Raw genomic sequence first — 72,089 nt, forward strand, 5'->3', positions numbered from 1 at the left:
ATCTCAACAGAAGACTGCCCCATATATCTGTCATCAAAAGTAACAATTTTTGTGATCAGTGTCATTCTCAAGAGCTCTCACTGCAGTAGCTTTTTACTGTACAAGCTGGATGCAAATCGGGGATTTATCGTTCAATAGGACCAACGTTTTGATTCCAACAAGCCTTGTCAGTTACTAGTGGATTAACAATATCCATTTCTCCAGTTAGGTCATTGCCTAGTTGTAAAAGAATACCCTCTATAGGTAAAGAATTTATTGCTCCAACAGTCACGGGTCTTGATTTTAGGTCTAATGCTAAATAAGCATAATGGAGAGGAATATTAACAAGGCTGCACTCTACTCACTGAACAAGAACATTCTGACTAGAATTTGACTTTTCAGACAAAGGCAAAGTAATTGCTAACAAAAGACTCAGAGAAGCTCATGTGTTCTTCAATATTTTAATAGGGATAGGCTTGGCAAAATCACTAATACACGATAAAGAATGAATGTTTCATGCATCTCCAAAAAAGAAGCAAACAGTGTTTGACCCAACAAATGTATTGCTTTCAATACAAGAACATGACACTGACCTCTTAAATATATGAGCATTTGGAATAGCTGTCATTATTATGCTGCTTATTTTTCAATCTGAAACAATAAGAGATATGATCTTTCTTTTTATAATAAGTGCATATAGGAAGAGATAATGATTTCTGATCAGTCGTATTGGATGTTTGATTTCTAATAGCTGTGCCAGCTTAAAATTTGGAAGTACTTTTATGAGACTACAATGATTTTTGTTTTACCATAAAAATGCCGAGAGGAAGTCTTACTGACAAATAAAATCTTCAGAGTCCAGGAATAATCATCAGCTATACGAGCATCTTTTTACAAAGTTTTCACTTTTTTTGCTCATCAAGATAGGTCTGACATCACTATGGATACACTTCTTGAACTCCTCAATTAATATGAGCTGTCTGAAGTTATTGTAATCTTTATCAACTGCTTTGGTTGAGCACCACCCATCAGATAGTTATTTTTCCCCAGCAATATCAACATGGGTTTTTTCGGTTTCTTTTGAAAAATTCCTAAGCCATTGCTCATATGCCTCAGGTACCAACTCTTAGCCCTTTAAGATATACATTCCTTAACCATATCATAATCAGCACTTTGTTGTCCTGACAGTGAAGTGAAGACTTCAAGAGTTCTGCCAATAAGTACACTTTGCAATAATGAAGTCCAAATGCTCTCTCGACTATTTTAATGTTTTTAGCAATTTGTTTTTCAAAATGAAGAAAGCACTTATCTACTTCTTTTTCTCCTGAAAATGAAATACTAATCTTTCTGGTGAAATCAAAACCTGAAATTGTGTGTAAAGGGGAGAGTGATCTGCTAGCCAGTTCTAATATTTTAATCTATATTGTATTTTCCTTTCTTTTCTCTACATCTGCAGTTGTATTCCCCCCCGCATTTGAATTTCATTCACCTTTCATCTTGCTGACTCGGCATTTCCTTTATTTCCGTCACAAGCTTAAGTCTTCTTAATTCCATCTGGTTATTAGCTGTAATTCTTTTAATGTCTTATCAAAACCTGAGACAGATTTACTAATCAAACCCAAAGCACTAATATAAAAATTTCCTGTCTTGCCAATTACTAAATTAAAATATTCTTTTTTTTTTTGCATTGCTGAAGACCAGTTTGCTTCAAAAAGCTCAAGCAACTCATCCTTTGTCATAGACTCTAATCCATAATGGGTAGGATCTGAAACAAAGTTCTCAACATTAGTTGACATTGTGAATGCTTGCTGGTTTCATGAAAGATTTCTCAAATATGTGAATCTTTATCAAGGACAATGAAAATTCTAATACCAAACTCAATTTACATTTTAAAGACAATTTTTAATATCTCTGAAATGTTTTAAAGAAATTTAGATCCTCAACAAGCCCCCAATTTCTGTTATAACTCTAGGGTTTAAATTAAGTATCAGAAAGAAGTGAAACCAACAATTTAAGTAAAACTGTATTTCTCTACAATACAGAGAGAAAATTCAAATGAAACAGTATTGTGAATTAAATCCCAAATAATCCTAAATGTCTTAACACAAGTCCATAAGTATAGCGTGTTTGGAATGAATTGCAAGAGTCTTGAATGTTCTGATGCAATCAAAAACATCTTTGAATGATTTCACAATAATTCCAAAGTAACGTGTTAATGCAAAGTCAGTGAGCACTTTGTAATTCCAATGAAATTTTAAACAAATAATTCCTCTCGAATCTGAACACACTGCAAAGGATTCCCGCATCCTGGTCTTAAAACAGGAATGAATTATTTGTTTACCAAGTCCTTATATATACATATTCTCACTTGACCTACACGAGTCATTCTAATGGAAAATTCTAATCAAATTGTAAACAAGTCTGTTTCTAGAATATTATAAAATCATAGACAACCAATTTTTATAGCATACAATCAAGGACAATAATTAGCCATGTATGTGTGTGTGATTTGAATTTTAACATAGCTTTTAGAAAAATTTCAGTCATATCGCTATGATGTCTGCAGTGTGGCAGATTATAGTGATGTCTTGCACTGGAGTATAATGCTGCAGACATGTAGCATCATGTCCCACCTAGTCACATTATCCTGACACTAGGCTGACTAGTCCCAACAGAAACCTCTTATTGATAAGCACCATTTTTATAAGTCTTTGGTATGACCCAGCCTTGGACTGAACCCGTGACATTCCACATCCAAGGCGGATGCTCTAACCATTTAGGCCACCGGAGTGGTCAATTAGCCAAGCAAACATCCTGTTTACATTATCTAACTTACAATCATGGACAACAATTAAGCACATAATTTAAATGAAATATACAGAACAGTATATAATGTGTAGGATTATGCTTGTATGAAATGTATACCAGCATGCTTTATGCAATGTATACCATTATGTTTATATGGAATTTATAGCATTATGACTGAATATAATGTATACCTTAAGTTCATATGGAATGCATGGCATTCTGCTTGCATGCATTCTATATACCATTATGCTTACTGTAATAACTAAGTCTTGGGACACTACAAGTCTTAAGACACCCTTATTATTTAAAAAGTAATTTTTTATGACCTATAAATGTTGGGACAAAATTATAGCAATTTTTTCACGTCCTATAAGTCTTATGACACGTTCAGCATTTTATTCCTACAATTGATCATTCAATATATTTTCTGGATCATAACCAAATTTTTAAAAAATGACCATAGTTGTTCAGGGGCTATTGTCATGAAATATTACATGAAAATGTTATAAATTGATAGAATTTGTTTGAAAATTCAGTAAATATATATAATTTTCCTCTCTGTCCCTATTATTTCCACCCAATTCAAATATGTATATGACTCATGACAAGAGCATTAGTGGGTTGCTGTAAGCATTTACAACTGTAACCTACATATATTTCTTCAGTTTATTATTGTTTGTTTAAGCATTATTGCATTAGAATATTGTACCAATGTACCATAATTACATTTTTATTTTGCCTTGAAAATGTAAATACCTAACTCATAAAAAATGTACTCCTAGATGACAAGAACCAACAACAATAGCATTTGGTTCAATGATCGCATTTAGTTAACATGTTTACACCATGGTGTCACTGCATGTACATTGAAGATTTTAACTTGCGCTGAATGAAGTACATGCCTTAGATTCAAATTAAAGGTACAGCAGCGCTAAATTTGAATAATACCACCAAAATACAATAAAGATGTTTCTGAAGTAATGCTTTGAAAATAATCATAATACCTTAAAAACTGAAGTTTGCTTTGACGTAAGCAACGATCAATAAGGACATGTTTACTTGGCTACAGTAAATGTTCAAATAAAATGGAGAGAGTGAGAATGCATTGTGGTAAAATAATAAAAGCACAAAAGAATACCAACCTAGAGCATTTTTCATACTGGCACTGTATGCACAATAGATAATTCAGAGAACACTATCACAGTTCAGAGGGATTACTATCAGATGTAGCTTGCTTTGTTAAGCGACCATCAATTAGTACATGTTTACTTGGCTACGGTAATCATGTTAATAATAAGGAGAGTGAGAGAATATGCATTACTAGTATATAAAAAAAGCACTAATACCAACTAGAATAGTTTTAATATTGGTAATGCATGCACAATCGATAATTCAGAGAACACTATCACAGTTCAATTAAAATTATTTTTACTTTCAAAACAGTTCACATTAACTATTTTCTATGTTCTCAAAAGTTACATAGAGCTCTTAATTTGGCAAGCACCTGGCCCAAATCCTCATAATCAAATCCATCAAACTCTACATACTCCTCATCGCCACTATCAAATGTTGGCTCAAGATAACTGGAACACACAAGGTGATCCTCGCAGCCATTCCTATGGTTGCTAATGCCACAAAATTTAAATGAATTTTTAATGAGGTCTGCTTTCCCTTCAATGATTTTAATGCATCATTAATCCAGTTTGTTTATCAGCTGCTTTGCATCGTCGATGTGCAGTCCTCCTCCTTTGCTAGCTTTTCAGCTGCGTTCCTAATAAAGTAGGTCCAGTGTTTTGCATGTTCCAGCCCTCACAAGTCTATTAATGGAAACATCCAAAATGGCTGGAGTTTTGAAGTACATCCCATTAGAATGACAGCAGGGACATTTCCCTTTCTTAGCACCTTCTTTGCTGGATCAACTTTCTCCATGCACTATTACATGAATCTGTACTCATTTGTATAACATGGAATGCAAAACTCCCAATAGTGGTATCTCAAGTCCCAGATCCAAAAGCCTGGGCAGCCAATGCTCTTTTCATAGACTGAAATGATATTGAAGCATACACTTTACCCTCAAAACCTCCAATCCCAAAGAACCTGAAAAAAATTAGGGAATCAACGTGCTGCCTTATCCTGATTTCTCCCCATCAGGTGGGAAAATCATGGTTAAATGACTTGGCAAACCTGGCAACAAAAAAAACCCCAACCCTACCTGCTCCAACAACCCTGATGGCATGTATTCATCTATATGCAGATGTATGAAACCTGCAAAAAAGATCTCAGGGGCAAAGATTTCTCAGAACTGGTGGTGGAAAGAATCACTTTGGCTAGAATGATAGCCACTTTGAAAGCACAAGGGTGAAGCAATAAGTTTTCTCATAGTTGTTTGTGCAGAAACATTTAATTCCAATTTATGTTAGTTATTCCATTTTAAACCCTTTTTCCTGTGCCATTTTGAGTTAAAGAAGTTGGCATCCATCACTATCAATAGTTACTGTTCAACGATTTCACACATTTTGGCATCACAGAGGGGTGGGTATATAACACAACAAAGACTTCTCTGATTTCTGGCAAGTTCTAACCTATCACAACCAAAAGGTCACTGGCTTTTGTGTCCCAGATGGAGTTTACCATGGGTTCTGATATGGTTGAATAATAAAGTCCTGTTGTAACTGCTATGTGGAACATTGTTGGTCTATCTTATAAAACCTGCTTCCCATTTCCTACAACTGGCAAGATCAGTGAAATACATAACTTGTCTGTCGATCTAAACAACTGTTCTATTGTGATTCTTTTTTTTCATTGGTGATCGCCCCTGCTTTCACTGCAATCAGTCATTTGTGCATAACCCAGGGATCGTCCTGGGCTTCGCCAATGTCGCAAATTGCGATTTTTTTTCCTTATTGGCGACAAAAATATCCCATCTGGCGATTTTTTTGGCGACAGACTTTTTGGTTATTTAATTTGTACATACAATCATGGATTTGGACTGGATAAATTAAAAGGGAGAATGAAAGGAAGCCACAAACTTGACTAAGCAATGCATTGGAATCAATCTGTTACACAAACAATCCTTTGTTCATATTGACAACCCCATCTTTACCATGCATTGTTACATCATAATCTGCTTATGCTGACATCTGGGCTGAGTACTGTATGCTGTGATACAGTCAATCATGCTACCAAACTATACCTACAACTGACCAACTTCTGAAGATGCGAATAGAACAGATACAATTAATTGAATGGCTAATCTTTCTGTTGTTTTTTTGTTGTTGTTGACATATACCAATACAATAGTTTTGCTGAACCTTCATAGAAAACTGATAACCTTTGAGGTACCGACTACTGCGTATAAATACAAAGCAAATGGAAAAAATCTCAATCACAATTATATCTGTCGCCAGCGCAGCATTTTACTCATTGATCTTTTCCTTTTGCCATCAATCCGTGTTACAGCTGCAGAGACTTAAACTCCGCAACAAGAAATAGCAAAAAAAAAAACAGTTTTGCATAATTAATAATAATTATTTATTTCTCAAAATACAGGAGTGAAAGAATCCCTAAAATTGGGTGTGAATTTATGCTTATATACGGTCCAATATTGCCAGGTGTTGACTCGTGTAAGTTTCATTCGTGGGAATGGAGATCCTATTTTGCTTGTTGAGAAAATTTATACAGCATTCAGTGATCATTCTTGGGATTTAGGAAGCAATTCGCTACAAGCTTTGTGAAGCTAGCCATAAAAGGGGGGTGAAAAATTAGACTTTGAAACTGCATTCAACAAGTGGGCAGCCCTAAAATCGCGACGGATCTTCATGTAACACTTTGTAACATTTTGTTAATGCTTGTTGTAATTAAAGTATTAACTAATCCATCTTTTGTAATTTTCATTGCCTGTTACATTAATAGACTAAATTAACACTTGGAAAAATGTACACTACTTTTTTTGGCGACACGTTTTGAAAATTGGCGACAAAATATTGAGGTTGGCAATTTTTTTTGCGACAGCTTTTTAAAAGCCAGGACCATCCCTGCATAACCTATGTTGTAGTTAAGCCTTTCACTTTAGCAATCTGATTAAATTCAGATCTCCACTGTCCTGGGTGAAGATCTGACAGTGACCACTTAGGAGTCATTTTCTGGTGACCTCTGAGTTAGCCAATGGAAATGCAGCTTTCAGAAATCTGAAAGTGAATCAAACTGATACACACTGATGCTCTTCAGCTATACTGCTCAGTTACCCAAATGCAAGGATACGACTTCATCTGATTGGCTGATAAAATTAGTGATTCTGGTAATAACATAGGTCACCAGAACATGACCTCTAAGCGGTCACTGTCTGATTGTAGGACAGTGGAGATCTGATTTTAATCAGACTTTTCACCTTAAAGTCATCTAAAGAACCCACTAAGGACCCTGAAGTGGTACATGACATGAGTCACTGCAAAGAAGGAGATATTATCTACATTTTTGAAAGATGGAAAGGTTGATATCTTCTTTCAGGCTTAATTATTCTGGATCCTATTTGGTTATTTGTTTTGATTTTAGAGAACTTACCCAAGATCAAATCCATGTTAATGTGGCATTTTACCCAATGAGGTAAGGGCAATCACCATGAGCATATGATCTGAGCATTACTGTTCCACCAAATTCACCAGGATGAGGGCCCTCAGTTAGCTGCATCTGGTTATGGACCCTGTTTATGTAAGGGGTTAACTCCCTTCACCTCTTACCTATTCTCCTAAGGTATAGTGAATGGATAACAGATTTGAAGAGAAAAAAACACATTTATGTAGTAAAACATTTTTCTCATAATACTTACCCAATTATATTATATGGACTCAAATCTTCCCCCATTTTATCCTACTGGCAGAGCATGCTTTCGGCTCCAGAAGTAGCTTAAGTAAAGGTGGGATTTGGCACCATCCCTATAGCCATGCTGAGATACTCTCATATGTCTGCCACCTATGTGGGGAAACAACTTGACATGGGGAGAGCTGGTTTTGCATTGTAGTGTGCTCATACTCCTAAAGTACCATGACAGGGTAAGTATCATGGGGAAAAAAAACATATTTTATTCCAAAAATTGGCATCTACATAAAAGGTGAGACAAAATGTTCCACAGAACAATTATTGTAGATTAGAGTCATTTCAGAACAAAGGTATGGGTGTTGCACTGAGAACTTTCTTTTTAAAAACCAACAATGAAATTCTAATTGATCTTGTCAACATAAAATAGTGCTGGGAATCAAATGAAATTTAAAAAGTGATGACTGGTTCTAATGAACCAAATATCTATTTTTTTAATTGGTTAGAGATATTTTCCATACTTTTTATGGAAAATGTCATCTTTGCAGAAAATATTGATTTGTGTCCTGGAATTCACAGGACAATCACAATCACCTGCTTATCTTTTAAAAACTCCAACTGGCTGAAATTGGTGATCAATAACCAATAAGAATGTGTGTCTGAAAGGGTGCATTATTGATCTAAAACATGTTGGGTGGTGATGCACATAAAACATTAAAATCAATTTAAGGTGAAAGTAGACAATTTTCTGGCAAAGAAACCTTGAATCATCTAAAATCATTTATTTAAAGTCATAACATAATGCTTGGTCTTTTGGCTATTTCGACCATTCTTTGATTTTTTGAATCAACCAACACCAATAACGTAAAACACTTAAAACAGACTGATTACACACCACCTCAGTGCTTCCAACTCTCTGCTGTTTCATCCTTAAATGGCCCTTATATTCAAACCAATGTACTGGTAACATAACAAGAAAAACAAGTGCACACCATTAGAATGCGTCATTCTTCCAGTAATCAGTGTGATGTTTTTTGGTACAGTTTGCAAATGATTTGTCTTATTTCCATAAATTCTACCTAACGCTGTTATCATGGAAAAAGGTCATACAGATTTTCTGAAGATAAGAAAATATATTGTGAAGCTTGGGCTTCCAAAATCTTTTAAGCTGCCACTCATCTTGATGTGCTCAAGAGCATGACGTGGCTGTAATTTTATTTTAGTTAATGAAATGCTTGTCCTTCATCATCCACCACTTGGTAGGCATATGGATTTCTTAGGTAAACATACAAGTTTTGCATATGAAAATGAATTTCATAGATCCACACCAGATAGAATGAACTCTTTGCACACCCAAATGTATCCCTTAAACTTTCACACATAACCTCAAACCTTGATAATGACTTCTGAGAAGCACACCATAAGAGTAATAAGGAATATAAATATACAACATAGTTGCAAGTCTTGAAAACTTTTGTCCCACAGAGCTTCAAACATTTTCAGTTCTCTACTTGTCCTGCATGGCAGGTGACTTGTCTACATCAATTTTGATCATCCTTCACTGTAAGTAACACTGAATTGGCTTAGTCTGCCATATGTCTAATTAGACAAGCATCTACAAAATTTTACTTGCCCGCCCTCAGCTAGCACTCATAAATACCAGTGTACAAGCAGAATGTTTTACCCTGAGTTACCCTTATTCAAAACATGAAGATTATATTACCCAGGCGGTAGGAGGGCCAAGATATTATGAGACTACTACTCATAGCTCCTATCCAAGATCTGTAACTGTCACTTACTTAAATGAATCTTCATGTGTTTGTCTAAATTACCTTTCTGAGTACATCTGTACTCACATGTTGGGCATTTATAGGGTTTAACCCCTGAATGAATCATTTGATGCTCACGCAGCGATTTTGTACAGTAAAACCCTTTACCACAAGTCTCACATTGATATCTTCTGTCATTTTGATGACGTCTAACATGATAGTTTAATCTAGTTTTTGTTTTGAACCCTTTGCTACATATGTCACATATGAAGGCAAGAGCTTCATCATGCACAACTTTATGATTCTTCAGATTCTGTTTTGACTTAAAACTTTTTCCACAAGTGGGACAAGTAAAGGGTCGCTCAGTGGAATGAACAAATTTTCTGTGCCAATCTAGGTAGCCTTTGTTACAGAGTTTGACACCACATATATCACATATATGTATTTCATCAGAGTGTATTGCAAGCTTGTGTTGTTTCAAATTAAAGGGCGCCATGAACCGAGCACCACAAACTTCACATACCCAAGGCCGTTCTCCAGTATGATTTCGGATATGAACTTTTAATTTGTATTCAAACTTGTATGCTTTGTTACATACCTCACACTTGTAAGGCCGATTATCCATGTGATACCTTCTATGTACCATAAACGATGCATAATCCTTAGAAATGTATCTTTTCCCACAGAATTCACAATGAAACACACACTTGCCATCTCTCTTATGCCTTCTGAATTTTCCTGCCAACTTGAAACTTTCCTTGCAGTCCTCACAAAAAATGCGCCCTTTTTCCATTTTAGATTTTCCATTATTTTCAACATTGGAATTGGATTCTGTAGGAAATGGGAAATCGTTCAAGCTGTCTGTAACTGTATGCCCAGTATGAATCTGTTCTAAACCCATCACTGTTCTTTCTTCAGAAATTTCTGAAATACTAACCTCATGCCCTGAAGAGTTTTCCAAAGTCATGCTTTCAACATGTTTGTTGCTCTCTGATTTAGTTTTTCCTGAATTCCCTGTATTTGTATGACTCACTACATTCTGCTTTAACTCCATCTCTATTCTATCCTGAGAAATTTCTTTTAAATGTTTTCTATGGTCAGATTTTTCTAAGATCATTTTTTCACACCTATTGCTGTGATCTGATAAACAATGTTTCAAAACCTTGTCCTTCATTTTCCTTGTGAAGCCTTTCCCCATTTTTCTTCCTACCTCTGTCTCTTTACTTACTGGAGGAATTGTTCTCTGTCGTTTGAAAGTTTCTCCCTTGCCTTGGTTTTCTAATGTCCCTCTGTCCTCCTTTTTTTGTTCTAAAACTCTACTCTTCTTCTGATAAACCCTCCGCAACTTTTTTTCCCGACTGAAAGCAGAGTCTCTCTGAAATTTGTCAGAATACTGGGCTACTGTTACTGAAGTTGGGGTTAGGAACGCATCAGGGGCAACATTCACCTGTGGTTGTTCAGAGGAAATATCCTGAAAACTACCATAAAGATGCGTTTCAGGTTGGGTTGAATCCAGGTCATCACCATCTTGTTTTACCTGGATTTCAAAAGATAACTTCTCATGATCATCTCCCACATTTTTGTCCTTAATTCTGTCACAGTTAGAGGAAACTTGTGCATGTGACCTTGTTGCATTAACCTGCTGACATTTTAAATCTGACACTCCCTCATGAAAAGTGGAATTATCAACTCTAACTTCATCAAATGCTTTTGACTGGTTACCACATATAACATTATGTAAAGATGATGAATCATGAAACATCTTAGCTACTTCATCATCACCCTTATTTTGTGAGAGCATTTTCTTTGCAATATTTTTAAAATCTGATTCATTTCTGTCACAGGTACTTTGGTCCTCTGATTCTAGACTGCCTCTTTGGTATATGCAGCATGTGTCATTTGCAGTTTTTTTGCAATTACGTCCTAAAGTTTGGCTAAATGAAGACAATTCCATACTGCTTTCCATGGACCCATTGTGGGAAGAGTCTAATCTGTTTCTGGGACATACTAAATCACTCCCAGCTTCTGAAGAAAAAAATATACTTCATATAAATTATGGACAGAAAGATTTTATTACATAATAAAACCATTAAAAACTAGGAGTAAAATACATACATCCACAAATTACCATGTTTTGTCCTAACCCTTAAATTGGTGGCCCTGGATCCAACTTTCTAGTGGGCATCGATACACCCTGTGGTCAATATTGATTCCTTATCTAAATTCATCTTGTCATGCCCATTTAGAATGTTATGTGCACACTCTTTTGGAGTGGGGATAATCCCTGCTGTCTCTGTTCCAGTGCACACATCAGTGGAGTCATTCAAGACACCATCTACAATGTTTTGATGCTTCAGTCAATGAGTATACACAGTATGCATGACTTACAAGCACGTTTATGTAAATCCAATCCTTCTCCCTTAGCCCCCCACCCATTCTAAAACTGTTGTGTACCTTCACAGTCCATATCTAGTAATATCCCAAGATTAGATGGCTCAATTTTGAAAGAGCAGCAACTGTAAACATTAATTATCATGAAAATAAATTCAAATTAAAGAGATCTTGACAACTAAATGTTGGCTCCATATCAAACAAATCGTTTTGTAATTTCATAATCACATTTGTAGAATTTAACTTATAACTTGAACAATATAGCCAATATTGTACTTATGTGTTGTTACACCACATACATCCATCCATACATACATATATACTGTGACTAGAATAAATGACAGAACATTTTTAAAAAAACACATTCTTTTCTATGATATAATATTTAAAGTACCATAATAAAAGCCAGAAATTAATTTTGTTTTTATTTTTTATTTATTCAATTTTCTCAAAATCAGCTTCAGAAGCTACTAACACTGTTCACTCTGAAAAAAGAGTGAAAAAAGTTTTCACAGTAAAAGTCAAAGGCTCTGAGAAAACTGTGGAGTGATAGCCAGTATTAAAACCATAATTCACATATCGCCGAGTGCCTTGAGTAATAAATACAGCTGATGTAAAAACCTACAGTCCACTCATATACTCATTGCTACTATTTATATTCACAAAGTTGGTGCTGCAGCCGAGGATCTAGGAAGAAAGAATGACCGAGATGCAATAAGCTGTACACATAAATATATTTTTATATGCAGTTGCCAGGGTAACATAACAGCCAACTACTACTTCATAGTAGCAAGCTAGAGAGACAGCCAATAATAATTCTTGATCTGTTTTAGACCTGGTTAGCAGAATGTAAAACCTAGCTGATGCCTACCAGAATATGGTGGTTTTGTTTTTCTGCCACCTCTACACATGCCAACCCCATGAAAGGCATAAGCTTAATTATTGCTATTATAAGTGGCAAAAGGGTATAATTTGGGTGTAAAAACTGTAATCAATATATGGCAGAATTACAATTTACAGCAAGTATGAATAAGATATATTGTTACAACTAACGCAGTTCTGCAACTGGTCAAAATTCTTGTCACACAAGACGCAATCCATAGGCATTAGAATCAGAATACAAACACAATATATACTGAAAAAATATTTATATTCAGCACTCACTTTAAGTACCGTATTTAACATTATGTTGGGACACGAGAAATTAATTATTTTGTTTCCTGTCCCAGAACTTATGATTAAACATTTTTTCACTTTGGTCATACATCCCAAGACTTAAGAAATGAAACAAATTTGTATTGCATTTGTGCTCACCCACCCCACTACACACTGCAATAAAATAGAAAAATAAAATGCTCAATTGATAATAAAAAGAAAGAAACTAACCTTGTGTTGTTATCATTTGTTCCTTTTTTTAAACATGAGCATTAAAGAATAAAATATATCCATGAAATCCGTATAAGTAGCATAGGCTTCCATACTGTAGCGTGCATCAATTATGTCCGATAACACATGCCACATTGTTCATTGACGTGAACATTGAGAAACAAATTGTGCGTGGCTGTGTTCAAAGGTTTGATCATGTTATCCGACTGAAAACTGGATCCAACAAAATTGCAAACAAGAGGGAAATAATCAACCGATATCCTGAAGACGCCATTCACGCATAACACAGTGTTAGGTGCAAAATAATCAAGATTAAATTATATCCAGGTCTACTGTATGATAGTACCTCGCAAATAAAAATCATGATTTGAAAACACATTCACTTGAGTGTAGGTGACAATCTTTTCACCAGCTCGGGTTACAAACGTATCCTTACTATTTACCCGCAGACATCAATGCTCCTTTGTATTAATTGTAACTACAGATGCCAAGTACATAGAAGCCCTGGTGGTGAATAAACATGACTGGCAGCGAGCAGTTAACTCCTTCTTTGAACCTACCGACAGGACATCAAAGACAAAAGGTTATTTGTACTACAAAGCAAGCTGATCTCAGAAGCCAACTTTGGTCACTTTTTGTTCTAAATGATATCAATACAAAGGTTATTTTATTGCAAAGCAAGCCGACATCAGAAGCCGACTATGGATTCTTTGAAGTGAGACGATTTTTGTTTGTTTTTGGAATATACGAAGACGGCCGAGACAATAAAACAAACTTTGGTTCCTTTTCACCGGTATTCATGGGAATTTTGAAAATAAATTGAAACAATGGAACAAATTTTAAATTGACACAATATAATGCTTCATGCATGGAAGTCAATGACCCAGCATTGCCCAGAATATTTGGAGAATATAAAATCATGTGATGAATTCGTGAAAGCCAGAAAAGAAGCAAATGATTTCACAAACGAGAGTGAAATAATCAACCAATATATTGAAGACAACTGCCATTCATGCTTGACACGGTGTTAGGTGAAAAATTGCCAAGACTGAATTATATCCAGGTCTATTGTATGAAAGTATCTCGCATATAAAAATCATTATTTGAAACACATTCACTTGAGTACAAGTGACAATCTTTTTGCCAGCACGGGTTACAAAAGTATCATTACTATTTACCCACAGACATCAGTCCTCCTTTGCATTAATTATTACTACAGATGCCAAGCACATAGAAGCCCTGGTGGTGAATAAACACAACTGGTAACCAGCAGTAAACTTCTCTGAACTTAGTGACAAGATATCAAAGACAAAGAGTATTTTTATTACAAAGCAAGCCGACCACTGAAGTCGGAATTTTTCTTATAGGATATTAATACAAAGCAAGCTGACCTCGGAAGTCGACTATGGATTCTTTTAAGTGTACTGATATTTTTATTTTTTACTTTTGAATATACAAAGACAGCCAAGATATGGATGCTAACTTTAGTTCCTTTTCACAAGTATACACGGAAATTTTTAAAATAAATTGAATGGAACAGTTTATAAAGTGACACAATACTGTGCTTTGTGCAGGAACATCGATGACCCAGCATCACCCAGAAGATCTGGAGAAAAAAAATCATGTGATGAATCTGTGAAGGCCCGAAGAGAAACTGATCATTTCTCTGACAATATTATCATTAACATGGATGAAACTATGATTGCATTCCTGGAAGGACTGACGACAAGATGGGGGTCAAAAGTGAGAGAATTAGCAAGACTAGTGCAGATTTTAAAAAAATCTGACTTTTGTCCTTGCAGTTTCTGCTTCAGGTGATGTGTTGCCACTGACAATTTTTCATGGTATGAAAAAGCGAAAAAAATATTCATGTACCAAAAGAATGGATCGTACGTGTGCAGAAGGGTTGTGTTGATGAGATGCTGCTGCAGTGGATTAAAGAGTTTTATCTCAAGTACAGAGTTTTATATTTTTAAAATAAAATTTCAGTTGGAGAGCATTTTCCAACATGTAATTTTCGAAATGATTTAAAAGGAGTCCCATAACTTACAACTCGAAAAAAACGATTGTCCCAGAACATACAGTGCACAAAAAATTACTTTTAAAATTAATTTATGGTGTCCCAACAAACACGGCGTCACAAATTATACGGTAAATATGGTAGTCTACATGTATAACTTTCACTGAATGATTGTGATCTGGAATACTGTTGTTGTAGTTGTAGGGTTTAACGCCATTTTTCAGCACAAGATAGGCTATACATGGCAGCCAGTACAACTGGTGAAGGAAGAACCCTAGAAAACCTCTGGAAGAACCACTGACCCACGAGAAGCTACCGGCAAGCTTTCTAACGTAACCACGCGAGCCGAGCCTGAGACTAGTAACAACGCAGGCAGGTGAGATGGCAGTGAACTGAAACAGTGAGTGCTTTAGACCGCTCAGCCACTCGGGACCCCCTAGAATAATGTAATGATCAGTCATGGTGCTCAGAGTGCTGTAATAAATTATTCTCGTATTCTTTTAAAATTTGTAAAGCAGTGTTGATCTGTCATTTTTCTTAAGTGACATATTTTGAAGTTTGAAAAGATCCATCTGCTCTAACATTTTCCTCTTAAAAACTAGCACCATTTTCTTTGAAAGTATAGAATGGGTCACTAACTTGCTAGCTTATCAATAAAATTAATCCGTGAGGCAAAGTTCACACAAGAAACCCATCTGTTTTCTTAGAAATGGGTCAAATATCGTTGCCATAAACATCAAATAAGTAAAGTACACTTATGCAGCAGTCACCTTTTTAAGAATACTCTCAAATTTATACAACTGGAATTAAAGAGATGATAATAAAAATCACAAAAACAACACTTTATTGCTTTATTTTTATTTTATTTTTTATTGGATGAAAGAAGCCTAATACATATACAGTCTAGTGTAAGATGTAATTGATGAAGAAAAACGTAATGATCACACCAAAAGGGTAATGGCTGGCATGTATTCAACACCTTATTTGCTGAGATTAAGTTACCAAAATTGTTGGAAATGTTGATCTATACCAACAGTTTAATCTGGCAGGTTACACAGTACAGTAAATTTGAAACGCAACTGCTACACGAGACCACTTGTCTTGGGATACAGGGCTGATCAAATACCATAGCCCAACATCTGGGATTACACATCCTGTTATATTACAGCAAGTGGCCACTGGTACCGCATGTACTCATTTATAAGTCAAGTCCAACTGCAAACTGTACAAACCCATATCTGCCATCACATAACGGGCCAGCAGTTCTGGATCAGTGCAGTTTGTAAGGTGCAATCAGCAGAACAAGCAACACAGATCCTGATCTGCCAGCACATAATGTGACAGCAGATCAGGGTCACTGTTATTTGCAGTTGGAATTGACTAATAAGTGAGTATAGATGGTAACTGTTGAATGTGTGCAAGTTCTATTACTGCTTGATTGCATATTGGGCTAAGTGGCCAAATTTATCAGCCAATCAAAACTCTTCAAACAAATTCAACAGGATTAATTAGCAGTGCTTTAAACAACCTATTAGTAAGTTGTTATATTGCATTTACCTAACAGATACCCATCACCCTTGAATATCAATCAACGAGTCAGTGCAATGAAATTAATGAAAGGCTCTTTATCAATAAGTGTACAGTTCCTTTATGAACTGCTTAGATGACCACATGATTCTTTAGTTCTTAAACTGATTATACAGAGGACTGACTTCAATATGTGGCACTGCATGTGAAGATAACAAATTATGCTAAAGAAGCAGTCACTGTTTGCATCTGAACAATAAAATGTACATTATGATCACTTTAGTACAAGTAGTTGTCAAATGAGGTGCTTGGATAAAAAGAGTTGACTAGATTAGTTTTGCAATGAAGGTCATCAAGAGGACTCAAAGAAGGAAAATTCACATGAAAAGTGAAAGGATAAAATGTAAGACTGCCAATGAGTCCAAGGTAACTAGTTCTCCAAAGTGATAGAAGCCAGACTATGTGGCAGCAAAAAAATGACACAGGCATTTTCAGTCACATTATGTTGATAATTATCCATAGCTTGAATTCACTGAGCCTGATGGAAAGATGTTTTGCAGTTATTGCAAACAATATCCCTAAATGGCAAAGGTTGAAAATTCTGCCTGTGCATTTGTTGGTGGAACTGACAAATTTAGGATCTAATCAAGCAAGCCTCATGACAATTTTTGGACCTCATAAAGCCTAAGCCACACATTACATGCTCGACATTATCCAGAAAATCTCTGAATTTAGAATTGCTAACACTCTAAGAGGAAGGTCATTTTAAAACTATTAGAGAATTAAATGCAAAACAAATAAAATGGCAGCCTACACACTAGCCCAGTATGGAAAACCGTTTTCTAAAATGAAAACGATACATGCACTTAAACATGTTGCTAATTACAAGAACACACTCAAGGTAAGGGACTTTGTTCTGTCAATTTATCAAGTCTTGAAAAAATCTAGGGAAAGTCTTCTAGTAAATTCTGTTCCATTCTTGCTGATGGAAGTACTGATACTATGAGATATGCTAGCAAGAAATAGTGTATATAAGATACCATGACATCAACAAAAACAAAAATGTAAGCCCTTTCAAGAAATAAATATGCTGTACATTATTTCTTTCGTGTTTTTTTCAAGTTGATTAAAATAAATACATCCTGTTGAACCAAGGCAAGAGATTAAAATTTTGGGACAAGTGAAAATGCAGGTGGGACAAGCAAATTTTCTGAAACCACTTGTCTTGAACAATAGGTTGAGAAAGAAAATTTGATCAGCCATCATAAACCATATTCTTAATGCATGGATTGACTGATTAAATAGCAGTATGACTTGTCATTAGATACTACTTGTCTTGAGTGACAAAGCTTTTGGCAGAGTGGATTATCTTTCCAGACAAGTTCTACTGTATAATTTAAGAGTGGGTTGTCTTTCCAAACAGAGTCGTCTTTCCAGACAGGTTCTACTGTATAATTAAAGCAACATAAAATTCAAAATACAGCAAATCTGTCTGAATGTCACCTATGTTTAGTAAATAATCTTTCAGACAGTCCATTATAAGTCCCTTTTTTCTGAAAAATTAACAGAAAAAGTATTTAAAAATATTCACTTTTACAAGGTGCCTCATTCCAATTACCTTTATTAGCATTCTTTGTAAACTTCATCCTGCTGTATATCCAGTCCTGCTGCTTGAACAAAGCTTGGATTGCATTCTCTTGCTCCAGTGTAACGTACAGTAAGATCAAGTAGGATTCCATCTTGTATTCCACATGCACTGAAATTAATATATTTATAAATCAACACCAGGCAAATGGATATCCACAGTACATATACAGAACTTGCTATAATATTTTGAAGATGGAAGCCCAGAGCTACATTTCTCTAAAATAATGACAGTGCAATATATTCAAACTGAAGACCAAATTTGAAAAGTTAAAGTCTAGGACCAGAGAATGGAGATCCTGTAAGCAAACTCTTGTTACAGAAACTTTTTCCTATCATAAAATAATCTAAAAGATATTTTGTTTTGACCATGAAATGATTTTGCTACAGATGCTTAAAGGGAAATCACTGTACTAGCTCTGTTCTATTGAATTGATTTATTTCAACATCACTTCCTTTCATTGGAATGACCAACTGACTATGATTTTGAAATTTATTTTGGTCAAAATTCATTTCTGCAACATTTTCATTATTTCAGACTTCAGAATATTGGTTTAAAAATAGCCCTGGTTTTTGCAAGACATCTGGTGGCCAAATCAATCAATTATTAATCAATCACTGATAGGTTATCAGAAACTGATCGTTGATCATGAAATTTCTTCCAATATCCAACAAAAACGTATACTATCCTCTCATGGCAAGTTTTCTTCATCATTAAAGCTGTGAATGCAAGACAAAAACCATAGTATCCAATCTGTCCAAATCATTAGCCAAATCTAAGGTGTGTCTGAAGTAATTTAAATCGAACCACCTATATCTCAATAAATGGGACCAGTGACTCTTCAAAAGTCAATTGTGCTCCTTAACCCTGAAGTATCAGCATGAGATTTTTTATAAAGCAAGTTTATGTGCTATTGTAAATCTGTCTTCTGTTTCTGTCCTGCTTACTCTGAACAATCAAGTTTGATTATTAATGGAAAACCCAAGCCTGGCAATGGTAAAAAGACATTGTTCATTTCTATGCAAAATCAAACTATGAAAACAAGAACAAATTTAAAATCAAAAGATTTTTTAAAATACTAATTATAGAAACTGTTTGATCATACAGGTGATAATTTACTGATTTCCTGCAAAATTCACAGGTTTTAATTAGGATTCCCAGTTTTTGCATAATTCTCTTTTTTTCCCCATAAGAATATTTTTTCATATTTTTAAAATAGAGAAGCACACTAGATTGTGCATGTAGAAAGTTGAAGTGTTCAATTACTGAGCAAGTCTCAGGTATGATTCAAACTAAAAAATCATTAATGATCTCTTACTACCATAAATCCCATCCTTGCAAACCTTCCTCATACTATTTCCCTTCGTGGTCTATTTCTGTGCATTTCTAATATGCAACTGAACCAACTGAAATGTTATGTTATTATACCCTGAAAACACGTCCACATCCTTGTGTCTGGCTTTTATTCCTACAATATAAAGATATCATAAAAAAGTCTAGTTGGACCAAAGCAATTAAATTTTAATATAATTGCAGTTGCATCAGTTGATAAATGAAGGGTAGATTTCCATCGGTCAGAACAAAGTCATGTGATCAGACCCAATTGCATTTATTTTGTATAAACTGTAAGGAGAACTACTTTATACTAAGTTCTATAAAAAGAGACATGTGCAAAGTAACGTAAACATTGAATTGGAAGGCATGAAATGAATGCCTTTAAAATGAACTAAAAATAGTGGGTTTATATTCTATTTAGAAAACTAAATAAATTGATTTGACAGAATCAGATAACACATCTTTGCTGTTTTTCTCAAAATAAATATTTCTTTCTTGGACAAGATTTTTAAAAAAAAAGCTGGCAAACTTTAAGTCTGCCAAGAACATTATTTTGGGCTACAGCACTTTTACTGCAGCTCGTTATAAATGAATTTAAAACTATAGGAACATGCTACATAACCCAGTTTGTGCTTGAAGCAGTACGTCACACTCAAACAACACAATTACGCCAAAAAGGAGGTTTGTTATTGCAGTGCTCTAGGTCGGGTTACTAGAAACAACGAAATACACTGAAAAACCGAAATACACCGAAATACACGTGTTTACATGTTCTCTCTGTATATATCGGTTTCCACACACAAATTATTGTTTTTGTTTGAATAATAATATAAAGCAAAATAAAATATGATTTATGTGATTTTGATACGAATTATTTACTTTTTTCCTATTTATAGCTCAATTCATGTAATGATAACACTCGGTCGTACTTGATTCGACAGACCTGATTCATGGCGAATCATAGTTATACATACACAGAGTGAAAGGGAAAAGTATTGATGTATCAAAAGTATTTGCCGACGTTATTTTATATATTTACTATAACTTTTAATGATATAGTTTTTGACAAATAAATAACATTTAATTTTTGTTTAAAAGGTTTCCAAATATTTGGCATATATTTACTGGTTATGATGATATGACAGTTGATTGTAAGGTCGTTAAGAAAGTATTCTTCTTGGAAATATGTGAACAGGGAATAGTAATACATGTTTGAATATAAGAAAAAGCAAAATAATTTAATTTTATATGAATTATTTATTCTTTACTTGATATGACATATATATGATAAACGGCAAATTGAAATACATACACAAAGTGAAAGTGAAATGTAACAAAGTACAAAAAGTGTATACGATATTATATATGCAAGAGTGAGATTAACAGTGATCGTAACAAGCCACGACATATGATGATAGACAAAGACAACTCTGGTAAGCATTTTTGTAAAACACATGTATTATTCATTATTTGGCAGAATTTAATATTTACGTTTAATTACACACATAATGTATCAGGTTTCAGTGAATGCATAATTTGAGCACGCAGATGAATTAATCAATCCAGTAGTATTCAGGATTATGTTCCTCTTGAAAATCAAACAACAAGTCATGCTGCACAAGACAAGGTAAAATAAACCAAACCGAAAACCATAAAATATAGCACATTATGACGAAATCTCTGGTTCATGTTTAGATTTTTCAGCTGCAATCGTCACAGTTCGTACATTAATTTTTCGTTTCCTTTGTCCAGGTTTTCGTCCATTAGTCCTTTGTGCAACAACAGTTGTCTGACCGTCCGTCGAAATCATGTATTTTGTGTCTATGTCGATGTGGCATCTGAAGCATTTTAACAAAGTTAATGCATTGTTGCTCTGTCATTTTTATCCAGTCTGTTTTTCTCAACTCAAATTGTTTATGACTGTCGGCAAGCCAGAATTCTCCAGTGCATACTAGAGCACTCCTCAGATTTCTGAATTGTCTGGTTACTAATTCATGTGTTAGTTGTACAAGTTCTGTCAGTCTTTTCTTCTTCCAGTCAACTATCTGTTTTAGAACGTGGTTCATGGACTCACAATTATTATTTTCCACATGCAGTCTATCTAATAGATTCTTAATGGATTATTGACTTTTAGTTTGATATTTGTCTTTAGTTTTTTCCGAAAGTAATTAAGAAATTTTCCTGAAATTCCAGCACAATGATTTTCTAACACTTCACATATATCGTCAAAGCAAATACTGTCATTGGCGTCAACTAGTCCGTCTTTCCCAAAAATTTGTTTCAAGATATTGTTGCGGTCAGTCACGGTAACCGCATCATCTGTCAATATATGTCTAACGTTCTCTTGTAAATGGCGTGTGCACAGAATGTGTGTTGCTTCGGGCAGAACTGCCATAATGCCTTTGACTAGAGCCTTCTCATCATCACTTCCAATTACAAGGCTCTTAAGATTCGAATCAATATGTTTTACTTTCAGATGATGGAAAAAATGACTTTAAGTTTCAAAATTGCTACTGTCGAGAATGAAGAGCGGTCCAAGAAAGATTGGTGGTTCGCCTGTTCCGACTCGTTTTACCATAAGTTGCTTGTAACATGTTACCGTCACATGCATTTTACACAGCATGAAAGTTTTGTCAATGCCAAGGACAGTCTGCCCAGAGCAACAAAGATTCTTAATGTCTGTTATCTGTTCGTCTGTGTACAAAATGACACAAGGGGGTTTAGCGCTGGTCCAGATAACTGATCTTACAAAAGGGTTATTTTCTGTTACCAAATTTTCGAAATGTCAGATTTGGTTAGCATTATTGTTGGAGTGACTGGGAGCTTTTCTGTCCTTTGATTTTTGATATTTTTTTTGTTATAAATTTGTTGAAGTCCTGACAGTTGGGACAGTTCACCATATTTGGAAGTAAGTTTATTTAATATTTGATGCGTTTTCATTTTTCCAGTCATTTCTATAATCTCATCTAAAACAAGGTCAGGAGTCTGCAAATACTCTGTCATCTGTCGCAAGTTTCCATGCAGCGTTAACCCAGGAAATTTCCCTACATATTCAACCAGTGACAAATTACTTGCCAGACCCCCCTCCCCATGCCATGTGACCCTCTTTTTGTACATATTGTCCTTTTTTAACTGAGTATAGTACCTGTGGATCATAACAACTTGATCTTTGCCAGGTTGCGGATCAAAAGGTCAATACTTAAGTTTTCCGCTGGACTTGTCTTTTTAAACAATACTTCCATTTTTTTTAAAAATCATGGTCAGATTACCGTTGTTAGACAGCAAATAGTAGGATTTTGGGGATGCACCAGCAGATGTATCCCATATACCACAGTCGGCTGAAAAAGAACTTTTGCCATTATTTGACCTCTTTTCGAGGTTTTTCGCATTATTCACAATCAAATATATACATTTTCTTTCAAACCACATGGAATGCATTCTACACTAGATTCTGATTTTAACAAAAATTCCACTGTTTTTCCCCCGTGTCAAGAAAATGACACTGGTCTAATTTGCCTTTTTCTGGATGTTTGTATGTGTCATTTCATCTTTTATCTCTTTGTGTATGTCAGTTATGTCGTCGATTATATCAGAATGTGACTCATTATTAACGTATTTTGCCGTCATGTCAGAATTAACAGAAATAACATTCACTGAGTCATCTAATGAGTCATCTACTAAGTCATCGACATTTAGAACGACCATATGCTCCTTGTTTTCATGCACAAAGTGATTGGGTTTAAACCCGTTTGTTCTTTCTGGGACAGACACTCGAGTCCACATTATGCATGCTGCGGGAGATGCAGACTGGTTCACTGCCCTTCCAACAACCTTACGATTAAAAGGTTCTGATGCAAACTCGGCTTGTAACTGTGGCGGATAATAAGAACGAATGGATTTGGAGATGCTGGCACTTAGTGCATAAATGTGCGTCATTTCAGAGTAGGAACCAGCCTCAATAGCGTCTTTCACAAGCTTTGAATAGTCGCTAACAACAATGCGATTATTACAGATCAAATCTACAAAACTGTTGGACTTTTCATCATATAAATAGGATTCAATATCAGTTCTATTGCAGTTCGTAGTCGCAGAAGTTCGTGAAAGTTTTCTGAACCAGTCGGTGCTCTAGAAACTGCTCTGTATAAACAGCTACCATCACCACAAACTGACATTGGTACAAGTTCCCATAAAATTGCTGGATTATACATTTTTAAAATTTCCATAGAAACTGCATCTTTCTCTCCAATGGCAGCCATGTACTCTGATTCTGGAATCAAAATCCCGTAGGTGATGAGAAGCTTACTTTCTGACTTTGCAGCATAGGTCAGGGCATTCATTTTCTTCAATGGAAAGCTGTCTGCAGCCTGGAAATATATTTTTACAGTGTCATTTAAATATAAGTGAAATTCTTGTTTGCTTTATCTTATAACTTAGGTATGCATAGCCACATCCACTATCAAAATCGGGGCTGTTTCTTTAATGTGCTCGACATTGTTATCTTAGTTTGAATAAAAAATGGGATCACAGGGAAGACAATAAAGGGTGTGCAGTCAATTAAAAATGAATAATAGAATGTGTGCAGGACACATCGAGAAAAGTAGATTAAAGCATTAAGTATGACCAGAGGGCAAAATGGCCAGATATAGGTTAGGTACGTATAGTTTAAATCATTTATTTTAAGAAACTTTGTCAATTGCAATTACAAACGGGGATTTAGTAGAAAACATGAGCATATTAGAGTACTCTCTCCCCAAATAGTAAGAGCAAATATAAACAAAGAATAGGAACTATATAAATATGTGACTTAAATCAATACATTCAATATTTTAGTCTTCTCGCAAAGTTTTGCGTAGACAATAATAACATTAAGTAATTTCTTTTTTTGACTGAAGTACGCTTTGAAATAAGTAAGTCAATCAATTCAAAAGAATATAACATTAATAATGTATTGAATGGACAGAATATATAGATGGATACATAGAGAAATACAGGAAAAGTATGTAATTGTCACAAATATGTACATTCAACGAGAAAAGCGGCACAAATAGAATCTTATTTAATTCTCTGAATATCAAGATCAAAATATTTATTTGAAGAATAATAACGATAAACAAAAGTCATTCATCAAGGTATCTATTTATCTATCTATAGTGAGAATATAGATTTGTATTACCTTTGTAAGGCTTGTCCAGCATCATATACATCTCCACTGAAAGAACACGTAGTGCAAAGAAACTCCAAGTAATCGCAAGACCATGATCTCAAGTCTTTTGCACTCATTGGAATACAATCACTGTGGACCCATTGTCGGCAATTTGTGCATTGCAAAGCGTCAGTTTTACATTCACTGGAACAAATAACACATGGATATTGATCCATCCTTGTTGCGTATGTTTGTGTATGTGATAATATCAATACTGAATAACGCTTTTATATCAAAACATTTACTTCTCAGTTATGAAATGTGTGCATAATCAAAGTCGGGCATGATTTCTTTAGTTGCACAATTAACGAATAATGACAACGTTGAACAAAAGGGTGCCTTTTCTTTAATGTGCGTGACATCTGGCTTTGAGTAAAAAATGGGTTCAAAGGGATGACAATAAAGTGTGTGCAGTCAATTTGAAAATGAATTAAGCAATTTAAAAGATGAATTAAGCCGACTTTCACTGCCCGTTCCGAATTAAGCGACTTACAAAAAAAGATTGTTTTCTTAACTTGAATAAGAAATTAGATCAAAGGGAGAACAATAAATGTGTGTGCAGTGCAGTCAATTAGAACATTAATTAAGCGACTTGAAACAATATGAATTAAGCCGAATTACACCGTCCGTTCCGGAGATTAGATTCGTTCCGGAACGATCAGTCGTCATCATACCACCTCCATTCCGGAACGATCAACCTGTCCAATAAAGTACGACCAACTGACGCGTGCTACGACTAGGAAAAAGTAAATAATTCGTATTAAAATCATATAAATCATATTTTATTTTGCTTTATATTATTAAATAATAATTTGTGTGTGGAAACCGATATATACAGAGAGAACAGGTAAATACATGTGTATTTCGGTTTTTCAGTGTATTTCGGTGTTTTTAGTAACCGCTCTAGGTCCGTTTCAGAATGGGTCAAAGGAATAATTCGAGTAACTTCTGTCACTCATTATGATGTTTTCTCCCTTCAGGCTAGTGCTCTTGCAACGTTAAGCTTGTGTCAGCTACCTGTAATAAGGATGACTTACAGCTGGCTCTTTCCTTTTTGGCTAAAGACTTGCTAACATGATTAAAGTGTCCGTCGACATTACATCCATTGCATAAATAAATTGACTTATTCACAGTTAGCTAATTCCAAGCTCTACTAGTCTTCTTACCCATGTGCACAAAATAAAAATAAAAATCAGACGACAATTTGTAAATTCTTCGTCTTTTTCGTTCTATATTGCAAGTTTCAAGCCTTTATCGTTAAAGAGTATCCGGAAATGTTGGTGATAAAAATGCGGACGTTAACGAATGCGGACTTTGACTGGCGCGCAGATTGTTCAATAAAATATATCGTCGCCAGTCACTGGTAAAAAAAAAATTCGCTAAACGAATTTCAAGTTAAAACAAAGGTCGCAACGACACAGGTGTATTCCATCTTTTTTTTAACCATTAAATGATCTTTGAAATGATTATTATATATACTATAAATGATCAAGTATACTGTCATATTTATATATGATTTATCTACTTTAAATCTGTAGATAATTATTGTTAAAAACTGACTTTTATTGAAAAAGGTTTTTAAGTGAAACAATCACCCTTTTCATAAAACTTTTCCTTGTACAAATAAGTCACAGCATTAACGTTATGAATGGGCACTGATGTACCACTCACTGAATGACATTCAATTGTCATGGTTGGGCATGATAAGACACATTTTTGCTCTCTGAAATAATTCCTTTCTAGCTTTTCTTCTCAAATGTAAGATATTGTTTCATAAGAAAATATATTTCACTAATATGCATCACTGCAAATGTATCATGAAAATTTGAGCAAATAATGACGAAATCTTCATGAAAGTGATTGCTTTTGTGCACAAGAGTGTCTTAAATTTACTGGCTGAAATTGTCAAAATTGAAGTGTTTCCTTTCAAAAAAAAATTCTAACATGTCCTCTGTTACAAAACAACCACCAATCTTTATGAAACTGTTACATTTCTTATATATAAACTGTTTTTTTTTATTCTTAAGAATTGTTTTTTTGTAAAGAAATAATCAGTTTTTTCAATTAACTATTTACATAAATTGTCAAGGAAAAGCAAATATTTTCCTTGGATGCGGGAGGTCATGGGTTTGATCCCAGGCCGAGTCATACCAAAGACTTACAAAAATGGTACTAACAGCTTCTTCGCTTGATGCTCAGCATTACAAGGTTAGTATTAGGACTGGTCGGCCTGGTGTCAGGATAATGTAACTGGGTGGGACATCATGCTACATGTCTGCGACATGATGCCCCAATGCTAAACATCACTATAAACTGCCCCACTGCAGACATCGTAGCGATATGACTGAAATTTTTTTAAAGCTACGTTAAAAATCCAAATTATACACACACACACATACAAATATTTCAGTACAAATATTACATCAAGTTTGAAAATCACATCATCAACATAGAAATACTTCAAATCGAGCTGATAAAAACGAGATTGTTATTATTTTGAAATCAGTATTTCTAAGGTCTACTTCAGAACCTATTATAATTGTCCAGCCCCAGATGCCAAATTTTACTGGGTTAAGTCAGGGGCATTGGGTGTGGCAGTCTGTATTGCAAACATAGAATGCATCAGTAGTAACCTTCATGAAACTTGAAGTTTTACATGCAGTCCACTGTCTAATTCCTATGCATAAGTAGTTAACCTGTTGTACGTTCATTATTATGGAAAGTTTGCCACCCACTTAATAAATGTTACTTCCAACTACACATATCAATAGGGCCTTGTTTTTTGGTTAGGATGTATAAAGCATTGAAAAACTTGACAATAACTAAATACAAATACTTGTGTAAATGAAACACAAAATATGTAGGTCACAGTGACCTTCTCTGGTTGTAAGGATATCAATTATCGACTTTCATGACCTGAACATGAACTCCCAAAAAATTAACACAAAATTTCAACAAAGTCACTGATGCATGCAACATAGATAAAGTAAAACATTTGTTGCAAAAGGAGGAATAACTTGCCAAGATGCAATTCCGCTCACTAGGTTCTATATTGCTAGGTAGAACAGTATGCATGTAGCATACCAAAATCTCATTGCAGGCATAGGCTGAAAGCAGGGATATAGCTACCATACAGCAAGAGTATGAAAAGCATAGGACCCACAGATACAGGGGGCCTGTAAGCCTTTCCAAGCAAATTGTTTTACACTAATGAAAGAAACTAGAAGCAGGCAATATATCACCTATCAAATACAATACCATAGTTTTTGACCCACAAAATTGCTATTAACATTGTAGGGGTCCATCAGCAAGCTTTGCATAGAAGCCCAAATATCCTAGCTAGGCCACTGACTGAAACCAAGACTTCACCAAAGCCAGCAAAATATAACGTCATGACAAGCTTCTTTATTCAATGTATTGACAGAGCTGTATATTCTCATCAGTTTCATGGTTCTAGTATCAACAGTGCCTGAGAAATGAACACTAAAGACACAGTTTAACTCGAGTCAGTGAAGCATAAAATATTGACCATAAGGACCTACTAAATTGTATTGAAATGAGTACTGTATTGAAATGAGTAGTGTTTATCAAAATACCCTCCTTCATTATGCATCATCATTCAAGATAGCATGCAAATGGCACAAACAAAGGTATTGATCACCTGTTAAATGTAAAACATTAACATAAAGGCAGCAAAATGTGAAATTGTGGGTATGGTGACCTTTTTAGTATGGGAGTGGCACTAAGATTGAGAGCAATTGTAGCTCAGTTGATAGTGTGTTGGACTGCTAATCCATGGGTTATGGGTTTGATATTGACCTAGGTCATCCTGGAATAGCTACTCCTTTGGAAAAGCACTTAGCTAGTTCCCGTTACCTTGGCATGATATAGGAAATAAGGTATTAAAAGTGCTGTTAAAATTCCCAAAAATAAAAAATATATATGTATAGATTCAAGTTTAATGATTTGTGTATTAATGAGTAAAACACAAAACTGTACCCAAGTTAGTGTGTGTGTGTGTGATTAGGATTTTTAACATAGCTTTAACAATTTTTCTGTCATATCACCATGATGTCTGAAGTGTGGCAGTTTATAGTGTTTTCTAGCACTGGGGCATCATGCCGCAGATATGTAGCATGATGTACCACCCAGTCACATTATCCTGACACCAGGCCGACCAGTCCTAAAACTAACCTCTTAATGCTGAGCGCCTAGCGACACAGCTGTTAGTTCCATTATTGTAAGTCTTCGGTATGACTCTGCCGTGGTTCGAACCCATGACCTCCTGCTTCTGAGGCAGACGCTCTAACCACTAGGCCACTGGAGAGGTCTACCCAAGTTAGTAAAGTGTGAAATATGGGTCATTGTGACCTACTTTTGTGCCAAGGGTAAAGTCAGGGTTCCACTCAAGGACTTTTCAAAAACTTTCCAGCGTCTCAAAAATAAAGTTTCAGGACCTCACATATAGCAGCACAGGTGAAAATATCCTACGGAATGATAATGAATACAAACCCAAGAAGCTGAATCACCAGATATTTGCAAGACAACTGAGCAAGATCATTTATGAACCTATAATGCCAGTATTATATTCCACCATTTGACAAAAATGGTCCGAAATAATTTTAGGTGGAGCAAAAATGATATAGTTTCAAGAACTTTAAAACTAAAATGCTAACTTTCAAGGATTTCAAGAACTTAAATTTAAAAAGCCAAAATCCAGTACTGTCTTCAAGAAAAAAAATCCAGTACTGTCTTCAAGGAAAAATATAAACGATCTGTAGTATTTATCAAGATGCATCCACTCACCAAGTTTCATAATTCATGGTATAGTACTGAATGCATATTGATGTCAAAAACTTGCATGATCACGAGCCAAATGCATAAACTTAAATGTGGAATACAGGTCAATATGGACTTTTTCTTCTGTAAGGGGGTTTTACTAACAGAGATGCATACAATCACTTACCATCTGTCTCCATGACTTTTGGCCAGGTGAGTTACATTGTGAACAAGTGATAAAGGTAAATACCAGTACATTGTAATATAAATAACAAAATACTGTGTAAGCCAGGTATTATTTTATGAAAAGTTCCATTTTAATTGAAATGACATTGCAAGCATGGCCTAAAATGTTTGTATGATGGTGTGTAACCAAAAGCCATATGTTTTTGGTGTTGTTATAATTACAATTTTGGGTTAAATATCATTTATCAGCATATCATAGGTTATAAATGGTGGCCTGTTCATCTGGTTGAGGAAGGAAACTATCTCTGACATAAAGTTTATGTTCTGATGAGATAATCAATGTAATTTAACTGTTTCTTATTTTTCCAGTCTTTTTACAAGTCATATTGACTGGAATTCACATTTCGGGATATCTGACACTTCTGTCATCTAAAACATACAAGCAGTGTTTTTAAAGCACATTCACCCATGAGCATACCCTTCCCTTCGAACATAAATGTTCCTTTGTTTCTCAAGCTGAGCTTTGGCCTGGTAAGTGTTTATGTACATGTATAGTAATTAAATGGCTGTTTACAGTACTTGACATAGACTTTAGAAGTTGAAACTGCTGATGATATTAGGGACAATTTAACAGATTTATTGACTCAAATTAGCAACAGTAGCTTATACTGGTACTTTTATTGGAAATATAATTTTTTTACTCTTTGATACTTTGCCAGGCTTCTACATAACCCCCGAGTTCCATTTATTTCAGTTATATTTTATTGCAAAGATTAAAATGAGTGAACTGGCAAGTGTGATTGGATATGTAGTAATCACTTTCATACATGCTAATAAATTAACTTCAGGACAAAATCATTATTGAGATATTCAAGGTTTAGTTTAGCTTAGGAAACAGATTTCTCACTTAGAACGGACCAAGGTATTGAAAGAAACAGGATATATCAGGATGTCTTCTGTGAAGTCCACTGGTTTGATTCATAAGAGGGCAGTGTTGGTTATCAGAATGGGGATTCACATTCACATAATCCATTCACTCATTTACAAAGTCTGCTACCAGCCATCAGAAAGAGAATATGGGAGCCAAGCTCTTGTCGATGAGGTGTGGGGGCTGCCTGCAGTTGCCTTGGATTGGTCCACTACAGTGCAAGGCCCATCTACTCTAAGAGTGAGCTCCAGCTTGTGAGGAAGGATGGGAACTACATATATATATGGACTAATTCTGTACAGAAAACAGACAACCTACACCCCCATCAGAGCCCAAGGTTAGCAGCAGCAATCAGCTAAAACTGATGACTGGACTTCATTCACAACTATTACAGCAACTAGTGACCAGCACTTCAGTGAAGGTACAATGTTTGGAGGGAAGAAAGCACAGAGGTTAGAGCAGTGCTGTCCAACCTTTTTGACACAATGGGGCACTGAAAAATGTTTTTCTTGAAGCCAAGGGCCACAGCAGAAAACTGAAAAGTAATGACTATATAGCTGCTCGAGCTCTAGCAGGCCATTTAAAACCTAGCCACGGGCCACATGCAGCCTGCAGGTTGGACAGTACTGGGTTAAAGTAGGTGCAGAAAACCTGGCAAGAAATGGTTCCTGGGGGGATGGAGGTGTCATATTCTACCTACAACTGCAATAGGGACTAGCTACTTTGAATATTGCTGACTGTACAACATTTTCATTTGGTTTCAAAAGCCCTTTTCAGTCACAACTTTAAAAAATCACAAATCTGCCTTCCTTAAACCTGACTGTCAAAATAGAACTATGATCTTAGCAAGAACTTGGAAAATAAAATCACTAAATTACTGACGGGTAACTTATGCCCCATATTGGTTTACTTTTTTCAGAAACCTTAAATACACTCCATGCACTAAATTCTAAAACCTAATGAAATAAGGAGGTTTGAAGTAGATAGATTATTACAATTAAAATATGCAACCAACACATAACTGGCAGATAGGGTCAGCCCAACAACAACAAAAATGGATAGAAGAGTTCAACTGACATTTCAATTTATGGTTCTGCTGCTGATTCGTGTCCCTGGACATGCCTTCTCTAACCTGGTCCTACTATTACTAAAATCTCTATGTTAATGCAGTCTCTATTAAAATCCAATTTATCTAAAACGTGTGTGCCATATAAATACCTGAAGCTTTCTCTCAAATGAAAGTACCATCATCATTTAGCAGAATTTATATTAACTGATTACAATTTTCATCCTTTGAATGAAACAGGACTTTTTGATTCACAATGCTGACCACTGGCCTATTAGATATACTGTGCAAACGACATGTATGTATTTATGTAAATTAAAGTAAAGACTTTTGAAGTTGAAACTTCTGATTATAGCTTATATGTAGTTTTACAGGAAATACTGTTTTGTTGTTATACCTCAACTCTCATAATCTTTGCCAGACCTCTAAGTGCATTTATTTACATTATATTTTGTTGCAAAGATTGTAAGTGTAATCAAAGATTTAGTTTTCACCTACATGTTGATATATTAACTTCCAGACAAATCATTACTGACAGTATAGGAGACATAGACTGATGTACTAGAAGGACACCAGTCACCGAGTGAAAAAAAAACGATATCAGGATGTCTAATCTGTGAAGTCTACTTGCTTGATCAATAAGAGGGGCACACTGGTTATCAATGGGATTACCGGTAGTTTAGTAAAAGGTAGCAATTAAACATAGAGCCAAAAGCTTGTTTTGTCTACTGTACCATAACTGCCCGTGTAGCACACCACCTTTAGATATTTTATCTATTCAGATATATGTCTCATAGCTCAATTATTTCTCTCCAAAATCTAGCAAGGACAACAGCACCAGAAAACATTTAAAATGAAACCAAACTATTTAAAATCAAATCTTTATAACTGATAACCACAATTTTACAAGTTGGATCCAACTGCAAACAATGTATTGATCTACCACTGAGTAATGCACTGGCAGATCAAGGTGCTTGCCTTTTTGTAGAAGGATGCAGATATATACAGTAGTTACTGCACATAAAAAACATGGGATCCATGGATCACAAAGTCTCACCCTTTTACACCAAAGACTATCACCTTTCTGTTGGTTACTACATTTGAATTCCCATTTTCATTCAAAATAAGTATGTATACATACTTTTAGAATTGGGCTATAAATAGTTTCTAAGTTATGACCTTGGGGCCAGTCACCAGGAAGTAGGAAGACACACAGGGTCCAATGCTGGTTGTATATATGACTTGGCCAAATTATGTAATAAAAGTGTATATGACTACAGAGTAAGTCTCTCTATGCAATCCAAGTTATGATCCTGAGGCAGTGCCACAAATTGTAAAAATCGACAGAGGGTCAGGATCCAGGGTAATACTGAATAGAAAAAGAAAGTAAACGTTGACTTGAGCCATATTCCAAAAATAAATCCAAAGATAAAAGAATGCATCATTATGACTCATAGCAAATATGCATTAAATTATATTCAGATAAGTAAAACCCAGAGTGAACCTTTATGTCCCTCAACAATTCCCACTCATTCAACACTATGCGAAGCAAGTTTCATTCCTACTAAAAGCTTTAGAGTTATGGGCTTTAAGAAAAAGAGTCCACACTACATTGATGACGAGACCACCAATGATGACATCAGAAGCTCATGGTGTTCAAAAAAGGTGAGACTAAAACAACCTTTAAAGGATGCATCCACTACAGCATTTATTTATTATTCTCTTAGTAAGGCTGGCTGAATAATTTATACTTACCTTAAACTGCACAAAAATTATACCTATTTAACATAAAAAATCTTATTAAAAATGCCAGCAATGTTGAGTAGTATATTTGACTCCATAGCTTGTATTACATTTATTTTGCTTGCTTATTTGCAGCTGTTCACATAGTTTTAATAGAAACTTCATTCTTTTTTTTTTAAATAACAAATATTTTGGCAACAGAAGTTTTTTCATCTAGTGGTAAAAGCATTAAATAATAATAACAATAATAATAATAATAACAATAATAATAATAATCATACACAAATACCAACCAGGACAAAATTGATCAAGACCATATTATTAAAAAATTTTAAGGAAATCTTTGCTTGATTGTCTATTACTTTTTCAAACTTTATTTCATACAAAAGGTTTAATATCAAATGCCTAAGATTAGCATAAATTTCATCACAGTGAGAAGGACTAGTAAACTGAGAAATCTGCCAGTCAAGCTGAATCTTCACAAGCCCTTCCCACAAAACAATCTTCACTAGCCCTTCCCACAGAACAATCTTCACTAGCCCTTCCCACAAGACAATCTTTACTAGCCTTTTCCACAAGACAATCTTCACTAGCCCTTCCCACAAAACAATCTTCACTAGCCCTTCCCACCAATAAAACTTTACTGGCCCTTCCCACAAGACAATCTTCACTTGCCCTTCCCACAAAACAATCTTCACTGGCACTTCTCAAGACAATCTTCACTAACCCTTTCCACACAACAATCTTCACAAGCCTTTCCCACAATACAATCTTCACAAGCCCTTCCCACAAAACAATATTCAATAGCCCTTCCCAAAAGACAAATTCACTAGCCCTTCCCAATCTTCACTAGTCCTTCCCACAAGACAATCTTCACTAGCCCTTCCCACAAAATAGTCTTCATTGGCCCTTCCCACAAGACAATCTTCACTAGCCCTTCCCACAAAACAATCTTCATGAGCCCTTCCCACAAGACAAATTTCACTAGCCCTTCCCACAAGATAATCTTCACAAACCCAAACCAAAAGACAATCTTCACTAGCCCTTCTCACAAAACAATCTTCAGTGACACTTCCCAAGACAATCTTCACTAGCCCTTCCCACAAAACAACCTTTGCTAGCCTTTCCCCACAAAACAATCTTCTCACTGCCATCTCACCTCTGTCTGTGTGGGTTTGAGTCTCAGATTTGGCTAATGTGGGTATGTGAGAAAGCTTGCCAGTAACTTCTCGTGGGTCGGTGGTTCTTTCCAGGGGTTTCCCAGGTTCTTCTTCCACCATTAATACTGGCCGCAGTGTATAGCCTATCATGTACTAAAAAATGGCGTTAAACCCTACAACAACAACAACAACAAAACAATCTTCAATAGCCCTTCCCAAAAGACAAATTCACTAACCCTTCCCACAAGACAATCTTTATTAGCCCTTCCCTCAAGACAATTTTCACTAGCCCTTCCCACAAGACAATCTTCACTGGCCCTTCCCACAAGACAATCTTCACTAGCCCTTCCCACAAAACAATCTTCACTAGCCCTTCCCACAAGAAAAAATTCACTAGCCCTTCACAAGACAATTTTCACTAGCCCTTCCCAAAAGCCAATCTTCACTAGCCCTTCACAAAAGCCAATCTTTACTAGTCCTTCCCACAAGACAATCTTTACTAGTCCTTCCCACGAGACAGTCTTTACTAGTCCTTCCCACAAGACAATCTTTACTAGTCCTTCCCACAAGACAATCTTTACTAGTCCTTCCCACAAAACAATCTTTTCTAGTCCTTCCCACAAGACAATCTTTACTAGTCCTTCCCACAAGACAATCTTCACTGGTCCTTCCCACAAAACAATGTCAGATGCATGTTGAGATTAATAGTAGCTGGACTAATGAAATTATACAAACTACTAGTCTGACACGAAATTTACTAGCTTTGGGTTGCCAGTCAACCACTAATTTCAAACCCTACACCATTAAACCCTGATGACAGCATAGCTTGTCTTCTGGGGCACAATTTATGGGCAGTTTGTATCGGAACCTCAGCAAATAGTAGAAGCAGTTGAATGGGGAAATATAAACAAAGCGCTTTCTAAGTGGGAATGTAGGTGATTACTACTCACTTTCATTATGACCCAATAAATGTGTAACTGTAGAGTCAGAAGTGCACAAGATATGACTCTTAAACAAACAACCATAATTCAAGACAATAAAGCACCAAATATAGGCCACAGTTACCTACCTTTGGAATGATGGAGTAGATCCTGTAAGTGAAATTACCTGAAATACTGACCTAAAGTGATTCAAAACTGAACCAAGTAATGACAGAAAGATGGTTCAACAGATGAACAGCTGGAGTGGCTTCCTTTGAAGTAACAGACCTAGGCCAAATACAGAAAGTGTTAACATCATGACTGAAAGGTCATTCATGTTTAAAGATGTGATAACCTACAAGTTGTGTGCACTGAACACACCATTCCCACCATGCATTTTCTACATTTTACACATTACATGTACCAGAGGTGTACAAGTTTCATCCTCACTCTTCTGGTTTCCCCAATTTAAGAATACTGTTACTTGAAAATTCTAAGCCAAGTGAACACCTTAATTGGAATAGTGTATATTGTTCCATTATCTCTTCTTGAGTTAAATAACTAAATTAAGGATTAATTTTATGTGGACCCTTGTAAAATCTCAAAATAATTTGGCATTTAATGATGAGCCATTGTTTCAAAAAGACATGATGGAATGGTAGTGCTTTGCAACTTTTATGATTTTCCAACTGGAAAATTCAATGTTTCCCCACTCAGCATGGAAATGCCAAAGATGCTGTTCCCTCTTATGACCATTGTGAAATGGTATGGTTTAAAAAGTTGCATTTTATTTTTTCATGAAAGTCCGGATGCTTATTAATTAATGCAATTCATTATCTTTGGGGTTCGTGAGTTTTGATGAGATATATGATTCCAAGCTGGACCACTTGTGGTGACACCTTGTAATTGATACAGATCTTCCACTTGGTTCAATCGAATTAAAATCTGGATTGCAATCAACTAAGCAACTATTTTAACTAGCAAAAATATGGAAATTGTCATAATGCTAATATTTAGATGCTAATGTTATAGTTCAAGATGGCAGAAGGGCATACTAAAGGGAAAGAAGGGTGGGTATTTTGAGCAGCAGGGTGTGGCACCCCCAATTCATTTTTTAATGATGCACTATATTAGCTGAGGTTACCTTACCTTTATAAAGTTGGTGTATATTTTACAAACTCCACAGTCTCCACAATGTAACCAGGGACTAAATAAAGCTAAGGTAACATCAGCTGTATATAGTGTATAAAAAAAAACTTTGAACACAAACTTTAGCCAGCTGTTATACATATAGTAAACCTTGGAGCAAACATTAGACTTTCCCCAATAAACTGATGTAAAAACGAGTATAAACGGCATTAAATATTGTCACTGTCTTGCAAACATCCTCGCTATGCAAAAGACACAAATTCAAAAGCATCGTTCCTTCTTACAAGCAAAAGACAAACCTTAAACACAAACTTTAACCTTAGTCCACACAAAGTAAACATTAAACACTGACTCTAACCTCACAGTTTTCTCCATAAACTGCAAAAGAATTAGTAAAATTTGGTTTACATAAAGTATAAGACCCAGTACATGGTATTTCAAAAACGGGATACTTTCTTCCCACTGAGATAATCTAAGCTGCTGACCAATCATATCAAACGACGTGTAAATCATCTTGACATACGTATATGTACTTGAAACAATAAGTGAAGCTGAAGAAAAAAAATCAAATAGCAAAAGACAATGTTAACTTGACACCAGACACCTTGAGAATAAAACAGATGTCATGATCTGGTTTTTACAGTGTCACACTGTAAAAACCAGATCATCGCATCTGTTTCATTCTCAAGGTGTCACAATGACCTTTGAACAAACCTCAAATGCAAAATTGAACCTTATATTTCTTGCCAAAAGAAGCAGTAAAATTGGATAAAATGTATAAAGCAAACTCAGACATATATTAGTGATGTTGTTGTTGTTGTTGTAGGGTTTAACACCATTTATCAGCACACGATAGGCTATACATGGCAGCCAGTATTAATGGTGGAGAAAGAACCCGGGAAAACCCCGGAAAGAACCAGGACCCACAAGAAGCAACTGGCAAGCTTTTCCACATGCCCACATTGGTTGAATCTTAGACTCAAACCGCCGCAGACAGAGGTGAGATGGAAGTGATCCGTAACGAAGAGCGCTTTAGACCACTCGGTCACTCAGGGCCCCCATATATTTTAGTAAACACATAGCAGTGACATTTAAATGCATAGTTCCTTCATATCAACCATAATTAAAACTTTAAACACAGACTGCTGTCTACATTCAATACCATGTCTGGGTCACAGCACAAGTTCCACTGTACTTCATACAGGGGAGATAATTTTTACATCTACATTTACCTAAGCAAATATTGTTCAAAAGTTACAGTTGCTCAAATCATAGACATAACAAGCAGATATTATTATTATTATTATTATTATTAATTATTATTATTATTATTGACATATTCTGTTTTAAAAAAACATATAATCTTCAAAATATCTGTATTAAAGGAAAAAAAATTAAATACACATGGATATGCTGATGTGGCAGAAATCTGCTCAGTTTCATTTACTTGTGTGAACCTTCATGTGTTTGCCTAAATTACTTTTTATGGTACATCTATAATCACAAACTGAGCACTTGAATGGCTTTTCACCTGAATGAATCATTTGGTGGTTTCCGAGAGTTTTTGTACAGTAAAATCTTTTGCCACATGTCTCGCATTGATATCTCCTATCATTTTGATGACGTCTAACATGATAATTTAATCTAGTTTTTGTTTTAAACCCTTTGCTACATATGTCACATATAAAGTCAAGAGCTTTCTCGTGCACAAGTTTATGATCCTTTAGAGTCTTTTTTGCTTTAAAATGTTGTCCACATGTTGGACAAGTAAAAGGGCGCTCAGACGAATGAACAAACTTTTTGTGCCACTCGAGGTAGCCTTTGTTACGTAATGAAGCACCACATATGTCACAAACATGAGTTTCATCTGAGTGCATGTTTAGTTTGTGCTGTTTTAAATTAAAAGTGGCCAAAAACCGTGCTCCACAAATTTCACACACCCAGGGCCGTTCTCCTGCATGACTTCTAAAGTGAACCTTCAATTGGTATTCAAATTTGTATGCTTTAGGACATAGTTGGCACTTGAAAGGACGATCATCCATGTGATATCTTTTGTGTACCATAAATGATGCATAATCCTTAGAAATGTATCTTTTCCCACAGAATTCACAATGAAACACACATTTGCCATCTCTCTTATGCCTTCTGAACTTTCCTGGCAACTTGAAACTTTCCTTGCAGTCCTCACAAAAAATGCGCCCTTTTTCCATTCTAGACTTTCCAATACTTGTAGCAGTGGTATCTGACTCTGCAAGAGTTGGTGCATTTTTTCTTTTTTCTGTAACTGTATGCCCTGTTTTATTGCACTCTAAATCCACCACTATTTTTTCTTCTGAAGTTTCTGCAATACTTTCATTAGATCCAGAAGAATTTTCCAAGGTCATATTTTTACAGTTTTTGTTACTATCTGATTCAATTTTTTCTGGGTTTTCTGTAGCTGTATGACCTGAAACATTTTGCTCCAATTCCATCTGTTGTTTTTCTTCAGCAATTTCTTTTAAATGTTTTTGATGATGTGATTTTTGTAAGATAATCTTTTCACACTCTTTATTGTGATCTGCTAAATAAGGTTTTGAAGCCTTGCCTTTCACTTTCTTTTTAAAGAATTTTTCCTTTCTTCTTCCTGTCTCTGTTACTTGACTCAATGAAGAATTCTTTCTCTGTCGCTTGAAAGTTTTACCACTGGAATGAATTTCTGATGTTCCCTTATCCCCCTTATTTTGGTCTGAAACTCTACCATTTTTCTTAGAAATTCTCCATAATTTTTCTCTATGACTGGAAACATGTGAAGCAGAATCATTCAGAAAATTATTGGCTACCTTAATTGAAGCTGGGCTTAAGAACATAACAGGGGCAACATTCACCTGTGGTTGTTCAGAGGAAATACCTGGAAGACTACCATCAGCATGCGGTTCAGGCTGGCATGAATCAATGTCATCTTCTTCTTCTTGTTTTATCTGTATTTCAAAAGATAACTGGTCATGATCTTCCTCCACACTTTTGTCCTGAATTTTGTCACAGTTGAAGGAAGTCTGTGCATGTGATCCATCATGAAAAGCAGAATTGTCAACTCCAGCTTCATAAAATTCATCTGACTGAGTGCCATGGAAGGCTGTTTGTAAGGATGTTGAAAAAGGAAATTCATCACGATCTACTTCATCATCCTGGCTTTTTGAAAATATTTTCCGTGACAGATGTGTAAAGTCCGATCCATTCGTACCATTGTCACTTTGGTCTTTATATTCTGAATTGCTTCTTTGTTGAATAGAGCTTGTATATTTTGGAATTATTTTGTTGTTAGTTGATGAATTCTGGTCAAAGGAAGATGATTCCACCATGCTTTCTAGGGATCCATTGTTGGACAAATCTGGTCTTCTCCAAGGACTAGCAAAATCACTTCCATCTGAAACAAAAACGCCTCATGTAAACCATTAATGGAATAAATGACAATTATTAGTTCACAAATTCCCTCACAAATAGGATTGCACAGCATTGTTTAGCAAGCCCCCCCCCCCCCAGTATTCTGTGAATATTATATGTCATTTACCCACAAGGCATTGCACTTTTGGCCATATTGTTTTTGGACCAACAGATGATACAGCATTATGTAGACCATATTGTTGTTTATATCTTTTTTCTAAATGATAACATTTGTCGGCTGTAGATGAGGGACTTTTAAATAACAGTTGTGAAACACTATTGTTATTGAAATGGACTAAGTTCCTGTCTCCATGCATTATTTGACTCTACAAAGATATATAATAATAATAATAATAATATCTTTGTATGATTCAGTTGTACATCTTTGGAAGTGATTTACAAGAATAAAGTACATTTTGATGATAAAAATTGTTTAACTGTGCCCATACTGAATAGAGTAAAACTAACCCGTTTAAATTTGAATTTAAGCAACCCACACCCCTTGGAAAAATTCTGTGATTCTAACTGATAGTAAAAATGTTTTCTCTATGTTAGAGCACAAGCTACTTCAACATTTAATTGTCATTGTTACGGATATAAAACAAGGACCCATGGAGCTGGGCTGATCAAATGATTCTATTAGCTCGAAGATCTTTATTTTTTATCACACATTAAATGATAATATAATGTGAGTTAATGAACTATAATTTGGGGGTTGGGGTGGGAGACCAGCACATCATTTTGTAACCAGGACATTTTGTAAGCAGGATGTCTTGTACCCAGTATTTCTACATATATACGCTATCATTTAACGTTATTGGCATTTATTATAAAAAATTAGTAATGTTTATAATTATTTATTTTGATTCTTAAAAATTAAAAAAAATTAAAAATTTGGTTGAAAATACATTAAAACAATAAAATCAGAAAACATATAACAAGTGTTGTTGTTTTTGTAGGGTTTAATGCCATTTTTCAGCACACGATAGGCTATACATGGCGGCCAGTATTAATGGTGGAGGAAGAACCCGGGAAAACCCCAGAAAGAACCATCGACCCACGAGAAGCTACTGGCAAGCTTTCTCACATACCCACATTAGCCGAATCCGAGACTCAAACCCATGCAGACAAAGGTGAGAAGGCAATGATCCATAACAGAAAGCGCTTTAGACCACTTGGCCACTTGGGGCCCCTATAACAAGTGTAAAATGGATCATAAAAAATAAATCAGTGACCATGATGCCAGGTCCAAAGTGTACCCAGGGTGGGCAGATTAATCGTTCACCACTGCAGGATGGTTTATCAAAAGAACATGATGTGTACTATATTAAGCTTGCTGCATGCAATGTTTACTATAGTTAAAGAGATATGAAAACTTTTTAGCTTCCAAGTTAAATATAATTCCTTTATTTACCTTGTAGCAGTCCTGTTTGGGGTGAAACAATGAGTGAAAAGTAAGCCACAAAGAAGACTTATTTGAGATACCTTTTTTATCAGTCTTTGTGAATTTCGTCCTGTTGTATAGCCATTCCCGCTGCTTGAACAAAGACTGGATTGCATTCTCCTGTTCCAGTGTTACATACAACAGGATCAAGTAGGAATCCATTCCATATTCTACAAGCACTGAAATGAACATGTTTAGAAAAATAATAGAATTCACACATAAAAGGTCATAGATAGTTTATTTGTTGTCCCAAAAAACGTATGGCCAAATAATGTTGCATGCTTTAACTGACTATAAAATGATTTTTATAAAGAACCTCACAAGAAAGTCTGTGTATTAGTGTTATCCTGATTTTGTCAAAAAGCATTTCCTTTCATTGGAATGACATCTGATTATTTCTGGGCTTTCAACTGAGTTTCTGGACGAGGAGTCTTGGACTCTTCACTCATGGAACTTTGGAGTCCCCAGCTTATTTCTAAGAGTCCCATGCATGAACTTGGGAGTCCCTAACTTTCAAAAGGATAGAAAAGAAAATGAAAAAGCACATTCTCATTATTTTAATACTATACTATCAGGACTGAATTCTTATACATTTATAATATCACACTAAAAATTATATATATATATATATATATATATATATATATATATATATATATATATATATATATATATATATATATATGTTATGCAAATAGGGCATAATTTATTTGCCAATCAATCACAGGTGCTTACATACAAGGTTTTTTAAAGTACGTCAGGGTAGCCTTTAGAGGAACAGTCCTTTTTGTAAGATAACTACAATGATAAGGATTAACTGTTAATTTGTCACACAATTATGTCTGCATGTTTACTCAAGTCTAGCCTTTGACTATTCTGCAGACTGGACATGGCTGACCAAACTATGACAACAGGGAGTATCCTGGGAAAATGAGGTATATCACAAGGATGCTCTAAAGAGAGAAACAGTGCGTCCTTCAAGAATTTCACAGGTATTTGACCTTGACCCCTAAAAGCCCTGTAATTACAATGTCTTTGATTGACTAGGGTAAAAATTAACTTTTTCACAGCACTAGAAAAATCAACTGTTCGGACACCAAGGATTAACCACCAAAAGCATGTCCAATTTGGCAACTATTTTGCAGTAAACATTTAAATGTGCTTCTTTCTTGGCAACACCTGACACTGTCAGTACACATATCTGCACTCACAGTACTGCAGTCTGAAATGCTTTAATCTGGGCAGTTGCTATAACAAGAAGCCAGTGTCAATTACCCGAGTCCAAGTTGTCAAGAACTGGATTAACAAATCTTCACACTGTATCACATTGATAATACTGAAAAAAGATGGATATTTGGTTGTATTACATGGTGTATTCTGAGAAGAAATATTCTGCAAATGAATGATGAATCAATCTTTCATTTGATAGAAACCTATTTCAATCATACAAACCATTATAATCATTCTATTCAATGTAAGCATGAAAATGCTTTAGTCATGCATTGGTCATCGGCAAATAATACCAGTTCATTTAAATAGTTCATAAAATTTAAACAAAACATGAAATATACATTTAACCTCAAAAGATCAGTCATTTTTTAAAATACAAAGATACTTAGATACTGAGGTGAAACGACACACCTCTGTCATGTATCGATATGATTCCAATACAGTCTACGATATGACATATTACAATGGTCTTTTCATCTTTAAAATTCTATCACTTGGTGGGGTGGTGCCATTTTATATGTGTTTACATAATGATTCTAATAAAAAGAACCAAATGTGTTCCATGATGGCTTTTAAGTCTTTGATTAAAAATTGTCTGTCCTTTGGCAGAGGTGACATAAAATGGAAAAACTGACAAAAAAATTATTGCGGCAGAAATACTTAAGTATTTTGGTTTGATTTTAAATGGTGTTGTTTAATTGCTATTGCATCATTTAAGATGTTTCAATAATTAGTTCTGATTGGTGGTTATTTGTTTTGTTCTGGATTTGAAGAAAAAAAACAACACCAGTCACAATCAGATGTGATACATTTCTCTGTATGACATAACAAAAGTATAGCCCTTAAATTCTATGCAAGTAGACAAGACACAAACCAACAGAGAAGCTTCAAGTAATGTGGTTATTAAATAATCAGTACTTAAATCATACAAGGGAACAGATCTGGGACGTCTTCTTTTTGCTGACATTTGTTATCAGTGGCTGAACATGTTGACAGGATGAAAAATTCAGCATGGAATTAATGGGGTTAGGACATGGGGGAGGGGCATATTTCAAACCATGCAAGTTGGCCAACTTCTGTTTGTTAATTTGTCAAAAGATAAGTAGGTGTTGGCAATAGTTCTTTATTTGTTTACTGGCAGAAATGATTGTACGTTCTGCTATGGCTGTCTCAGACAAATTTTCAATTTAAAGAATGAAAAGGCAAGCAACTAATTCATAACTGTTGAAGATTAAAGTGATTCATATAGGACATGTATTGTTTTGTTTTTTTTTGTTGTATATATTCTTCACCTCTTTATCAGTATGGAAAAAGTATCTGATAAGTGATATATTAATTATTCATTTAGCCCCAAGTTATATATATATATATATATATATATATATATATATATATATGATTGGTTTATACAGATTTCAGTAATAAACAGCCAAAAAAGGACAAGTTCCATAGTTAAACATTTTTTACGTCCATGTTCCATCTCTAACAAAATACTGTTGCAAACTGGAAGTAAATACTCTCAAGCAATGTTCCCAAGTTTACAATGTTAACAATCTACACTCAACACTTAAATCAGTGAGTGGAGTGCAAAAGGATAATCTAATAATCATTAAATTAAAAGATAAATATTCACTTTAAGTCTCATTTCTTTATTGGTGACTGGGGGGGGGGGGTCATATTATGAAATGATTACTTACTCAGATAATCAGTACCCAGCAAATGAGGATTGATATGGTGGCATCTTACTGACAGCAATCATCCAGAACTCGAATGCCGAATGATATGGAGAAAATTCAGGCATCTTGCTATAGGCACCCAAAGGAACAACTTAATGATCACATTTGTTGCTGGAAAATAAATGAATTCCATTATGACTTTTAACATATAATTTTTCTTCATAATACTTTCAGCTGCCCATCTGGACTTTCAATTTCCCTGGGCATTAATTTTCTGTTGTCCCTATGCACCCTGACTTTTCTATCCAGACACAAGATGAATGACTGATGGCTTGCAAGACTCTGCCATAAAAGGCAGCTGGCATAACAACACTCGAAATCAACCATATATCGAGAAGGATATACAAGAAAGACATTGGTTCCGAATCTTGGACACGGGCTCGTTACAAAGAAAATCAGGAGTATCCATCAAAGAAATGACAGCTTGGGGGTGGGGGTGGGGTCCAACCTGAGGCAATATAACACTTGTTACAGGTTGGAATCCCATACCAACCCCCGCCCTTAATTCATTGACGGCTACTCCTAATTTCTTTGTAACAAGCCACTGTGATAATTACACCATGAATGACGACTAGACGGTTGGATATTGATACCATAATAACCGGGTAGGGGGTGGGGTGTTACATTTTTGTGATAACACTTGTGTCAGTTGATTATTTGAACTTTGCTACCCATCATTTTTAATTGCCATTAAAATTAAAATAGACTGCCATTACACTGGTATTGCCATGTAAGACGTCGACCCCATCATACAGATATATTTCAAGGCCGTCATCTTACTTTGTAAGAATAGGTCGATCCGTTTGATAAGTACTACAGCTCTGTAAACACGTTTTAAAAATATTTTTGCACTCACCACTTGTGCATAAACACTAATCATTCAAAGGAGATGGGACTCGTATTTGAATAATGTAGAATTTGTGCTGCAAATAGACATCTGTTTCTCGCTACCAGATGAGTGTTTGTTACGGATGTTTGTAACATTGTTGAGCATAATATTTTATCGGAAGACTTCGCGGTTAATACGGGCGCTACGTGCACGTCGGTCTTGAACAGGTCGGAATTGAAAGTATAAATATCTTGTCTTAAAGCCGAACCAATTACGTTTCATAGGAATTATGAACTGTTTGAAGGTATCAATAATAATAATAATAATAATAAAATAAGAAACAGGAAACGATCTGAATTTTTGTATTTTTCTTTAAAGAATGTTGACTATATAATTCGGACCATTGCAAATTACGAACTGACTGGAATCCAAAATGTCAGGCTGGTGTAGACCATGTGAATTATTAAAATAAGGAAATAAAATGAAGCACATATTTCTATTTTGTCTGAGAAGCTAACCATATTTTTGCAAACATAGAGAATGTAGAATTCTGATTTCCAACATATTCACATAATAATTCTTAGGTGAAGAGATACTAGCATTTCCACAACGTCAATGTAAATTATTGTCATAAATTAATAACCGAAACCAGAACATAATAAACATGAGCTCTTACATTTACTATTTTTCTTATATAATCCAAAATATCTTTTCCATATTTGTAATTAAGAAAACATAGGGTCATACATATTTTCAGAATATATAGAGATATGATACTGTATTGTGAAGTAAATCGTGAATTTGACTATATACAATGCAGTCGGGCATTTCTGCGCACTTAAGGTTTCCGTCACCAATATTGAAGCAAAACGCATACCGAATTCGACCGATTGACGAAAATAAAATACTGCAACGCTTACCATTTGAAAAGAGGCAATTGTCACCTGAATATTCTGTTCAAAATAATATTAATTTTGGACGCACGGGATACCACCCCCGCGTTTTCATGACTCGCGAGATGTCGGCCTATTCTGCGCACAGCTTTGAAAAGATGAAATGTTTATTCATCGGGCTATGGAAATATAATACATTACTTTGGACTGTTTCTGTCAGCAGTTCAATAGAATAATTAGGTCAGGTTTATAGTTAGTTTTACAGAATTTAACGTAACAATGCCAAGAAGTGGCAAGAGATATTAAGCAAACTAAACCGCACATGAATAACAATTAGTAAAGTTCAACATTTTAGAAAAAAATAAGCTATTACGTTGAAGAGAAACGACAATGAATAGGATGTAATGTGTTTACAACATCTTGTTTATGGGGAAAAATACTAAAGAATTCAGAAAGAGACTATACGCCATGGAATTTCTTGAGAATCCCATTCTAGCGGCAAGTTAACACGTTGGGTAGCAGACGATTTTATACGTGTGGGACAACTTTTTGCAACATCGAAAACTTGGATTAAGATGCAGAATATTTTTAAGGTAAACTTTTCCATCTTTTAAATAATGTATTTATTTGTATGATTCAAAAAGATACCTAGTAAATAGGATTTTCTGGGTTACAGGTTCATGAAGGTCATGGAGTGTGTCTTCATGTTGACATTTAGAAATCATATTTTCCTATGCCTTTCGAGTCGAAATGTGGGATATTTTTGTACACTTTATGAATATCACATTTCTTAATTAAATTGCGATCGTTCTTTCCTGATACAAAATGGATTTTTGACCCCAAATGACACGTGATGCAATGTTTACAGAAATGACGTATCGTTGCGCAGAATTACCCGACGCGCAGAATTGGCCGACATGGTGGATATATATATGATGGAAATTCATAACATTTCACATGATCCGAATCAGTCTGCACTCCTTTAAATAGTCAGAGCGTCCTTGGACTCTGTCCACCCCAATTTGGACCTTTGGACCTTTATGTTTTATGTTGGGCGCGGAGTTTTCTCAGAATGATTTCAGCTACGCACCATAAAAGTCAAAATATGTAAAATGAGATGGGAAAGGTCCGAAAGCACGGACTATGCTAGACGATGCAAACTGCACAGGTCAAGAGCTGAAAAATTTGAACGACTCATCTGATGGTAACCAAAAACCACAGTCAAGGATATGCTTGCAATGTTTAGTGCAGAACTAGTGCTGAAATTTTATAACTGTGAGCCTGTGAGTGAAGGACAAGTGAGGTGTGAAAACTATAAGTTGTACCCTTAAATTACGCGTTCCGTGCATTTACAATTTAAAGCATTGTACCGAAACACCTTTTTATGAGCTGAAATTTTTGTCCAGAAATAGAAAAAAAGTAGTTCCTGGAGATATTCACTGTGGTGATGAGTAAGATTACTAAATTTTCAAGGTGAAGAAAAATATGAGTTAACTAGAGCAAGTAATTGCTTGTTTGTTTATGATCATTTACCAACAGAAATAAAAATAAAAAATGAATAGCGCAGTAAGATAAAAAAAATAGCAACTCGTGTAGAGATATAACACTAAAATAAAGTCAACATTGTTGGCACCCTAACAAAGCAAACACAAATAACGATTGAAATATTTTAGAAAAGATACAGTGATAGAAGATGCAGCAGCTGATGACTGACAAGAGAGCTGGGTTACAAGTGCAATTTAAAACAATACATTTTTGGTGTGGGATATACCTATGCACACCAAATAAAACAAAAACTGACTGAATGAGTAATTAAAATTCCAGCTCTCCCATACACTACTTACTCACTGCTGGACCAGTTTCCTTACTAATGAATAAAACAGCATCAAGTCGCCATCACTGCTAGACTGCTTTCCTTGCTAGTACATAAAACAACACAAAAAGCAGTACTATTGCTGGACCATGTTCTATACTGCTGCATAAAACCTCCCAATAGTCCTAGATCCCATACTTTTGGATCAATTTCCTTATTACTCACCCAGAATGTGCCTATTCTTTACTAATAAAACATAGGCATTATAGCGAGATATTGAAACACGCCTACTTCATTACACAGAGTTAATAAAATGCTATAATTGTAGTGCAGAAAATAACAACAAAATATTCAGAAATTCTTTACACAAGATAAATGACACAAAAAAGCTACCCCTTGCCATAAACTGAAGTAGTATTGTAAAGGTGATACAAATGTTAAATGAGAGCAACAATCTCGATATGAAGAGAGACTATGCACTTTCTTTTTGGCAGACCAGCTTGGGATAAAAGTGTAGACAAGGTTAGTTAGGATACCGAATATAATTTAGCACAATACAAATACTGATTTGATTATTACAGACTTAAAAGGATGTATTGCAATGAAGTAGAAAGCTGGAATGTGGGCTATTATATGATATGTGCTAGGTGGGATGGATCTCCACAGTTTCATTTGAAGATCTGACAGAAAACGATAAAAGTTAATGTTTTGGTGACCTATGGAATTCCCATTCAGGTTATAATTCGTAACCTCGCGGACAAAGCGAAGTATTTTGTGTTAGGGAGAGTTATCGTTGTTAAGTATATGTTCCGAATGACATGTAGCTTAGAAATTTGAACGCCGTGGTTGATTGATGAACCACAAGATCAACAGAACACGACATCTTATCAGCGTTCATCGTATCTCCATATCATTGTAGACATCTGATTTTAATCAGGCTAGGCGGCAACCATGCAGCAAGAGGCATAACGAGAGCAGAAAACAGCAAAGAAACATTTTTATAAAAATTATTTGTGAGTTTCACTATCACTGTCCCTGTCACCGAGTTTTATTAATCTCAATGGGAGGCTAGGTAATTGATCATGAGCATAGATTTGAATCCGTGTAAACGGGGTCCTAATGTCACATAACGGTAGCACTACCGTTCCGGCTAACATCTCACACGAAAGTAGTACAAACAGCAATGTTTTCCGCCAGAGACACCATTAAGTCTGAGAATCTTAACAACAACGCAGAGCCAACGGCCGACGCGATTTTCCATGACGCTGTCAGTATTTGGCATTTCTTCGCCAGTAGCATGGTTTTTTAGAACTCAAGGAGCATAAAACAAAAGCCTTAGCAATCATTAGTAGGCCATGGGGGGGGGGGGGGGCAACCAGAGATAGACTAGGAACACAAATAAGTGGTATCAACTACAAACGCTGATGATACCGCGTCAGTTGACGATGATGGGACATTGCAGCCGCTCGCAAAACAAGCGCCTGGCATTGACTTAAAAATGCATACAACTGGTGGAAGAGTATCCCTTCTATCTTGGGGTGAAACCTACCTGTTTATATTGGGATGGAGTGAGGATATAAATCAAATAGGCATTGAGAACCGGGACCTACCCACCCCAGAGCATCGGGAGCCAATCCGTGGTCAGCTATGGCTAATCGGCCTTTAACTTCAGCAGAAACAAAAGTACATCGAACACATCTGATAATAGCCTTGCCAACAGTAACTGTTCCTTTAGGATATGTATCAGCCTCTATCATTCGACTCACCAGAAAAAGAAAACAAAAAGAAAACAAAAACAAAAAAGCTAACAAAACATGCATCATCTTCGAAAAAGATGTGTTCTGTCTCAATAAGTAAACTGCCATTATAAAGCAAACAACCGCTAAACCTGCGAATAGAGAGCATTTTATACTCTTGGTGAGGGTGCTGGCAGGCGTGTTGGTGATGACCGTACTTAGCCCTATATAATAATATCAAGAAAAATTACATTTTCTCAACCTTCATTGTCGGCAACTGTGCAAACATCGACCCTCATCTCTTTAGAGATTAAACTTCGATAGCGAGCTGTTCATGCAAGAGTTATAATGGCGATATGCCCCAAACTCGGAGATTCCTGTGATTTGCGCATCTAAGGTTGAAAGCTCTTGCGGGCAGAGACTAAACAGCGGCCTGCACTTTGTACATGCGCGCAATAAATGCAGAAATATGGTGTTGCCGCCACACTGGAATGTGTATGTGTACGAGTTTCCGCTGGCTATGTTCTCGTTTGTAACAGAGGAGCTCTCTTTCCTGCTTTCATTGACTGGGAATTTTTTCAGGCGGTGACTATACATAGAACTGAAAAAGCACGATGAAAATCGCATCTTAGCCAAATCAAGGTTCAATACAATCTCAGACCCTATATATAAGGCGTTACAGGACAACATCAGCTCAAAAGAGAAGCTTAAACTCATCTTCGTTAAATTCGACAAATACGCAACCATGATAAAAGAAAGACATGATAAGTCACAACAGGAATACGTTTATGCTGTGATCGTTGAAAACCATTACCCAAAGAAAAGCAGAAGCCCTGGAAGAAAGTACTAAAAGTCTTGCTAGAAATTCTCAATATGCTGCGTGGTGTCCGTCCAAACAACATAAACTGTGGAAACAACATAACAGCTCGGGGAAACACTTCCTTGCTCTCATAGAATCACCATGCTTATCCCCAGTGCGCCATCACCATGTAATGAAGGATGTCCACTTTAGCATAATCCTTCTCAGTAAAAAAAAAGGTCGCTTTCGATGCAGCTTAGGAAAAGCAATAAGGTTCCAGAGGATTTATGGGCACATAGGCAATCAGTAAAATCAACGGCACACACTGTAAAAGTCCCAGCTTTTAATGGTATCTTAGACATTGCCTGTCAGTCAGTCACTAGAAATCTGGAGAGGCTCTCAACATAGAATGGAGTTGCTTATCTTGTTTGCTTGCTACGAAATATGGGGTATCCGCTAACAGCCCACGTGCTCCAACGTTTATATAAATATCTTGAGTACACTGTCACTCTGGGCTAAACGCTACAGTTTTCTCAACATGTTTTATATAGTACTTCATAAAGAACAATTGCCATTTCATGTTCCATCATCAACTTTCGGTACCTTATTTTTCAGCAACAGCAGGCCGTGGTCCATCATTGATATTAGTAGTATGATTTATGTCTCTACCAAAATTAAACTTCAATAATAATTAACAACAAGCTTTTAAAAATACAATAATTTATTTCCCTGGAAAAATTCTGTAAAAATGAAAAAATATGAACTTACGGTTTTATAGAATCAAATCCAAAAATGATCCAAAAATAATCCGAGAATAAAATTTTATAGTCCTAATAACAAAATGTTTAACTGATTTCACGTTCGAATCTCGACGAAAAATCCAAGATGGAAGACGATGACGTATGCTACAATCTGTAGTGTTGAAGTCTACAGTTCCTTGTAGAAATAAGAATTATCACTATGGTTTCTGATAGCTGAATAAATTTATATTAAAAAATGTCACTGTTCCACAATATTACATGAGCACACGTATTTTCCAGAAAAATAACAGAATTAATCATTTTGAATCCAAGTAATTTGAAATAACACCAAACCAAGTAATTTGAAATAACTCCAAACAGCACAACATACAACTAACAGTTTAACAGCCCAGCTTCTACTGAGATTAATTTTCCAAAACATGCGTTATATGGGCTTTCTAAAACGTAAACAAGGGTCACGTGATCATCTTCTAGAAGTTTATAGAAGCAAGAACTTGTTACAGATCACGTTTACCCATCATGACCTTGGAAACAACCAATAATTTTAAAATAAAATAGAACTTGTTTACCAAGGTTGATATAAATTCAGGATTTAGATCAACACCTGGTGTTTATAAACTAACAGTCACGGTAAAACTATTTTCTAAAAATGTATCATCTCTAGTGAATACATTTACATTACAATATCATGTAATGAAAAATATTTTTTTTTTAAAAATGACAAATAATTAAATTGAAATAAATATATATTAAATCAGATATAATTAAATCAAATATCCATAAAAATTGTTTCAGTCATCAGCCAAGCACAAGTTTGTTTCGTACCCCGTTCCCACCCCACAAAAGCACTGTTGTCACTACTGCCATAGTATTTTCGTTGCACCTTTATAAGCAGAACGTGTAAACTGTTTTCAGTTCTAAAATGTACATCATACTACAAATAGTGCTGACTTGCGGGCACAATAGCTCTAAGAAGATTACAATTGTTTCATTTCTTTTAATACCCACATTCAGTTTATTAGGAGGCGAGTAAAAAGCTAAAGTTCTATTTTACATCTATTCCTATGGACTGCCGAACAAAACAAAAATGGTGTCATCACAGGATATACGTGAATCACAGTTTAAATAATGTTTTCATTTCGTGGGTAACAACAATTAAATAAAATCAGTAAGCTTAATTAATTTCACATAATGAATGTTCGTCAGTCGGTGTTGATCACGACCACAGTTTCTGCTATCTGCATTTGAGCAGCGTGTATGAAGATGACTAGTGAGACCAATCCGGGTACGTAAGTCTCTCCCGCACGTGGAGCACACAAGGGATGGCATAAACAACGAGACGTTGGCAGCAATGGCATTACGAGTGGCACTTTTACTCTGCGCCTCCGCAATTTTCTACTGTTCGGCTGCGCAGGCGCCAGATGTGATACTGCTATGCCAGGAGGGACGGTCTTGCTTAAGTGTCTCTCATGAGGCACTGGTGAGATGTAGATTCTCCAACAGGACGCTTTCCCTCGCAGAATTCGTCATTGAGCAGCTGCTTTGGAATACGTTCCTCGGGCATACGGATGATGCGTCCTCCCCATCCAACTTGGGCTGTCTGCAGCAACGCGAAGACAGTTCGGATGCAGACCCTTTTGAGAACTTCGTTGTCAAGATTTTGGTCTTTCCACTTTAACCGCATAGTCCTTCGGAAACGGCTCGTGTGGAATTGTTTTGGTTGTCGTGAATGTCGCCTATAGAAGACCACGTCTCTCTGGCATACATGAGGGTGTTGAGAACTTCGGCACGGTACACTTTCAGCTTGGTAGTAAGACTGATTACTCTGCGGTCCTACACATTCCCACGTAGTCTTCCGAAGGCTGAGCTGGCTTTGGCAATTCTGCTGCTGACCTCAATGTCAATGTTTACTGCTCTTGAGAGGTTGCTGCCCAGATACGTGAAGCTGTAGACGGACTGGCGCTTCTGACCCTTCACTGTGATGCTAGGTTCACAATATAGCTTTTCAGGGGCATGTTGGTACGTAACTTCAGTATTTTTGGTGTTGATTGTAAGGCCGTAGTTGTCGCATGCCTCAGCAAACCTGTTCATGCTGGTTTCCATCTCTTCTTCTGAGTTGGCTTTGAGAATGAAGTCGTCAGAAAAGATGAAATCCGTGATAACCGTTTCTTTCACCTTCGTGACTGCCCGCAGTCGCCTGGGGTTGTACAATATCTGTAAGTCCCGTGTCTGACATGGATGCCCTCATTACTTCTTTTGGAACGCATCTCTGAGCATTGCAGTAAGCATCATGCTGAAGAGTGTGGGTGGCAGAATGAAGCCTTGTTTGATGCCATTTATGACTGGGAAGGCATCTGAGGGTTCGCCATCGTCCATTACGTGTGCTATCATGCCATCTGAAACTGGTGAAGGACTGTGATGAACTAATACGGCAGCTGAATTTTGACATGGTATTCCAAAGTCCATCTTTACTCTCTGTGCCGAACGCCTTGGTCAGGTCAACAAAGATTGTGAAGAGGTCTCTGTGGTGCTCCTGACATTTTACCTTCAATTGTCATGCAGTGAATATCATGTCGAATGTCCCACGGCCTGCGCAGACACAACACTGGCTTTTTGGAAGTAGACCCTGCTCAGGATGGTGAATGAGGCGATTGAGCAAAATGTCTTGCCAGTGAACGTCAGAGAGCCCAAGTTTGAAGGGCAGGGCAACATCATCCGTATGCTGGAGGAATATATTCGAAAACAGTTGCTCGATGGCGAACATGAGGAAGATTCTTCTGTGGTTGTCGTAACACTGAAGCTTGCCCTATCGCTTGTAGAGGTGGACATTGTAGCCGTCTTTAAATTCCTGTACGACCACTCCTTCATTCCATTTTGTTTGAAAGAGGTCTGTGAGCTTTGCAGCAGTACAGTCCCCCAGCCTTGTACACTTCAGTGGGTATGGCATCTGATCCTGGGGCTTTTCCACAGGACAACTGACTGATGGCTTTATTAACCTCTTGCACACTGGGTGTAGTGTCTAACAAAGCATTAGTTTTCACTTGATGATCTAAGCCTTTGCAGCAAGCTGTGTTTTCCCATCTGCACCGAGGAGGGAAGAGGACCTAGAGGACTGGAGGCTATAGCCAGCTTTCAGACGCTTTGAGTCATTTCCATCTGTATAGGCCTGAATCACGTATGCTTTATTCCTCAGCCAGGAGTCCTGCATCTTGCGAAGCTTCACCTGAACTGTCTTGCGCATACTGGTGAAGGCTGCCATCTTGGAGGTTGATGAAGGGTCGTTCAGAACAGCTCTGTATAGGCGGTGTTTTTCTTCAAGCAGTATCTCCATCTCCTGATGGTTCTCATCAAACCAATCTTGCGTTCAGTCTGCTCTAGATGTAAGAGGGCGGCGGAGCAGAAAATGTCTCTAAAGAAGGCCAAGTCCTCTTCCGCAGTAACCTGGCCCATCTGCAGGTCTTCCAGTTTGCTATGTTGGATCATTGGGACGCTTTCTGCGATTGGGCTATTTTTCAGCTTTGAGACGTTTAGCCTCTTTACAGTAGTTTTCCCTTGTGGGACGTATCTTGGGCTGGATGTGAAGATTGAACTTGGACACGTTTAGCATGTGGTCAATCCAACATCCAACAGTCAGCACCACACACGGCCTTTGTCACTGGTGATGAAGTAATCGATGAGAAGCCAATGCTTTGAGAGGAGATGCATCCATGACGTCTTGTTACGTGTAGGTAGGCGGATTAAAGTGTTGGTGAGATCATGTGTGGCGTACATCTTGAGCAACTGAAGCCCGTTGCTTACGCCATGCATTATGACAACTACTTCCAAGGCTTGTTGGTCAGTCCCAGCTCCAGCATGACAGTCGCTAAAATTATTTGCTTTTCTGATTTCAGGGTGGCTTAAATGAGGAAATGCAGTTCTTTATCGAATTCATCTTTCACATCATCTCAGTTGGCATTGATGGAGCGTAGGTGCTGGTCATTGTGGCACTCAGTAAAGTGTGCGTCAACATGGTCTCAGTAAACTAAAGGTTCGGATCCATATGCATCCGTGACGCGGGGACACATATTCAGAACTGTTTGAAGCATTGCAAGACCAATAGCACTCGACACTCAGCATGCTGAAACTGAGGGTCCAGGTGAAACAAATTAGGATCCATGGGGGGGGGGGGAGGGTAGTCTTGCAGAAAGTAATTTTGTTACATCATTGTAACATAAAAAATACAACAAATGAAAAATGAATGCAGGGGAGAGAGATACTCTTTTGATCTTGTTTTTCAATTAATGTGCGGATATGTGTGTTAATAACATTACTACTCTCAGATTGCAAATACTTTCTTTATTTCGTTACATCCTAACTATTTTCCACTTCTAGGCAGATTGTTTAAGCCCATTTTATGCAACCACAGTAGTATAATGAGGTGGAGGTCAGCATTCGATCCCACTAATTACTACTATATTGTAAAAAGCTTTTCTGCCGTGTATAATGTACGATCTTTCACCTACGGTCTGGATATTAGATAATTAGGTATTGGATAGTAGATGGCAGGTTCGTTACCAGTAGATAACTTTGATTTTGGTAGTTGATAACTAGCTGGTGGATAGTATATTACTAGGTACTGGATAGTTGATAACTGTGTTCGTGAATAGTAAATCACTTGGGTGCTGGATAGATTATAGTATATACTTGACTGTTGGTTAGTATATAATTGGTTGTTGGATAGTAAATAATTGGAAGTTGAATATTAGATAACTGGATGGTGGATGACACCTAACTGGCTTTTGGATGGTAGATGAATGTGTGTTGTTAGTAGATTATTGGTTGGTGGAGAAAAGATTTGCGGGTACTGGATATTAGACAGTTGATATTAAATAATTGGCTGGTGGATAGTACATCTGTTGTGCGATCGCTGTTAGATAGTTAGGTGATGGGTAATATATAATTAGATATTGATATGCAGAGATTTTGACAATGGGTGTTTTGTTTTCATAAGGAGGGTATTGGCGGCATACGGATTTTATAGAATGGGGTTGAGATTTTAATTTGATAAGGGTCTGGGCGTTGATAGTAGATAACTGGCCTTTGGATAGTAGATAACTCGACTTTGACCCTATCCCTCTTTCTATCCGTTTCACACGCGCACACACACACACACACACACACACACACACACATGCTATAGTTTGGTGGCTTTCAACAACGATAAACCGAACTGACCTTCAGCGCAATGTGAGATGAAATCAAAAGCGTTCCGGACGAGGAACCTACTTGCCTAAAAATATTGATCGGAAAGACAACCGGCCGATATCCATCATTCTCCCTGATCTAAATTACTTTCAATTTAAATATAAGACAATTTCATGAAGCGAAATAAATATTTTTTAATTAAGTTAAGTAAAGATAATATTTCAATGACGAGAAATACTTTTCACTTATAATGAATAAGTATTACAGTTCTGTGCAGTTCATAGCTTTTTTCACATAAAAAAAATAAACGATGGTTAAACTTATAATAAATGAAAGAGAATTTAAATTAAGTGAAGTAAATTGTATTCTTGATGTAGAACTAGATCACACAGAACCGCAATATATTTCTTTATAAAAGTTTTAAATTTAAATTTAAATTACAGAGCAAATATAGGACTTGTAGCTTCTTTTTATAAAATAATATTTCTAGGGTCGTCATTAAGCTTTCAAAAGTATGTCAAAATATTCACATCCAAATTTTCTACAGAATATAAAAATGAATCAATTATCAATAAAGTATAAAAGGAAATCAGAATCGCTATTATAATTAAACATACCTTCTTTCGTATAGTCATCGTCAGTTATAAATAAGTAATTAGATTGTTTGGACTGGAGTAGTTGAGGGCAGATTAGTGTCAAGGGTATGAGCTGACATGGCATCAGATTTCATGGCATGTCAATCAGAGCTGCACCTTTATCAGTGACGAAATTTCCACTATGTCTAAAGACTGAATTACATCAGAAGTTCACAGTCTTCTGTTTCTACCCAGATTTCCAGTTGGAAAGTTGAATTCAACTGTGTAATTGAAGCTCATCATATAAAAAAAAACAAAAAAAAAAAACCACCGGATGATTAAACGTAGGAAACCAAGAGCGAGAACCCACCTTTTCAATTCACAGCAAGAAACTAGCGATGGGTTGTGCCCTTTGCAAAGGGTGGTCAAACGTACCAAAAACGTGAAACCAGAGCGAGTATACGGGCTGTTGATGAAACTTACGAAACATGTCAAAGTTTAAATGTTAAATTTGTGTTCTGAGTTCTACTGAATGACATCCTGTCATGTGAAACGGTTTAAAATCGCTGAATCAGAATTTTGTGTGCACTGTGCTCTATGTTTGTTTAAATCTACAGGTGTTATTGACAAACCCGTTAATAAATCCTATATAAAGAGAACGTGGATTTTCAATAATTTACAATATATCTCGAGACCGTTCAAACTAAAATAATAAGCGAGTCCAGATTATTTATTTTGCAATTCCTAATGTAGAATTTTCTATGGATACCTTTAATGTAAGGAGTCCACAGATTCTGGCTTTAATATAACTTTATTATGAATGAATTATATTTCTATTTATATTAAAGAGATGTATAAAGTGTGGGATATCTTCGAATTTCACCGTATAAACACTTACCTTGATCCGATGTAGTTGTGTGTCAAATTGAAATTAATACCGGTTTAATTTGGTATATCTTTCTTGTCTCTGTTGATTAGGGAGAATCTAGTTATATCACTGAAAGCAATCTTTTTAAAAAGCATTAACCACATCTTTGATATGAGAACGATAGGCAGATTAATGATTCCCATTTCAAGTACAGGGTTATCTTCAACATTCAGACCAAAATTTTTATTTCGTCTAGGGTGAAAAATAAATAAACGTTATCACTGGCAATCCACATGTTTTGTTTGCCTAATACTTCATAAAAAATGGATGATTTTAAAACATCGTCGGGATGGAAAATTCTACGGTTCGCCACTCTACGTCATTTAAGAAATAAATGACAGAGGGAATAAGGAACACTATCCGAGACCTTTTATTACGACCATGAAAATCATGAGGCATGTGCCAATACGACAAAAACCTAAGGCAACATATAAACGAAGATCAAAATAAGAAAATAAAAATGCAATGAATAGAAGGAATAATTAACTCAATAATCCACCTACACATTACCCAAGTCAGCGAGATACAGATTTCTGTAAAAAAAAAAAAAGAGTGTGTTGGTCACGATGACTATCAATGGCAGGCAAACAGGTAAAAATGCCCCAAACACAAAAAGAATTACAAAAACAGCAATCAGTCAGAAACAAAACTGGATGTAAATTCGCTACAAGCATGGATGGGGTGAGAAAGTGAAGCTTTAAGTTGAGAAGATATATATGCGAGACGAGGAAATAACTATAGTTGGTTTGTTTTATTAGTATGTTTACTTGTTTCGTTTTGTTCTCAGAGATAGACATGTAATCTTAATTGGTCCAGTTGTTTTTAAAAAAAATTTAATTGGGAAGACACATAGGGTTATTTTGCAAGAATTGTCACTGTATAGACCATTCTCAGAATGTATTCATATAATCATGTGACCCTGGGTCAACGAATCCAAAACGAGGCTAAACTAGGCACCAGCTTACCTCGCAACCATGGCCGCTTCAATTGATACTGACAAGGTAAAATAATCGTGACGAATATTCTTGTGTTCCGTTCTGCAATGGCAATGCTAGAATTCACATAAATTTTAGCTTCCACCATATTCCATCAGTGAAGAAGATGGAGCTTCGTCGAAAATGGATTGTTGCAATACGTAGTGATGATGGGCCGATTTTTAAGGAGAGCAACTGGATGACTGTTGGTGTGTTTGTATCTTCTTGCAACTGAATGGTGTAACAAAGAGAAATCCAAAAGCAAAATAGGTTCTGTCGATGAAGCAAATGAGAGAATGTATGTGTATTTTATAATGGTAGGTTTCTAAAAGTGTTACTCCAGGTCCCATTTCACAATACGGGGTCATCAGAAATTGGGTGTACCTCCACTCAGCCTATTTATATCAGAGATTATGAATTGAAGTGAACTTTATTATCTCGTTGAAAAAAAAAATAGAAACAGTAGAATGAAAATGACCACGATAGAGAAGAGAGATAGCACCAGTACAATGAAAATGATGAGAGGACAAGTTGAATGAAATGACAAGAGAGAGAGAGAGAGAGAGAGAGAGAGAGAGAGAGAGAGAGAGAGAGAGAACGAACGTGACTGGATAAGAATTAATGAACCTGTTAATAAAAGATATTGATGTGCGTAAACCTAAGGAAAAATGCACACTTAAATCACAGGCCATTGAAATTCTATCATTGTAGGGAAGCATATATATATATATATGATTTTTTTCCTCCCTTTTTTCTTGCATATTCTGTCATATTTTATTTACTACAGTGATATAATTTCAATGGAAAACAGCTCAGATCGTTACTCGATGTTCAGTAGGACGCCATATATTTTCTCGATCTACCTAGCTTAGCCTCGTTTTCGCGATACATTAATATTCATTAGGATCTAATTAAGAAGGGTCTATACAATACAACTTATACAAAGTTGAAAAGACTTTGAAAGCATAGAAAATGAATAGGCAAAGGTTTGTGCTTGTTCAATAGAAATGACACGAAGATCATTTTCGTAGTTGCAAACCTTCTGAAAATATTGCTTCATTTAAAAAAAAGGAAAAATAATGTTATGATCAGTGCATAATTTCTCTAGAGCGAACGAGTATTCCTTGAAATAGCAATGCAGATGTAATGGAATCCTCAGTCCGCGTCTTAAAATATACAACTAGCATAATACGCATCTGGTTTTTCTAGAGAATTGTATTCAGACATCCAGTTTGTTCATCCATTGTCCTTTGAAAGAGTTTTTTCCCCGATATATATTGATTCATGACATTGACGTGGTAATGATATAGATACAGAGTCGATGACGTTGACCTTCAGGACTTTTTTAAAAACTTTTTATCTTCATTTGTTTTTAGGATTATTCACGATATCCATCTGCCTATAGATGCAGCATCAGTCTAGTTCCATCTCGTAGTCCAAACATCGATATTGTATCAGTCTAGTTCCATCTCGTAGTCCAAACATCGATATTGTATCAGTCTAGTTCCATCTCGTAGTCCAAACATCGATATTGTATCAGTCTAGTTCCATCTCGTAGTCCAAACATCGATATTGTATCAGTCTAGTTCCATCTCGTAGTCCAAACATCGATATTGTATCAGTCTAGTTCTATCTCGTAGTCCAAACATCGATATTGTATCACAGTTTGTTCAAAGTTGCACTATAACAGTGAGCAAAGACTAGTTTATAATTTTAATACCAACATCACTACCGTACTAAAATGCTGCTTAGCGTCAAATAGTCGTAGAGATCTCAAAGTATTTCAAGATTAAAATGTTGTGAGACATATTGAACGTACTGTTACGACACTATGGTCACAAACTAAGTAACAGAAATAAGCAAAACCAACCAGTTTTGAAAAACGTAACAAATAATTTAATTATCAAAGTTATAAATGGAAATATGAGAAGAGTTTAAACTATTATGAAGTGAATCCAAAATTATCCAGATAAAGTTCTATAAAAGCCCAAATGAATGAAACGTTCCGCACAAATTTCAAAACCGGAGATGAATCATAACGTTGTCAAAATGGCGTCGTCCAGAACTCCTTTTAATAATTCACAATAGTTCCAAAATTAATATTATAGTCCAAATAATGAACACTTTCTCTTTCCATTCAACAATCTAAACAAATATCTTTCCTCTCTAATAATATTTACAACATAAAACACGTCTGCAGAATTAAAACAGCATCACAAGAAATAAGAATGACTCAAAATAGGAATGAATCTGATTGGTCAGTTCTGCCCTTATCTACATCTTTTATTACGACTACATTGCACAATATACCCAACGTGACAGATCTTAATCCTCAATTTATGTCGAAAATTGCTTATTCATGTGACCTAGCCCATCTAATGGGAGATTACTTAATTCTTCTAGAAGCGTCCAAACCCCACCGGCCAATCAAAAATTACTCCAAAGTCGTCGTCAAATCTTATTAAGATTATAATTAGTAACTGTCAACAAATACGTAAACATCTATTTATACATCCTATGTAATTGTATGCTCTTAATATTCCTAAAACAGACCCTAGTAATGTATACAAAATCTAACTAAAGATAATCTGTACAATTTACAACCATTAATAAATTTTTTTTAAAAATTAGATTAAATCATATACCAGTTACTTTGTCAGGCGAAACTGAAAAAAGGGTGAAGGATGGGTTTTGTTTATCGAAATGCCAAGGATTGAAGTACTGCAGAAACAGCGTTTGTGCTTGCAGAAATATTTGCCTTAAGCTGAAACTTTGAAGAGTTCGGTATATTAGTCGAAGCGGGAAAATGAAAAATGTTCCAACTATGTAAAGCGTGTGTTAATAATGGTGGTTAGATAGTCCTGAATTCTGAATGGGTAAGCTAAAGGCTTTGGGGGTGTTTTCCATGCCAAGTCTTGTATTTTATAAACGATTTACTCAGCAAAGTTTCTGAGCGAGGCAAAAGTTCTTAACTCCAGGGGGCGGGGGTTAGGGCGAAAGATCATCGTAAATATTGTCAAAAGAGACGTATAATTGATAGTCTATGAGAGATACTTAACCAAAGTGTAAGGAGTGGGTTCTGTTAAAGGGAAATGACAGCGAACTTCAAAGCAAGAAACTGTCTTAATTTCATACTTTTCTTTGATGCGAGTCTTAAGATAATTGTTTGAATGCATTTGTCTCAAATGATTTATGAATCATGTATGCTAAGAATTGATTATTATTAGGTTTGTTTGATGCTTTTTCCGATGAATTGTTAGTTAGCAGTTGATAGTTTAAGAAATGAATTTTGTTTGATCTGTTTGTTTAACTAAGATGTGAACTTGTGAATCGGTTGTATTTAACATTGGCGCCGCAGTGTGGGCTATACGGCTATTTATTGTAATACGCATTTGTTCATGTGTCCGACATTAGTCAAGATAGGGATTAAAAGTTCACACTGCATGGATTTAATTGTCATTAATCGAGAGCAAACTATGCTATCGATCAATTAGTAACGATAACTAGTTTTTTTGGATGAATACATTAATTTTCACATACTATGTTAATTGTCTGTGGAAAGAGAGAAATCGAGTGTGTAAGTACAACACTATAATATTGAATGCAAGGTTATGACCTGCGACCATTCAGCAGTGAGTGTCTGCTGTGAAATGAGATACGGCTAATTCTGAGTCGATGAGGAAATGTATACTCCGTTCAGGGTGTGAGATACGATCAAAGGATTATGACGCATTTATTTTTTTATTTGAAAGGAAATTATCTTACACAGCCGAACGAAGAGTGAACGACCAGTTCAGTAGTCTTGATGACACACAGAGAGGAGCCACTAACTGTGGTGAAGCACGAAGCCAGAGGGAACAATAGTGTTCCTGTGAAAAATCTACCCCAACCGATAAGATATATTGATCCTAGAGAGGGACATACCGGACAATTAAAGCTGAAACGCTAACTCGATTTCGTGATGAAATTCGCCGTATCTATGTAAACGCAACTGCCAATTGCTTTATAGAACTTTGAGTTAATTAGTTATTTTTCTGGTGGAGGTTAATCCTACAATTGGTTTGTACAATTTTATTTTACCTAATTAATTAAATTGTTAAATTTTGGATACGGGGGTGGGGTGGGGTCGTATTCTTCTTTTCTGTATCCCTTCTCCAACGTCCAATTTTTCCATCCATTAGTTTTATATTTTAATATTCACTCGATCCATGCTATAACACAGAGGTCGTTCATCCTCTGGACATCGATTGCCACCAAAGGAAATAATCCACCTTAATCAGTAAAACTTCTTTGGATGGTATAGCATTTTTATTGAATCGTTCATAGCTGTCCACTCTTTCATATGGCTGATTATGTATCTATACTTATGATGAACACCATATTTAACTTCTTTAAACCATGGCGCACATTATATTTACTGGTATTTTGTAATATTATATTTTGTTGGCCTAAATTACTAAATAAAGTCTCATTATTATTAAAATGTCGTTTCTCAATATTTGGGCGCCTTGACGCAAAATGTTCATGTCTATGTACATTTTTAATCGCTTACATATTTGGCCAGTTCCATTGAATGCCCATTGCACCTTAAACGAACTATTAACCGTTAGGTCCTTTAAAATGTTATTTCTTTTCCTTTTTTGATGAACCTATGTAGCTCCAAATAATCGCTGAAATATGATATTTACCTATCAGTATGTGTGTGTTTGTCTGTGTATCAGATGTACCAGCTTGTGTTTACGTCATAGTTTATTGAGTTTATTGTGCAGATGTACCTCCTAAATGCAATCGTTTCATTAGCATTTTGGACAAAATGGGTAACGTGGAAAACCTTTCTTCTTTACTGATTTTTCCAGTACACAATTTTCAGGCTATATTAATATAAGAAAAAGAAAAGATGTTCACCTCTGCCGAGTTTCAAACCACGAACTTATTCATATCTTTATCCGTACGCCACGCATTCCTGCATATCATGTAATATTTATGTCCCTGTACAGTCCTAGCGGATAATTTGTTAGCGGTACTCCAGTCTGACATTTTTTAACTGTGATCTTCAGTGTTGTTGTATCCCTACACTAGAGGGCTATACAGAAAATAACCAAATATTAGTGATATAGTGATTCTTTATTTAGGCACTAACCTACTTGTCTTGCAGTGCCGTAGAACACCAAACCATGCAGAATGAGTCTCAATACTAATCATTAGAACCCAAAAGTGAAAACACTATGTTTTGTGTAAATATTACGAAAGTGATAAAATGTCAAAGCGATGAATTCTTTAAAAAGAAAATCCCCAATACAAAAACACAAAGTATAACTCATCGACTTGACCTAAAGTACCTGAAGCTCTCTCAACTGCAGATGCAATAAAAAAAAAACAACAATGAAGGTAAAAATGTATACTTTTATAAAATTAGAAAGGTGTGGGGGCTGTCTTTATCACAGATTTGAGCGAATATAAAGCATGATGGTAGGATCAATTTAAAATTCTGGGATCGTAAAAGCATTACGCACCAAATGGTTGAGGACAACTTTGGATGCTACGGTGTATGTCTTCTTTAGTAGAAATAAACTTTGACCTGCAAGAATCTGGTTCGATTTGTTCAGATCAGGAAAGAACTTTAAAAGTATCATGGTAACATCAGAATGTTTTCGCATCATATCTGAACAATTTTTAATCATTTTGCCACTTAAAACTTTACATTTGGAATTAGCTATCAATAATATGTTAGACAACGATTGTTCGTAACATTTCTAGTTTACTTGTACCAACTGAAATGGGCCCCGGGTGGCCTAGTGGTCTAAGGCGCTAACCTTTACAGATCACTAAGGTCGTACCTCTGTCGGCGTGGGTTCGAGTGTCGGCTCTGCCAACGTCGTGAGAAAGTTTGAAAACAGCTTCCAGTCAGTCGGTGGTTCTTCGCAAGGTTTTCCAAGTTATTCCTCCACCAGAGATTCTGGTCACCATGTATAGTCTATCATTTGCTGAAAATTACCGTGAACCCTCAAAACTACAAACCACAAAAATAACACCTCCGTCCCAAATTTAAGCCTCTAGGCTAAGTCACTTATGGTAAGGACTAACACAGGGAGTGCGTACTTATCAGTTTTTTTTTTTTTTTGTACACGTATTTGTTTTAGATACTGACCTTTCAATTTTTTTATGAGGGGATGGTCTTTCGAAACCATTATAATTTCTTTCTTTTACCTGAAGATAGTTTATTTATTCAACTAATATAATGGAGCTAATTAAGTATTTTTTAAAATTCTATAAATCATATCAAGAATATTATTTTCATTAAATTGTTGGTCCCTTACATTTACCTTTCCAAAGTAATACAGCGCGCAATATTAAACAGTAAATACTTCTGGGTACGCACTGAAACCGTTATTATCCAGTATATTATCTTCTCCCCCGCCCCGCCCGTAAAATTCTGCCGTTATTAAATGTGCTTCTAGCTAGGATAGCATAAAAATAGCATGCAAGACACGTGGTTACGGACCAAATTCAAAAATTTAATCTTGGCCATATAATTTGAAATTACGTCACATCTTTGGATGTGGCAATAATATAGATGCATAATCATCTAGTTTAATGATTTTAGTATGAATATTTATCGAGAAATAAACTTAAAACGCAAAATTTAACCAGTATTCAAGGCGTTTAATATGAGTCACAGTGACCACTTTATGAAGATGAGTGTAGTACTTGTACAATACAACACCCACCCCCAACCCCGCGAAGACAGAATACACTGCTGTTTCTGTGAAAAGCGTCATGCACGAGTATTCGGGATAAAAGAGCAGCAATTTTTACCCACGTATACACTTCCTAGTTCACGATATGTAAACTATCAATTTTTTTAAAAAAAATTATAGTTTATTATTGTACTGGATATTATAAATGGAGTGATTCGCCGCGTTCTGATTGTCTGTTGCTGTAGTGTGATGCTTAGGAAAACTCACTTCGCTAAGTCGGAAACAGCATAACTTTATATGACAATAGCAGCATTCCATTAAGATACTGAGGGGAGAGGAATTCTAAGTGTTGCTGTCGGGAATCGAACCGCGTTCATCTGTCTCACAGTTAGGCGTACATAACAGTGGACTAATTAGGCGTGTTAGTAAGTGGCCTCATATACCCGGTCTGCTCCGTTATAATATTTATTGTTAGACGGAAATGTTTCCTATAATGATTAACTGACTAAACATGTGAGATGCCCTATCAATGGCATAGTATTTAAACATTGTACAATATTTGCCAAGTAATAAATACATTGTAGATATTTAAACATTTATTAAGCTAAAGTTTGAAAACAACAAAAGGAGCATGTCTTAAAATCACATTCAATCCTGAGGCTCTAAACGCTATAAATATATTTTGAAGTCAGTATAGTATTACAAAACTACAAAAGCGAAACCCACCCCCCACTGTATAGCCTCAAAAAAGGAACAAAGAAAACAAACGACAAACACCATGAAGTAGCCTCAAAATGTGGGGGAAAAAACAATCACATACACACAAAAGACTCCCACAATAAGTCATAGAACTGGCAATTTACATCTACTATCCCCTCCCCTTGTTTTATGATCCCAACAGCATGAAAATACTGGGTTATAAATCTACATGGTCATGAGCAAGACGCAAACAACTGAATCAAGAATGTACAATTAAGAGTCCCGTTACGTATACCCAAACCTAGGAAGAAGGATTGCAGCTATACATATTATCCGCTCGACTTACGCGGAAGCCGACTGAGTGGATAGTTCTTACCAAAAATCTCAACCAATGGCCATTCTTTAAACAAAGATACCCGGTTAAAGCAGCAGTAAATTGTTGTTGTTGTTGTTGTTGTTGTTATTGTAGGGTTTAACGCAATTTTTCAACACACAATAGGCTATACATGGCGGCCAGTATAAATGGTAGAGGAAGAACCCGGGAAAACCCCGGAAAGAACCACCGACCCACGAGAAGCTACTGGCAAGCTTTCTCACATAACCACCAACCCGAGACTCGAACTCACGCAGACAGAGGTGAGATGGCAGTGATCCGTAACGGTGAGCGCTTTAGACCACTCGGCCACTCGGGACCCCAGCAGTAAATTGTATAGGGTACATTTGATGAACTAAGACATATTTATAATCAACTGGTAAAATGAAGACATGATTTATAAAAAAAAATGATAATAACCACTGCAAAACAGCACTATACAAATGAAAAATACTAGTCCGATTCCAATTCATCCAGCCCATCAATCATTGGCTATTAATCGAGAACGATTAAAAGATGGATTTTGGTTGAAACCCAGTTTCGTGCCATTCCCAATGTTGACGACTTGAATCACAACAAGTTATCGATTATTCATCAACTGAACCCAAGTCATATAGGTTAAATGAAAAGACTGAAAATTTTGTTGAGTTCCAACACTACAAACCATCATGTTAGGTTGATAGGCCTGTTCAGATCAGTAGTCCAAAACTTTAATTATATGACTACACTATAGTTTCAGTTTGTTTAATTTCACATCATTTCTGAACAAGTGCCTATTTTAAGTGTTTAGAGCTAATGACAAAGTCCATATTTTTTTCAAAGATGTTTTCGAATCAACCCCCCCCCCCCCCCGCATATATGACAGCACTTGCACAAATATCTTTGCACCATACTGAGCATGTATCCAAACCACTGGTCACTCGTGTTCCCTGTGAATAATCTCAGCCTTACAGCTACATTTAAGAGGTCAATTTGAACATTATAGTGAACGTTTTGAACTTTGTAAATTTTAGGTGAATTTTGGAAACTAAGAAAAAAAAAGCCGATTGTTCTTGTGACAGTTCATTGAATGTTATACTTATCAGCAATGATTGTAGTGATATTTAGGTACTTGCAAAAGTTAGAAATAATTACAATTCAAACTTGCTGCTGTGTTCGTTTGATTTTTATTGTTGGTTTATTGGTTTTAGTAGCACTTTTTAAACATTACTGGCTATTATACCAGGGAAATGGGAGCTAACCGCCTTTCCAAATGTCACACAGGCATCCAACCCGTGCTTGGCCTGGGCGGATATCAAACCCGCGACTCTTGGATTACGAGACGGACGCTTTTCCAACTGAGCTACTGCGACTCATTTGAAGTCATACGGCTAACACACATGTAATGACCAAAGTGGAGGCATAATTACTATGACGCTATTAAAGAGAGCTCGAAGAATTATGGGAATTGTAAAACTAGTGCATAAAACTGCTTGTGAACTTTAGCCTGAGAGCTCACAGCAACGACCCTTTTTTTAAGACCAAAATCAGGACATTGCTTGGCTTGTTCAGATCAGCAGAATGAATGAATCAAATGGCATCATAGGCCAAGCTCAGTGTGAAACTGCGTTGCACATCATATCTGAACGTTTAATTATCTTAATCACGTGAATCTTTGGAAGGATGTATAGCCTGATCGTTGGACATCCTCGAAACAGTATATTTCTTTCCCCCAACATGAAACCGTTCAAACGAGAAAACACGTTAAAAGTGTCGAAATTTACGATGACATAGAGCCATCAATGCTGCTCAACGTATAGTTCTTTAAGTAAATTAGTCAGTCAAAATAACAAACACAATTCAAAACTTAATTTCAAATTGTACATTCGTTGAAAACTTCCTACTCCACTCAATTTACTCCGAGATGGTGCGATTTATTCAAGATTTTATAGAAAAGTCTTAAAATTTAGGACTAAAACTAAGATGCATAATGTAGATGGGAGAAAGCATAAAAAATTATATTATCCAATACTCGTTTTGGGGGTTTGTTTTACATTCAGACTGAAATTTCTCTTCTAAAATCCTAGCAAGAGTTCGTTCAGATCAGCAGTAACCAAACTGAAATTACTTGTATCATGCTTTTTTCAAATAGAGTGTTTTTTCTACATCATATCTGAACAACTTTTACCTTCAGGCAGAAATGAAGTATGGCAGCTGCAGGTTTCTGTTACTTTAAGACTGAAGACTAAATGTGTGTGCATGTGTGTGTTTTACGACACCTCAAGACACGAAGATAGTATATCGTACCAAGGGAGGCAAGCAGAGTAAAACCAGGGTTTCCCGATGTCAGGATTCTAAATCAACCTTTTCTTCCCGTGCATGACACGCTATCCATAGAAAGGGATAAAAAAAATACTAAAATATTTTGATACATTCAAGTTAAAAACCCTATAAGACATTTCTGCGTTCCTCTGTTTAGGTTACTACTAACTCCAGTACTGATCATGTATGTTAACTTAGGACAGAACTTTTTGCAAAATATAATCAGTCTCACTTTTCAAAAATATTCAAAAACCTTCATGTCGTTGCCAAAATGCCTTGTAAACATGAAAAGTTCCGTCATAAACTGAGTGAATAGGTGCACACTCAATAACCAAGTTGCACAAAACCGACTGATGGATCTATGTGACTGCATTTGCAGTGATGGACAAAATAAATTGTTAAGATTACTCATTTATTATATTTTCACGTTATTTTATGTTATTAACTTTCTTTGAGCATGCGATTTCCTGGGACAGTAGCCACGAGGATATGGATGTTGTTTCGTACACTGTAAATAAAAAATAAAAATAAAATTACAAGTCTGCAAGGACATGTTAAATTACGTTATCAAACGAGCTTGCCAACGAATACTCGCTCCTCTAAGCTTTTGTCGTTCTTATTACTTAATTTATTTACTGAAACTATAGATAACAAAATAATAATGCAAAAACAAAATACAATATATACAGGGTTTTACATTCATACGTTGATTCAATGTTCACTATGCTCTTATAGAAACGTAATATAATTACAGTGCAAACATCGCAATAAAGAAATAAATATGTTTAAACACGACACAGCTGCCCGCCCCAACCATACTGTAAACATGTAAATGTTTTGCGCCATTAATTTCACATTATTAGCATATCATAAACCAACAAACCTGCTAGAGCAACCACCTGTATACAATTTTCATCTTTGTAAAACAACCAGAAATACAGAGAAAGCGAAGACAAAAAGTAATGTGTATATAATAGGATATTCTTGAACAATATGTACAACTAGTTTCCATATAACTTAAAAGCTGCCTGTTGGTTTTATTTTCTATGTAATTACGAGAAGTTCAAATTAGAGATACATAAAGTCAGGTTTGTTTACGTTGATAAAAGACATCAATTGTGAAAAGTTAGCTGATTTATAGGCATACACTGAGGTTTCCGTTGTCGACGTCCGGGTCATCAGCTATGACTATGTCAAGATTTAGAACAAAATGTTAACAGTTTCGCAAAGTCATATATAACTTATATATTAGTTTATTCTCCTTCAATAGTAGTAAGCACAAAACAGTTGCGTAGGTCCCAGTCGTGTAGTCTTTGCTAGGTTTATCTTAACTTTACGACCCCTTTTTGAACTATTTAAACAAAAGTATGAAAACTACCAAAAAAGTTTCTTCCGAATATAAATATTACAAAATCAACTTAAGCACAGATTAGCAGAAATGTAAGAAATGTGTACAAATATTGATATTATTAAAAATAATCAGGAGCACCAATTTTTAATTGAATACATACCTTGTGTCACCATTATTTCTTCGCCAAGCGAGTTCATACGAGGTGAAATATCCCCGGTAAATGGCCTGGATCACCAGTCTTATCCTGTATATACCAGTTATAAGCGGACAAAAGTCCTTGATCTATACTGCTCAAAATAATACTACTAAATGTAATGCGGTTAAGCACATTAGCGCATAGTTTACCCTTCTCCTAAAATTAATCAGGCCCCGCATGCTGCCTTGGACCCCGCACATTTTATGGCCAGAAATTAATATATGACAATATATAATTAGATATGCACACACGATTATAATGATGTATGTGGACAATTTGAAAATCCCTAAACATCATGGTTTGAGGTTTGCATAATGCATGTGTTTAGGAACATACGACCAGTGACATGCAGAAAAAAATAATTTTTTCGAAGTCAAGCCTATCATAAGCAAAACTTAATGTTGAGCAGTATTGTTCAGTTCAGTAAACTGCACCTAGTGATGTCGGTAACCAACAGAATAATCGGCAATCAACCTTGCAATCTTCATACAAGACTTTGGCAACTGATATGATTATAGTATCAAATTACAATGCGTTTTAGCAATGATCCAATTTGTGACACATTTTAAACTTAACATATGTACAAAAAAAGATCGCACGTCAAAAAGATTTACATATTTGTACAAAAATTGTGAATTAACCTGGTACATTTGTTGTTATTTGGCCCTTTTCTCAGTGCATGATAGGCTACATATGAAAATAAATGATTTTAAGCACAGATTGTTAAATACATGCCAAGATGTACGGAAAAATGTAACATTAGTTAATGCGATTTAAAGTAATTAAAATTTGCTGAATAAAGCTGAGGAGGAAAACATAGGGAAAACATCAAAACAAACAAACAAATAAAATCCACTCTATCACTACACCAAATTTCAACTTCGGAAACTACTTCCACGGGTAATAAGGAGTTAGACGTAAATGTTAAGAAGGACCTGGAAGCTAATCACATTGTAATTTTAGTCCTAGATTTTAGCCCATCATTAATGAACATGGACGGCCGCACTTAAGGGCAAGCTCCACCCCCCCCTCTCACTTTTTAACATGATCTAGCCTACATCCGTAAAACTTAATAACTCAGCAGTACATGTTTCTCCCCACCCCTCAAAATAATTCTGCTGGCGCCGCTGCCTGCTAATGAACACAATTTTCGATCAATTTAAAGGTTTAACTTTCGTTGCATTTGTAGGTTTTAACTAGCACACTCAAAATAAATCATATAAGAAAGACACGTGTCTTTCACAAATATAAATATACTTAAATTATATTTGTAAATACATAAAGGACATCATTGTCTACAGTTCGGGTACTGAAAGGTAGGGGCATGTGCCAGTTAGCACCAA

General features: G+C 35.8%; 2 protein-coding genes and 1 long non-coding RNA gene across 6 annotated transcripts; all 3 read right to left on the minus strand.

Moving 5' to 3' along the window:
• Positions 1–426: 426 nt before the first annotated feature.
• Positions 427–26,131, minus strand: LOC149774279 (uncharacterized). Of its 3 annotated transcripts, none has more exons than XM_089945513.1 (3): positions 26,042–26,131; positions 18,311–18,448; positions 427–11,393 (listed from the first exon to the last, which is right to left on the minus strand). In XM_089945513.1, the coding sequence occupies exons 1-3, from the start codon at positions 26,043–26,045 to the stop codon at positions 9,391–9,393; spliced, it is 2,145 nt and encodes a 714-aa protein (XP_089801639.1). In that variant the 5' UTR covers positions 26,046–26,131; the 3' UTR covers positions 427–9,390. The 3 variants fall into 3 exon arrangements, with proteins under 3 accessions (XP_089801639.1, XP_089801640.1, XP_089801641.1); XM_089945514.1 differs by having other exon boundaries at positions 25,893–26,131; XM_089945515.1 differs by lacking the exons at positions 18,311–18,448; positions 26,042–26,131 and adding an exon at positions 13,146–13,342.
• A 3,807-nt stretch (positions 26,132–29,938) lies between these two features.
• LOC149774280 (uncharacterized) lies at positions 29,939–45,636 on the minus strand. 2 transcript variants are annotated; one of them, XM_089945518.1, is made up of 5 exons: positions 45,493–45,636; positions 44,598–44,747; positions 42,946–43,006; positions 41,712–41,849; positions 29,939–40,209 (listed from the first exon to the last, which is right to left on the minus strand). In XM_089945518.1, the coding sequence occupies exons 4-5, from the start codon at positions 41,830–41,832 to the stop codon at positions 38,246–38,248; spliced, it is 2,085 nt and encodes a 694-aa protein (XP_089801644.1). In that variant the 5' UTR covers positions 41,833–41,849; positions 42,946–43,006; positions 44,598–44,747; positions 45,493–45,636; the 3' UTR covers positions 29,939–38,245. The 2 variants fall into 2 exon arrangements, with proteins under 2 accessions (XP_089801644.1, XP_089801643.1); XM_089945517.1 differs by lacking the exon at positions 42,946–43,006.
• Positions 45,637–67,637: 22,001 nt separating this feature from the next.
• On the minus strand, positions 67,638–70,824 carry LOC149774281 (uncharacterized). Its single transcript, XR_016416894.1, has 2 exons — positions 70,711–70,824; positions 67,638–69,707 (listed from the first exon to the last, which is right to left on the minus strand). It is a non-coding gene; the product is annotated as an uncharacterized LOC149774281 (long non-coding RNA).
• Between the last annotated feature and the right edge of the window lie 1,265 nt (positions 70,825–72,089).

Source organism: Sinohyriopsis cumingii, unplaced genomic scaffold (genome assembly GCF_028554795.1).
Source record: "Sinohyriopsis cumingii isolate HCF-2022 unplaced genomic scaffold, ASM2855479v2 utg000356l, whole genome shotgun sequence".
NCBI lineage: Eukaryota > Metazoa > Mollusca > Bivalvia > Unionida > Unionidae > Sinohyriopsis > Sinohyriopsis cumingii.

Excerpts from the sequence above, each read along its gene's own strand:
- LOC149774279 (XM_089945513.1), bottom strand. Across the intron at positions 11,394-18,310 it reads TACAAAGAATGCTAATAAAG|AAGCTGGGAGTGATTTAGTA; the intron begins GTAATTGGAATG and ends TTTTTTCTTCAG.
- LOC149774280 (XM_089945517.1), bottom strand. Across the intron at positions 40,210-41,711 it reads CACAAAGACTGATAAAAAAG|ATGGAAGTGATTTTGCTAGT; the intron begins GTATCTCAAATA and ends TTTTTGTTTCAG.